A 71,756-nucleotide genomic window follows, 5' to 3' on the forward strand; every position below is an offset into this window, starting at 1 on the left:
CTATGAATCCCCAACAAGGAGACAGAGGCTATAGGTGATGTCTGACCTTGGAGAACCAGAGGACCTCTCTAGGATGGAGGTGAAATCCAAAGGACTGGGTAATACCTCAGGCTGATGGGTGAAATTAAGGGTAACCATGGGCTTGGCCCTGGAGGGGTGATTTCTGTCCCTTTTATGGCTCAGTGGAGAAAGCCTCAGTCATTGTCAGTTCACAGCACTCAGACTCAAACAAGGGTGGAGATAGCACAGGCAGAGAAGACTATTTGAATGTAAATAACATCTCCCCAGGGTGTGTATCTTCCCTAAGAGGAAAAGGTGGGGCCCAGCTCTACTACCTCCATTCCATTCAGAACCAGATGCCAGAGCCTGAGGGAAAACAGCCATGAGCCACACATCCTTACACCAGTCTGGAGCAACAGGCTGACAGCTGCCACATGCTGGGCAGAAAAACACAGTGACTTGAGGTGTCACAGGGTGTATCAACTGAAGACACACTCAAGGAAAAGGACACTATTGCCTTCTTCTAGACCTGAGCCTGTTCTGGTCTGGGAGAACCTGATTGGGGTAACCAAAGAAAACAGATGCCTAGACAACAGAAAACTACAAACTACACTAAGAGAAACAAAGTTATGGCCCAGTCAAAGGAGCAAACTTTACACTTCAACTGAGATACAGGAATTTAAACAACTAATACTACATCAATTCAAAAAGTTTAGGGAAGATACGGCAAAAGAGATGAGGCATATAATAAAAACACTGGGCAAACATAAGGTAGAAATCAAAAGTTCAAAAAAAAAAACAACTGGCAGAATTCATGAAATGAAATGCACAACAAAACAGATGAAAGACACAATGGAGACATACAAGAGCAGATCTCAAGAGGCAGAAGAAAACACTCAGGAACTGGAGAACAAGAAACCTGAAAGCCTACAGAAAAAACAAAAGATAGAGTAAAGAATGGAAAAATATGAGCAACGGCTCCAGGAACTGAATGACTACATGAAATGCAAGAATGTAAATGTCATAGGGGTCCCAGAAGAAGAGAAGGGAAAAGGGGCAGAAGCAATAATAAAGGAAATAATGAAAATTTCCATCTCTTATGAAAGACATAAAATTACAGATCCAAGAAGTGCAGCATACCCCAAACACAATAGATCTGAACAGGCCTATGCCAAGACACTTAATAATCAGATTATCAAACATCAAAGATAAAGAGAGAATCCTGAAAGCAGCAAGAGAAAAGTAATCCAACATATACAAAGGAAGCTTGATAAGACCATGTGTGGATTTCTCAGTAGAAACCACGGAGGCAAGAAGGAAGTGGAGTGATATATTTAAAATACTGAAAGAGAAAAACCAAGAATCCTATATCCAGCAATACTGTCCTTCAAATATGAGGGAGAGCTTAAAATATTCTCTGACAAAAAGACAATGACAGAGGTTGTGAACAAGATACCTGCTCTAGAGGAAACACTAAAGGGAGCACTACAGACCAAATGGAAAAGACAGGAGACAGGGGTTTGGAAAACATTTTTGGGAGACTGTAGTACAGCAATGTAAGTACCCTGAACAAAGAAGACTGTGAGTATGGTTGAAAGAGGAACGTTAGGAGCATGTGGGACACCAGAAGGAAAGAACAAGGACGGAGACTGGTACTGTATAACTCAGTGAAACCTAGGGTGCTCAACAATGGTGATAAAAGGTATAAATATGTTTTTACATGAGGTAGAACAAATGAATGTCAACAATGCAAGGTGTTAAAAATAGAGTGGGATTGGGGGAAAATACAATCAATGCAAACTGGAAACTATAACTAACAGAAACATTGTATTATGCTTCCTTCAATATAACAAAGGCAATAGACCAATGCTAAATGCATATGGGGGCAAGGGGGAAGGGTATGGAACTCTTGGCATTGGGGATGTTGTCTGACTCTTTATTCCACTTTAGTTTAATGCTCTACTTCCTTTTGGTGCTTCCTAGCTATTATATTTTTCTTTCTCTTTTCCTTTTCTTTTGTCTCTCTCCCTCTTTTGAATCTTCCTCATCTTTGGGGAAGAAATGGAGATGTCCTTACATAGATAGTGGCTATGGTGATGAATACAAAAATATGTGACTATACAGGGAACTATAGATTTTTTTACTTAGGATGGAATGGATGGTGTGTGAAAAAAACCATCTATACAAAAATGAGTTGATGAAGAAACCTTGAGGACACTATATTGAGTGAAATAAGATGGACACATTAGAACAGATACTGCAGGATCTCACTGATATGAACTAATTATAATATGTAAACTCATAGACATAAAATACAAGTTACCAGGATATAGCACAAGACTAAAGAATGGGGAGCGGTTGCTTATTATGAGCAGAATGTTCAACTAGGATTAACTTAAATGTTTGAAAATGGACAAAGGCAATGGTAGCACATTGTGAGAATAACAGTGCTGAATTGTGTGTGAATGTGGTGAAAGCATAAGCTCAGAGTCACGTAGACAACCAGAAGGAAAGCTGGAAATTAAAAGATGGGAATGTATAAAACAGTGAATCTTGTGGTTGGCAATGTCCATGATTAACTGTACAAATACTAGAAATTTCTCTCATAAACCAGAACAAATATATGACACTATAACTAGAAGTTAAGGAGAGAGGGGCATATAGGAAAAAATATACCTATTGCAAACTATATACTATACTTAGTAGTATTTAAACTTTCTTTCAACAGGAACAAACGTACTATACCAATATTATGAATCAATAATGGAGAGGGATGGTTAGAGGAATGGGATGATTTGAGTTTTGTTCTTTTGTATCTGTTTCTTTTCTAGAGTAATGAAAATGTTCTAAAAATCGAATAAAAAATGGTGGTGATGGATGCACAGCTGTATGACGGTACCGTGGGCAACTGATTGTATACTTTGGATCTTTGGATAATTGTATGGTATGTGAACAATCTCAATATAAAATTTAAGTTAAAAATATATATATATAGAGAGACACACAACAGCATATCTGAAGAGGCAGAAGAAAGGATCACTGAGCTAGAAGACAGGGTAGTCGAATTTGCACAGTCAAAAGAAAAGATGGAGAAAATTGGAAAAATCTGACCAGGGTATCAGGAAAATGACTGACAACCTGAGGTGCACAAACATATACATCAAGGGTGTCCCAGAAGCAGAAGAGAAGGGAAAAGAACTGGGAAGCATAGTCAAAGAAATAATGGATGAAAATTTCCCAACCCTTATAAGAAACATAAATTTGCAAATCCAAGAAGCCCAACATACTCAAAACAGAATAAATCTGAACACACCCTCTCCAAGAAAAATTGTAATCAGATGCAAATGCCCAAGAAAGAGAAAATTCCAAAAGCAGCAAGAAAATAGTGATTCACCATCTTCCAGGGAAGGCAAATAAGTCTATGTGCTGATTTCTCATCCAACAACACTTACGCAAGAAGACAGTCATATAATACATTTAACATACTGAGAGAGAAAAATTACCAGCCAACAATTCTCTATCCAGCAAAGCTTCCCCTCAACAGTGAGGGAAATGGGTGGGGCAAGATGGCAGCTTAGTGAGGTGTGGAACTGAATGATCTAGAGCATTTAGTAAACAGCCAGGAAGAACTAGTAAATAGGCTGGAACAACTGGAGGGACTTCCATGACTGGACACACATCACACACCAGTCTAGAAGTGGTGAAATTGTTGAAACCATAACATAGAACCATAAGTAAAGTACCCCTAAAAGGCAGAGGCTGGCAACCCTCCCCACTGGCACTGAAGCCAAGTTGGAAGACTTCCCTGTGGGTAAAACAAACAGTCTCTACTCGGAGCAAGGGAAGGCAGCTCAACCAAGTTCCAATCATGTTTTAATTAACACACTAAATACAATCTTCAAGCACAGATAAACCCAGAGGAAGCAAGAGAGGAATTCTAAGGTCTGTTTCAAGAAAAAGGAAGTGGGGCTGAAGGAAAAATAAATAAATAAAAACAGAGGCTTTTGGAGTTGTCCAAGTTCACAATACTGTTAAAGGGCTGTGCTCTAAGAAAAGGGATACACAGAGCTGGGTACCAACTCCTGCTGTTGACTCATGAAACTGGGGGTCTGTGGATTGTTTCTGAAAAGCGGATTTCTTTTCTTTCTCTCTCTCTCTCATTTTGTAAACTATTCTAAGTAGCTCATTAGAAAAAGCCTCCAGCATTTTCAATTATCAGCGCTGACACAAGCATGGGTAGAGTTAAGTAGGTCTATCAGACAAAGTAAGGAGTCAAGTGAAGGAAATAATTCCAAAGGGCATATCTTTCCCAAGAAAAGGGGGAGTGGGGCACAGCTGTGGTGGTGGCCTCCTTCAGTGAATTCAGACCACAGGGGCATCGGAAAAAAAACAGCTTCAGCTTGGCTTCTGACTCACCCTCAGTCTCTGGCAAGGACGTGGTCTGCTGAAAATTAGAGGCACCACATCCTTTATGCCAGTTGGGAGCTCTGGTCTAACAAGCACCACCAGCTGGGCAGCACTGGAAATGCACAGATTCTAGAGGCCTCGCAGGAAAGTCTGACAAGGTGCTGAGTCTCATCCTCAGGGAAATTTGATACTGATTACATTCTCCTCCTGAAACCTGGACCTGTCTGGTCTGGGAAAATCTGCTTGTGGTTGATTATATCAGGGTAGACACTCCTATAAAAATGGTCCCATCTAGGGAAGACAAGAATCAAAATGAGAGCTGAAAAATTCTGATCAGTTAAACAGAAGATATGCTAGACGTCTAGAAAAACTTGAACTGAATGCCAAAGAACAGATAGAGAACAAAGCCAACCAACTAGAAAACCCTGGGCAAGAGTGACCATGACCTGTAGAATAAATCAATGGAGGAAACCTGATGCCTAAACACCAACAAAAAAATTGAGTCACATTAGGATAAAAGAAGACATGACCCAGTCAAAGGAACAAAATTACAATGCAAAGGAGATAGACGAGTTTAAAAAACTAAAGATGTTCAAACAAACATGTTATATCAATTCAAAATCAAATCAATGAATTGAGAGAAGACATGGCAAAAGAGATGAAGGGATATAAAGAAGACATAGGAAGAATGTGAGGAAGCAACTAAAAAAACTGTAAAAACAATTGGAGGAAATCACGAGAACGAAAGGCACAGTAGAAGAGATGAAAAACATCGTGGAGATTTGCAACAGCAGGTCTGAAGGGGCAGAGGGATTAGTAAACTATGGGACAGAACATCCAAAATCCTACACACAAAAGAACCAAAAGGACAATTAGTGGAAAAACATGAGCAGGGTCTCAGGGAATTGAATGACAACATGAAGCCCATGAATGTAAGTGTTATTGGTGTCCCAGAAGGAGAAGAGAAGAAGGGCAGAAAGGATAATAGAGGAATTAATCAGTAAAAATGTCCAAACTCTTATGAAAGACATAACATGACAGATTCAAGAAGCACAGCATACCCAAAACAGAATAGATCCAAATAGTCCTACTCGAAGACACTTGCTAATCAGATTGTCAAATGTCAAAGTCAAAGAGAGACTTCTGGAAGCAGCAAGGGAAGTGATCCATCACATTCAATGAAAGCTCAGTAAGTCTATATTCAGATTTCTCAGCAGAAACCATGGAGGTTAGAAGTCAGTGGTACAATATATTTAAGATACTGATGGAGAAAAACTGCAAATCAAGAATTCTATATCAAGCAAAACTGTTCTTCAAAAATGAGGAAGAGTTTAAAATATTTTCAGACAGACAGACACTGAGAGAGTTTGTGAACAAGAGACCTGCTCTACAAAAATACTAAAGGGAGCACTACAGGTAGACAGGAAAAGACAAGAGAGAGAGGTTTGGAGAAGAGTGTAGAAATGAAGGCTATTAGTAAGTGTAAAAAGACAGAAAAAAAAAATAAGTGAGATAGGACATATAATATCCAAAAGATAAAATGTTAAGAGGGTAGCACAATGTAAGTTCCCTGAACAAAGCTCAGTGTGAGTAGGTTTAGAAGGCAGCTAGTGGCATGTATGACACCAGAAGGAAAGATAGACGGTAATGATTGGGACTGTATAACTTCACAAAAACTACATTGGATCATAATGGTGATCAAATGTACAAATATAAGAATGTTTTTACATGAAGGAGAACAAATGATTGCCAACATTGCAAGGTGTTAAAAATGGGAGTGTAAATGGAAAAATACAATCAATGCAAAGTGTTTTATATAGTTAACAGTAACATTGCAATATGCTTCCATGAAATGTAACAGACAATATACAAAAGCTGTCAATAAGAGGGGGATATAAGGCAGAGGTATGGGATTCTTCATATTATTGTTGTTTTTCCTTTTCATTTTCTTCTATAGTTTATTTTTTATTCTTCCCTTTTCCCCTCCTCTTTCTTTGCAAAAGAAATGGAAAAGTTCTTATATACATTGTGGTGATGAATGCATAACTATATGATTATACCAGGAATCACTGACTGTTCACTCAGGATGGATTGTATGGTGTATGAATAATACTGTTTAAAAATAAACAGAAACATACAAATGCTGGACAATATGTGGAGTGAGGGATGTACCTATTCACTGTTGGTAGGGAACTACAATATCACAGCCCATCTGGAGGGCAGTGTGGTGGGTCCATAGAAGGCCAAGTAAGTGTTGCCATATGATCCTGTAACCCTGATTTTAGGTATATAGTGGGAAGAACTGAAAACAGGGACATGAATGAACACAAGCATACTGGTATTTATGGCAGCACTATTCATGATCTGCAAATGGATTTTGGTGGCCTAAAGGTTCACTGACAGATGAACAGAAGGGTGAAATGTTGTGTATGCATACAATGGAATACAAAGCAGCTGCATTAGGTTAGAAAGTTGTAAGGCATGCAACTAGATGAGTGAAACTTGAGGACAGTATGTTGAGCAAAAGAAGTCAGAAACAAAAAGGCTAATATTATAATGCCTCACTAATATGGACTAAATATAATGTGCAAACTCTGAGAATTGAATTTGAAATTACAGGTTATCAGGGGAAGGCTAATTGTAAAGGTTCCTAGATTGTAACCTCTTACAGCAGACATATTTGTTCCTGATTTTTTAGTTATTTCTACATTCTAAAATGATGGGCTGCTTGTAAATAACTTGGTAATTCCCTGGAACTCTGGGTATCTGTGTGACACCCGAGACTCAAAACTAGAGTTCTGCAGCTATGGAAGTCAGTATTCCCCCATACAGCAACTGTTAGAAAAGCTGAAAAAGAGATCAGACTTCAATCAGAGATATGAATGAAGTATAAAGGATGATACTGGCAGTGTTTTAAAACTTCAACTTCTGTATGTGACCAAAAGGAGAGATGTTTATTTGGTGCAAATTTTATATTTTCTGTAGCACACTATCAAATAGAACTTGTGTGGTCAGTTTATTTGAACAGCATGATTACATGGAAACTTGAATATGGTGTGAGATCTTGTTAGTTTGTACAGGTTAGTGTGATGCCCTGAGACATTCCAGAGCAATTTAAGCAAATAAAAAAGCATTTGTAAAGCCCTCTTGAGTGATTAGGGGAAAATGTGGAAATATTAAACTTCCCCACCTGGGGAATTCCTGTAATTCTCGCAAGCACTGGGGACTACCAACATAATAGGCCAAACCCTCAATCCTGGGGCTTGCCCTTATGAAACGTATTCCTGCAAAGGAGAAGCTAAACCTATGTATAATTATGCTAAGAGTCATAAAAGTCAAAAGAGAACCTCTTTTTGCTGCTCTGGTGTTGCCTTTCTTTGTAAGCCAACTCTGCAGGCAAACTCACTAGCCTCCCCAATATGTGGGATATGACTCCTAGGGGTGTAAGCGTCCCTGGAAATGTGGGACATGACTCCTCAGATAAGCCTGTTTCTGGCATCATGGGATTGAAAAAGGATTCTTGGACCAAAAGAGGGAAAAGAAATGAGACAAATAGTGTTTCAGTGGCTGAGAGATTTACAATAGAGTTGAGTGGTCATTCTGGAGGTTGCTCTTACACATTATATAGATACCCCTTTGTAGTTTTCAGTATATTGGGATAGGTAGTAGGAAATACCTGAAACTGTTCAACTGTATGTAATCCAGTATCTTTGATTCTTTAAGAAGACTGTAAAACTATATAGCACTTACGGTGTGACTTTTTTAATTGAAAAAAACCTTGTGATTGACAATCCCCTCATCCAGTGTATTAAAAGATAAGTAAGAAAACAAAGAGAAAAATATATCAATAATGGGGGGGATAAGGTGTATGGGATGTTTTGGGTGTTGTTTTTAAATTTATTTTTATTCTTACTTTTTTGGAAGTAATTAAAATGTTCAAAAATTGATTGTGGTGATGACTTCACAACTGTTCGTTATCAACACACTATGATACTGTGAATCATTGACTGTACACTTTGGATGATTATCTGGTATAGGAATACATCTCAATGAAGCTATTTAAAAATGAAAGCTAAAACACTATAATCTCCCATTGGAAAGGCAAAAAGAAATCAAGCCTACCTTGGGAATTATTCTCATTATTTCATAATCAATTTTAACATTCAATTGAGTCTTTGAAACCGTTTCTCATGTGGGTTATTTTCTTCAATACTGATTCCTTTTCTCTCTATTATCTGCACAATCTCAAATAAATGAGGACAGGTGCACCATTCAAGAAAAGCATGAGTATTATTTTAATTTTTAAAAATTTTATGCACATGGTCTATCATCATATATCGTTTAGATACACATACACAGGGAAAGAGTTGTACATGAAAAGATTACTTATGTTGGCAATTTTGATATGCTGAGACACCATCTCAAAATTTTTGTTAGGTTCAGCTAGCTTGGGTTTGACCAATTCCCTGCTGGAGACCACTCTGCTGTTCATCAAAATGAGGGCTTGGCCATGGATGTTCTCCACCTGGAGGTCAGCATCATCCAGCTCCAACAGTAACTGCTAGATGTAAGAAAACACAAAGCCATCATGTGGGGAAAAATCAAAGCCCAACTTGGACCGACACCCACTCAGAATTAAAGGCAGTTTAAGTAAATGTCTGGTTATAGCACCTTCAACCCAAGTATGAGACTCATCATCACCTCTGTCCTTCCCACCTACAGAAATGCCACGTGTCTGCTGTGTGGCAAGGACACATCCATAAGTGGGCACCCCCTGACAGCATCCGCTCCCAGAGGCACCACAATCCACCCTGCTGGCTACCTGCATGATCCCCTCACATTAACTCGCTGGTTTCTTTTCAATCTTGTCCAACACATCTTCCACTTGGTAAAGTCAGATGCTTATGGGAGCCACATTTCTGTCAAATGTTTCCACCTGGTTCCGGAGGTTTCACAAAGGAATTGGTAAAATGCTGACTCAATCCTATAAAATATTTAAGACAATAATTCGAGTGAGTCAAAATGCCCAGAAATAGCAGCACTGGATGCTGAATTTAAAGAAGGGTTTCTTTGCAAAACTCTACCCCTGAGGATGAAACACATTCTTAAAAATGCACAGCTGGGGTTAAACACTTTTCAAATTTATTCTATTTAGAGCATGATACAATAAAACTCTTACGAATAATAAAAGAAAAATTTGTCTCCCTTATTGCTCAGTTTTATATTTCAAATGATTCCATTTTGCCCCTCCACACCACACTTTGATCATATTTTAAAAATCCCACTTAAGGAAGTGTTCTGGTTTGCTAAAGCTGCTGTTATACAAAATACCAGAAATGGATTGGCTTTTATAAAGGGGATTTATATGTTATGAATTAACAGGTATAAGGCCAAAAAATTGTCCAAACTAACGCATCAACATGGGGATACCTTCATTGAAGAAAGGCTGATGGCATCTGCAACACTTCTGAGAGCTGCCATCTGCTGATCATTTACTCCTGGGCTCTGGTTTTAAAATTGCTTTCTCCAAAATGTCTCCGGGCCTCAGTCTCTCTTAGTTCCTCTATCTCAGATTCTGTGCATCCTTGCTTGTTCTCCCAAGGCATTTCTCTCTAAGCATTTTCCACGACATTTTTATCTAAGTGTCCTCTCTTAGCTTCTCTGGGTTCCAACTTTTAGCTTAGCATTTCCAAATGTCTTTCTCTCTGCATCTCCAAGTGTCTGTGTCTGTGTTGGCCCCTGAGCTGTTTTAAGGACTCCAGTAAACTAATCAAGACCCACCTTGAATAGGCAGGATTCCACTTCCATGGGAATAATCTAATCAAAAGGTTATCACCCACAGTTGAATAGGTCACATCGCCATGGAAACAACCTAATCAAAAGATCCGACCCACAATAGGTATGCCCCCACAAGATTGCATTAAATAACAAGGCTTTTTATGGGGTACATAACAGATTCAAACACAATATGAAACAATGACTAAATATGGATTGAGACTCTGCCAGCTTCATAGCCTATACCTGCATAGGGGGCAGGGCCTTTGTCTTCCCACCTCAGCACTGGCAGGGCTTAGCCGTGCATTCAGCAAAGACTCAGCAATATTTCCTCAAGCAGGGATAAAATGTGAACCAGTCTGAAAACAGAAGCAAGCAGTTAAGCAGGTTAAAAACTGAGCAAAGTTGTTATGACTAAGGCAAGAAATAGGAACTTGACACAAAAAAGGAGGGAGAGGGATGAAGAAATTAACTTTTAGGAATTCTATTTATAGACTAAAGAAAACTAGAAAAAAAAAACAGAAGATAGATGTTAGACAATGGAAAATAATTGCAAATCTATAATATAGAATGTGGAGTTGAGCTACAAACAACAAAAAATGATTATATAAAATTCATAGGGAACATGTTCTATGAGCCAAGAATCTCACACATATTTACATTCAATGTTTAGCAGTCCTGTTAGATATGTACTTTTATTCCTATTTTTGTATAATGGGAATTCAGTAATTTCCCCAGGTTTTGCTGATAGTAAGTCACAGAGTTTGGTGGTAAATCTAGCAAAATTGAAGCCCAGGATCCTCACTGCCCTACTCATCCTGACTGTTTCAAATAAATGCTCAAACAAACAAGATCTCACCGTTCCCTGTCATTAACCATCACCTGGTAATTCTATGAATTTGGTAAAAAAGCATCTTAGATATGTCAGACAAAAGAAATGACAGTTACCAATGAAAACTCCACGGTGAGAAAGGGCAGGGTTGCCGTTTATTCATTATTAGAAACAGACGAACAGAAAACCACTATTAAAATGAAATGCGGAGGAAATGGAGATATCTTTACATAGTTAGTGGTGATGATGGTTAATACATAAATACGTGACTGTAAAGGGAACCACTGCTTGTTGTCTTAGGATGGAATGTATGGTGTGTGAACAAAACTGTCTTTAAAAATGGGATGAAGAAAACTTGGGGGCACTATATTGAGTGAAATAAGTCAGACACATAAGGACCAATATTGCATGGTCTCACTGATATGAACTAATTATAATATGAAAACTCATAGACGTGAAATATAAGTTACCAGGATATAGAACGAGGCTAAAGAATGTGGAGTGGTTGCTTATTATGAACAGAATGTTCAACCCTGTTGAACTTAAATGTTTGGAAATGGACAGAGGTGATGGTAGAACATTGTGAGAATAACTAGTAGTGCTGAATGGTGCATGAATGTGATGGAAAGGGGAAGCTCAGAGTCCCATATGTCACCAGAAGGAAAACTGGAGGTCAAATGATGGGAATACATAAAACAGTGAATCTTGTGGTGGGCAATGTCCATGATTAACTGTACAAATATTAGAAATCTCTTTCATGAATTAGAACAAATGTATGCCACTATAACTAGAAGTTAATAATAGAGGGGAATATAGGGAAAAATATACCTATTGCAAACTATATACTACAGTTAGTAGTATTTTAATGTTCTTTCATCAACAGTAACAAATGTACTATACCATTACTATGAGTCAGTAATGGGGGGGTGGTTAGGGGTATGGGAGGATTTGAGTTTCCTTTTACTGTCTTCATTTCTTTTCTGCAATAATGAAAATGTTCTAAAAATTGAAAAAAAATTATGTTGATGGATGCACAGAGTATGATGGTACTGGGGGCAACTGCACACTTTGGATCTCTGGATAACTGTATGGTATGTAAACAATCTCAATTAAAAAAAAAGGCAGGGATCCCAGAGAATGTGGTCACTGTGTGAATCTAAATGTTGAGGTGCAAACTTTTTGATGACAGGTAAGTCCTATAACCTTTCCTGCTGTTATTTTGGTATTTTCCTTGTTAAAATAAAACAGTCTTGTCAAAGACATTTCACCACTGAATCCTGTTGTCCTTAAAACCTTATTTTTTTTTGAGGCGTGGCAAGATGGCGGACTGGTGAGCTGTATGTTTTAGTTACTCCTCCAGGAAAGTAGGTAGAAAGCCAGGAACTGCGTGGACTGGACACCACAGAGCAATCTGACTTTGGGCATACTTCATACAACACTCATGAAAATGTCGAACTGCTGAGATCAGCGAAATCTGTAAGTTTTTGCGGCCAGGGGACCCGCGCCCCTCCCTGCCAGGCTCAGTCCCGTGGGAGGAGGGGCTGTCAGCTCCGGGAAGGAGAAGGGAGAACTGCAGTGGCAGCCCTTATCGGAAACTCATTCTACTGATCCAAACTCCAACCATAGACAGACTGAGACCAGACACCAGAGAATCTGAGAGCAGCCAGCCCAGCAGAGAGGAGACAGGCATAGAAAAAAAAAACAACACGAAAAACTCCAAAATAAAAGCGGAGGATTTTTGGAGTTCTGATGAACATAGAAAGGGGAAGGGCAGAGGCTCAAGCCCTGAGGCACATATGCAAATCCCGAAGAAAAGCTGATCTCTCTGCCCTGTGGACCTTTCCTTAATGGCCCTGGTTGCTTTGTCTCTTAGCATTTCAATAACCCATTAGATCTCTGAGGAGGGCCCTTTTCTTTCTTTTTTTTTTTTTTTTTAATCCTTTTTTCTTTTTCTAAAACAATTACTCTAAGAAGCCCAATACAGAAAGCTTCAAAGACTTGCAATTTGGGCAGGTCAAGTCAAGAGCAGAACTAAGAGAGCTCTGAAACAAAAGGCAATAATCCAGTGGCTGAGAAAATTCACTAAACACCACAACCTCCCAAGAAAAGGGTGGTGTCCGCTCACAGCCATCATCCTGGTGGACAGGAAACACTCCTGCGCATCGCCAGCCCCATAGCCCAGAGCTGCCCCAGACAACCCAGTGTGACGGAAGTGCTTCAAATAACAGGCACACACCACAAAACTGGGCATGCACATTAGCCTTCCCTGCAACCTCAGCTGATTGTCCCAGAGCTGGGAAGGTGGAGCAGTGTGAATTAACAAAGCCCCATTCAGCCATCAGTTCAGCAGACTGGGAGCCTCCCTACACAGCCCAGCAGCCCAGAATTGCCCTGGGGGGACGGCACTCACCTGTGACATAGCACAGTCATCCCTCAACAGAGGACCCGGGGTGCACGGCCTGGAAGAGGGGCCCACTTGCAAGTCTCAGGAGCCATACGCCAATACCAAGGACTTGTGGGTCAGTGGCAGAGACAAACTGTGGCAGGACTGAACTGAAGGATTAGACTATTGCAGCAGCTTTAAAACTCTAGGATCACCAGGGAGATTTGATTGTTAGGGCCACCCCCCTCCCTGACTGCCCAGAAACACGCCCCATATACAGGGCAGGCAACACCAACTACACACGCAAGCTTGGTACACCAATTGGACCCCACAAGACTCACTCCCCCACTCACCAAAAAGGCTAAGCAGGGGAGAACTGGCTTGTGGAGAACAGGTGGCTCGTGGACGCCACCTGTTGGTTAGCTAGAGAAAGTGTACTCCACGAAGCTGTAGATCTGATAAATTAGAGATAAGGATTTCAATTGGTCTACAAATCCTAAAAGAACCCTATCAAGTTCAGCAAATGCCACGAGGCCAAAAACAACAGAAAATTATAAAGCATATGAAAAAACCAGACGATATGGATAACCCAAGCCCAAGCACCCAAATCAAAAGATCAGAAGAGACACAGCACCTAGAGCAGCTACTCAAAGAACTAAAGATGAACAATGAGACCATAGTACGGGATACAAAGGAAATCAAGAAGACCCTAGAAGAGCATAAAGAAGACATTGCAAGACTAAATAAAAAAAATGGATGATCTTATGGAAATTAAAGAAACTGTTGACCAAATTAAAAAGATTCTGGACACTCATAGTACAAGACTAGAGGAAGTTGAACAACGAATCAGTGACCTGGAAGATGACAGAATGGAAAATGAAAGCATAAAAGAAAGAATGGGGAAAAAAATTGAAAAAATCGAAATGGACCTCAGGGATATGATAGATAATATGAAATGTCCAAATATAAGACTCATTGGTGTCCCAGAAGGGGAAGAAAAGGGTAAAGGTCTAGGAAGAGTATTCAAAGAAATTGTTGGGGAAAACTTCCCAAATCTTAACAACATAAATACACAAATCATAAATGCTCAGCGAACTCCAAATAGAATAAATCCAAATAAACCCACTCCGAGACATATACTGATCACACTGTCAAACACAGAAGAGAAGCAGGAAGAGAAAAGCAATTCACCACATAGAAAGGAAACAGCATAAGACTAAGTAGTGACTACTCAGCAGCCACCATGGAGGCGAGAAGGCAGTGGCACGATATATTTAAAATTCTGAGTGAGAAAAATTTCCAGCCAAGAATACTTTATCCAGCAAAGCTCTCCTTCAAATTTGAGGGAGAGCTTAAATTTTTCACAGACAAACAAATGCTGAGAGAATTTGCTAACAAGAGACCTGCCCTATTGGAGATATTAAAGAGAGCCCTACAGACAGAGAAACAAAGACAGGACAGAGAGACTTGGAGAAAGGTTCAGTACTAAAGAGATTTGGTATGGGTACAAAGATAGACATATAGATCAATGGAATCGAATTGAGAACTCAGAGATAGACCCTCAGATCTATGGCCGACTGATCTTTGATAAGGCCCCCAAAGTCACTGAACTGAGTCATAATGGTCTTTTCAACAAATGGGGCTGGGAGAGTTGGATATCCATATCCAAAAGAATGAAAGAGGACCCCTACCTCACCCCCTACACAAAAATTAACTCAAAATGGACCAAAGATCTCAATATAAAAGGAAGTACCATAAAACTCCTAGAAGATAATGTAGGAAAACATTTTCAAGACCTTGTATTAGGCGGCCACTTCCTAGACTTTGCACCCAAAGCACAAGCAACAAAAGAAAAAATAGATAAATGGGAACTCCTCAAGCTTAGAAGTTTCTGCACCTCAAAGGAATTTCTCAAAAAGGTAAAGAGGCAGCCAACTCAATGGGAAAAAATTTTTGGAAACCATGTATCTGACAAAAGACTGATATCTTGCATATACAAAGAAATCCTACAACTCAATGACAATAGTACAGACAGCCCAATTATAAAATGGGCAAAAGATATGAAAAGACAGTTCTCTGAAGAGGAAATACAAATGGCCAAGAAACACATGAAAAAATGTTCAGCTTCACTAGCTATTAGAGAGATGCAAATTAAGACCACAATGAGATACCATCTAACACCGATTAGAATGGCTGCCATTAAACAAACAGGAAACTACAAATGCTGGAGGGGATGTGGAGAAATTGGAACTCTTATTCACTGTTGGTGGGACTGTATAATGGTTCAGCCACTCTGGAAGTCAGTCTGGCAGTTCCTTAGAAAACTAGATATAGAGTTACCATTTGATCCAGCGATTGCACTTCTCGGTATATACACGGAAGATCGGAAAGTGACACGAACAGATATCTGCACGCCAATGTTCATAGCAGCATTATTCACAATTGCCAAGAGATGGAAACAACCCAAATGTCCTTCAACAGATGAGTGGATAAATAAAATGTGGTATATACACACGATGGAATACTACGCGGCAGTAAGAAGGAACAATCTCGTGAAACATATGACAACATGGATGAACCTTGAAGACATAATGCTGAGCGAAATAAGCCAGGCACAAAAAGAGAAATATTATATGCTACCACTAATGTGAACTTTGAAAAATGTAAAAACAAATGGTTTATAATGTAGAATGTAGGGCAACTAGCAATAGAGAGCAATTAAGGAAGGGGGAACAATAATCCAAGAAGAACAGATAAGCTATTTAACGTTCTGGGGATGCCCAGGAATGACTATGGTCTGTTAATTTCTGATGGATATAGTAGGAACAAGTTCACAGAAATGTTGCTATATTATGTAACTTTCTTGGGGTAAAGTAGGAACATGTTGGAAGTTAAGCAGTTATCTTAGGTTAGTTGTCTTTTTCTTACGCCCTTGTTATGGTCTCTTTGAAATGTTCTTTTATTGTATGTTTGTTTTCTTTTTAACTTTTTTTTCATACAGTTGATTTAAAAAAGAAGGGAAAGTTAAAAAAAAAAAAAAAGAAAAACAAGGAAAACAAAAAAGATGTAGTGCCCCCTTGAGGAGCCTGTGGAGAATGCAGGGGTATTGGCCTACCCCACCTCGATGGTTGCTTACATAACCACAGACATAGGGGACTGGTGGTTTGATGGGTTGAGCCCTCTACCGTAGGTTTTACCCTTGGGAAGACGGTTGCTGCAAAGGAGAGGCTAGGCCTCCCTATGGTTGTGCCTAAGAGCCTCCTCCCGAATGCCTCTTTGTTGCTCAGATGTGGCCCTCTCTCTCTGGCTAAGCCAACTTGAAAGGTGAAATCACTGCCCTCCCCTCTACGTGGGATCAGACACCCAGGGGAGTGAATCTCCCTGGCAACGTGGAATATGACTCCCGGGGAGGAATGTAGACCTGGCATCGTGGGACGGAGAACATCTTCTTGACCAAAAGGGGGATGTGAAAGGAAATGAAATAAGCTTCAGTGGCAGAGAGATTCCAAAAGGAGCCGAGAGGCCACTCTGGTGGGCACTCTTATGCACACTTTAGACAACCCTTTTTAGGTTCTAAAGAATTGGGGTAGCTGGTGGTGGATACCTGAAACTATCAGGCTACAGCCCGGAACCCATGAGTCTCGAAGACAGTTGTATAGAGGTGTAGCTTATGAGGGGTGACGGTGGGGTTGGGAGAGCCATAAGGACCACACTCCACTTTGTCTAGTTTATGGATGGATGAGCAGAAAAATAGGGGGAGGAAACAAACAGACAAAGGTACCCAGTGTTCTTTTTTACTTCAATTGCTCTTTTTCACTCTAATTGTTGTTCTTGTTATTTTTGTGTGTGTGCTAATGAGGGTGTCAGGGATTGATTTAGGTGATGAGTGTACAACTATGTAATGGTACTGTAAACAATCAAAAGTACGATTTGTTTTGTATGACTACGTGGTATGTGAATATATCTCAATAAAATGAAGATAAAAAAAAACCTTATCATGGCATCTCATCATAAATATAATAAAATTCAAACACACAATAGTAAAAAAAAAGTACATTAAAAAGGAAAATGTGTATTTTTTTATTTCCATTTTATATTTTTGTACATATTGTTAGGAATCAGCCGTTTTTAGTGATCTCTGATGAGCGTTCTGTTTTACTTCTGACTTTATTCATAGTTTGACTAAGTCTAGTATCCTCTAAAAGGAAAGAAAAAAACCTTCTAAAAATAAGCAAAAACAACAACAAAAAAATCAATCTTATTCTGAGTAGTCCAGTAACATTTTTGTGTATGTATAAGCAGTGGGTTTGTATGAGATGGTTAAAAAGGCCAAAGATAAAGATTTCCTTTTTTTCCCTTTTAAATTTTTATCTATAAAGTTGATGTTTATTTATTTATTTGTGTTCTGTTTGATGTATGAATCAATGTTGTCCAACAATAAACCCGAATTTTATTTTGCTGAGTTGTTCTAACAGGGAAAGAGCGGGGGAGGGAGGGAGGGGGAGGGAGGGAGAGAGAGAGAGAGAGGGAGAGAGAGAGACACCACAAGGGGGTCCGACGGGGAGGAGGGCGCTGAGGGCCTGGTGGGGCCCCTTCCCCAGGAGCGCAGGTGGGGACCGCGGGGGGAGGGGAAGCCGCGGGAGGGGGAGGGGAGGGGGCGGGAGGCCAGGCCCTCAGGGCAGCAGAGGGAGGGGAATGAGGGGACAGGAGGAAAGGCGAAAGGGACCCACCGGGGATAAGCAGACCGTCCCTTCGGAGAACCATGGCGCGGACAGACCCCTCAGGCCACAAAGGACCGGGAGCACCATCAAGACCCGCGGGGCTTCGGTCACCGAATCCCTCCTGCCTCCTCGAAGGGAACGCTTGGGCCCATTCTAGGTGCCGCACACCCCACGCCGGAGTCCTTACAGGTCGCGTCCAAGTCAGTCCTAGAGCTGCGGGAAACGCCCCAGGCGAAGCCCAGGACAAGGAAGCCGCCTCAGCCTCAGGCACCGCCGTCGCCTCCGCACAAGAGCCCGCTGCGACCTCTGATTGGCTGCCAGGTCCTGGCGCGAGGTCAGGCGCGGGTCGGCAGTATGTGCGCGCTCTGGCGCCCCTAGCGGCGACCTGGTGCTGCTGCAGTCTGGCTTCAGGGAGCGCAGTTAGCGGCAAAGACCTGGTGTCCCTACAAGGGCCTGGGTTGCAGAGGTTCAGTCCCTCGGGGAATACATTTCCCTTCCTAGCATCCAGCTCTCATAATCCTCAGGTGTGTCACCTTTTCCATAAGAGCAGTAGCGTGTGCTCCATGGTTATGGACCTTGAAAGTGCAACTGGGCCTTGATGCCCCCTTCCTTGAAGTTGCAACTAGGGGCGATCCAATCTAGCCCCCTGCCTGGTTTTGCACAACTTGCAGCTATTTAAGAATGATGCATACAATTTTAAGTGATTGCGGGAAGAGGTTAAAAGAATGTTATTTTGTTGACGTGAATTTAGATGAAATTCACATGTGTTCATAGATAACGATTTTATTGGAACACAGACAAGCTCATTCCCTTGGATATTGTCTTTGGCTGCTTTCCTGCAACAACATCAGAGTTGATTAATTGCAACAGACACTGCTCTTTACTGCGTTCAAAGCCTAAAATGTTTACTACCTTGCTCTTTACAGGGAACGTTTGCAGGTCGTTGGTTTACTTGAACTTTTTCTTCTTTAATTTATTGACCAATCCTCCCAAAAGTTTAATAATCTTCTGAAAGAACCTGCTTTTTATTTTGTTAATCTGTAAAGCTATTTTCTTCTCTATTTCATTTATATTTTCCCCATTCTTTATAATTTCTTCCTTCTTGACCCCTATGGGCTCTCTCAGTTGCTACTGTTTGCAACTTTTAAGAAAGAAGCCTGGATCACTGTTTATAACCCCCGCCATGTGTTTAATGCTATAGATTTCCCTTTAAGTATTGATTAAGCTTTGGCTCACAATTTTGAGTGTAATATGTAGTATGTCCATTATCATTCAATTACATTTATTCCGTAATTCCTCCAGTGACTCTCTTTTATTGGAAGGGTTATGTGGTAATATTTTATTTATTTTCCAAAATACGTGGGATTTTTTTAAACTATTACTTTATCAATTTCTAATTTCGGGGTATTATGGTCAGATTACACAATCTAAATATGATTGATACTTTGCACTTGAAGATTTCCCACCCCCCCACCCCCAGCTTCTCGGCACGCCCAACCCCTCAGGCCCTGCACCCCGCGAAATGCAGAGAACAAGCTGGGCAGAGGGCCGGCGCGGCTCTCCAGCAAGAAAGCGGGAGCCCCGCGATCCCAGGGCGCACTCCTCGCCCGCAGGGGCCCGGAACACGACCACCCCGCCCTGCTCCCAGCCCTGCGGGCCCCGCCAGGACTCCTGCTGCAGCCGGCGCGCGGCGGCGCTCGGTGACAGGGTGTCCAGCGGTCCACATCCGCCACCCAGTCGCAGAGACGGTCTTGGCCGCCACCCGGAAGAAGAGCAGGGCGACTCTGGGCAGCGGATCCCCAGCCCCAGCGCAGAGGCGGCCGGACCTGACGGCCCCTGTTCCCGGCCGGCCCCCGCCAGGATGCCCTAGCCCTGAGCCCTGAGCCCGGCTGGAGCGCTAACTCCAGAGGCGCGCAGCTCCCGGGAAGTAGAGGGTGCGCCGGCTCCGCCAGCGGGCAGCCTGTCCCGGCGCGGGCGAGCCGAACTCCGGGTAGCGGCCGCGGGCACCAGGCGGCGAGGGATGCTCGGCGGGTCCCGCTGCGCGCAGTGACGGTATCCCGGCCACCCGCCCACACTCTCGCCCCGCTTCGCCGCTCCACGCCGCCCCGGCGCCTTCCCACTCCTGCCGACCGCAGGCGGCTTCGAGGAACGCGGGTGCCGGGCTGGGTGCCACGGAGCGCGCGGCGAGGTCACTGGCACGTCCAGGGAAGCTCAGAAGAGCCCCGCTCGGCCTGTGCGCGCCCCTCTACCTCCGGGGCCGGCCCCTAGTTGCCCCGGACTCCCAAGAGGCTGGCATTGGGGGGGGGGGGCGGGGGGCGGCAACTTACCCGGAGCGAGCCGGAGAGCGAGAGCACCAGGAGGAGGAGCAGGAGCCCGCGGTCATCTTCCCCGCCGCGCCGTGCCCAGACGCCTGCCCGGTGTCCGGAGTCCGCTCGCCGCCGCCACCGCTCCCCCGCGCCTGCCCGGAACCTCCAGCCTGGCTGCGTCCGCCACCCTCGCCGCCCGGGCTCCCCGGAGCCTGGCCAAGTGGGAACGGCGGCGCGCTCCCTCTGGCCGGTGCGTCTGTCAACCTCGCAGCGGCCCGCGCCTCAGTTCCGCGGGATCCCAGCGGCAGGTGAAGCCGCGCGGCCGCCCCGCCGAGGCCCCGCCCCGCGCCCGGCCCCTGCGTTCGCTCCTCTAGAGGCAGGCCTTAAAGGCGCAGCTCCCGGGTCCCCGCGCCCCCGCCCCTCTGGAATCGGCTCGGGGCCAGGCGACTCCCCCTGGGGCCAAAGATGCCTAGGACACTCTGCCTCCCGGGGCCAAACGGGGTACTGGGGTACCCGAGAGAAGTGAGGGCCCTGCCCCCAAACCCAAGCACCCCTTTGGATGGGGAGCCCCTGCTGGCTTAGTCCTACTTCCTGGCCTGGCCAGCGGTGGGAGCCGGCACTTCCATTCTGCCCTCTCTTTATTTAGGAAGTGTGTCTTCTTACCACATCCCCCGCCCCAGGCCTGCCTCAGAGCTTCAAGCCCAAGTGCAGATCACTCTCCGGAACGCAGAGCTAATTAATAAAGAGTAGGATTAGGCCAAGTCTGGTCCTGCTCCTGATGTGCCCCTAAGGTTTGGAGGGGTGGTACTGCCTGTCTGTGCGTCCATGCACTCGCTTAGGGCGGAGAGGGAGAAGAGACTCTCAGAGGGAAGGGCTGTCTGCTGACCAGCAGCCCCCAGGACAGCCAAGAGCCAGCTCCCCTTGCTTGGCGTGAGGGATTCCCAAGGTGGAGGACATTTCAGCAAGTGAAAAATAACGTCCAATTGGAAAGTGACTCAGGTTGTGTGCTCCTTTCCTTTCGGCCAAGGCACCAGGCCCAAGGCGCGCCCCAGGCGGAGCCCACCACAAGGAAGCCTCCTCAGGCCTTGGCCGCTGCAGTCCCCTCTGCGCACCCACTGGGACCTCTGCTTGGCTTCCAGTTCCCTTCCTGAGGCCGGCTTCTGGTCAGGCCCATGTGCGCTCTCTGGTTCCCCTAGCGGTGAACTGGTGCTGCACAGTCTGGCTGCGGGGAGCAGAGAGAGCAGCAAAGACCCGAGGTCTCTGGAAGGGCTTGGGTAGCAGAGGTTCGGTCCCTCCAGGAATATGTTTCTCCTTCTAGAATCCAGGGCTCATAACCTCAGGTGTGTCACCTTTTCCATAAAAGCACTAGTGCATGCTCCATGGTTATGGAGCTTGACAATGCAACTGGGCCTTCACACCCCCTCCCCTGAGATTGCATCTGGGGCTGAATCCAATCCAGCTCGCCACCTGGTTTTGCACAGCTTGCAGCTAGCTAAGAATGGTGGTTACAATTTTAAGTGGTTGGGGAAGGAGGTTAAATGGACAATGTTATTTTGGTGATGTGAAATTTACATGAAATTCACATTTGTATCCATAAGTAACTTTTTTTGTTGGAACACAGACTTGTCGGTTCCCTGCTGTATTGTCTCTGGCTGCTTTCCTGCTGCATCACCAGAGTGGATTAATTGCAACAGAAACTGGGCTCACTGCTCTCAAAGCCTAAAATACTTATTACCTGGCTATTTATAGAAAAAGTTTGCAGGTCGTTTGTTTACTTGTACTTTTTCTTCTTTAATTTATTGGCCAGTTCTGCCAGAAGTTTGTTTAAATTAATAATCTTTTGAAGAACCAGCTTTTTATTTTGGTAATCTTCTGTAAAGCTATTCTCTTCTTTATTTCATTTATATTTTCCCCACTCTTTATAATTTCTTCATTCTTCACCCTGTGGGTTTGCTCTGTTGCTACTCTTCGCAACTTTTTAGAAACAAGTCTAGCTCATTGTTTACAACCTTCTCCCATATGTTTAATGCTACAAATTTGGCTTTAACTACTCATTTAGCTTTGTCTGACAACCTTTGACTGTAATATGTTCATTATCACTCAATTTCATGTATTCCCTAATTTGCCTAGTGATTCTCTTTTATTGCAAGGGTTATGTGGTAATAGTTGATTATTTTTCAAAAATGTGGGATTTTTTAAAAAGCAATTCCTTTATCAACTTCTAAATTTGTGGTGTTATGGTCAGATTCAATTCTAACAACTTTTAACATTTTGCTTTCTCAAGGTCAAGCCCTAAGAAATATCTTTTTATTCCCAACAGTTGCAAAGAATTTGTTCTTTCACCTTGAAAAAAAAATGAAGTGCTAAAAATGGTTAATATGTTTTAAATTGCATAAGAAATGTTTAGACAATATTATAAAAATGAATAGTTTTCTAACCTTCTTTTGGTTACTGATCTGCATAATATTACACAACAGTATGGAAGCAAGTTATTTTTTAAAATGTTATATGTCACAGAAACAGCCAAATTCCCTTGTTGGTTTCATTGTTTTACTCTGATGCTTCTCTGAAAGTGCCTGCAGTTAGCTACAAGTCACGGCTTCATCTTCAACAACAACAAAGAAAGACTTTTAAAAAGAGGCAAGGCAAGCATATAAATTATGTTCTACCCATTATCTAATATAATCCTAGTAAAAATATAAAGAAAAAAATTAAACCTCTGTTTTAATTGAAGTGCTTGCATATTTAAACCAGGCTCCTAGTGCTGTGCCTGCATGCTCTCTCCCCATAGGAGATATTGGTGAGACCCGTTTCTGTGGTCCCTAGAACTATGACGGTGTCAACCCCATCACACGGACATGCTCCTTCTGCTTTTTTCTGGATTCTGACCATTTCTTTATCTGTTTTGGGTTATAAAAGCCCAAACAATTCTTCTCACTCTGAACCAGTCTTGGAAAGATTTATTTTTCCTCCAGTTCCGTGTTGATGCATCTTCAATAAACTCAGCTTCTCAGCATAGAAGAGACTTGTTTCTCTATTTGATATGGGATCAGGCGGGCCTGATTATTTAGAACCAGGTTTTCTAACAGTATCAAGATCACACGATCTAAATATGATCGATACTTTGCACTTAAAAGATTTCTGTTCATAGTTAAAATTAAGACATCATCAATTTAAAGATATGTGCAATGTGTAAAATTTATATATGTGAACTGACATCCTTAGGCCTAACAATAACTGCAGTGTTTGTATTTTACTATTAAATAAACTCTAGTCTTCATCTGGATTTCACTGGATTTTCCATTATGTCCTTTGTCTGTTCTGGAATTCCATCCAGGATACCACAGCACATTTAGTCATCACATCCCTTAGCATACTCTAGTGTGTGACAGTTTCTCAGACTCTCCTTGTTTTTCACAACCTTGGCAATTTTAAAGAGTAACTACTGGTCAGGTGTTTTGTAGACTGTTCCTCAATTTGGGTTTGTCTGCTGTTTTTCTCACCATCACACATGGGTTATAGGTTTTTAGGAATATCACAGAAGTGATGAGCCCTTCTCATCACTTCACAGCAGGGATACCTTCTCTTAACCTGACTTATCACTGGGGAGTTAGCCTTGAACAACTGGCCAAGGATTATGTGACAAGTTTCTCCACTGTGGAGGTATTTTCCCCTTTTTATACATTGTTCATGGAAGCAAGTTACTAAGTCCAAACTACTCTCCGATAATGGAGGGGGGTTGGAAGTGGGGGAGGAAGGGAGTTAAAGTCCAACTTATTGGGGAAGTTTATCTACATAAGTTATTTGGGGTTCTCTGGTAAGGCAGATCAAAATTAAATCACAAATTCAATACATCAATTAAACTAGCCACAGAACAAGAGATCAAGTCACGTGTGTTTAGTGGCTATTACATTGGACAGTGCAAATACAGAACATTTCCATCATCTCAGAAATTTTTCTGGAGAGCAGTGATTTGATTTTTTGACCTTTCTTCTTTTCAAATATATGCATTTAAAGATATAAATTTCCATAAAATGCTTTCACTCATTCCCATAAATATTTTCATTTCCAAAATATGGACCTATGGCTTATTCAGCACCAGGTGCAGGGCTAGAATGGGGAAAACAAGGAGCCTCAAGCACAAAATGAAGGAGCCACTGCTTCTCAGGTCTGTGAAAGTGCAGGGAGAAATGGCGCTTTGCACCTTAGGCCCATTGCTTGCCTCACCCTATGCCCAGCTCTGTTTAAAAGTGTATTGCTAAATATTTCAAAACTATTGTTTGCTTTTTTTAAAATTATATGTTATTGATTTCTAGTTCAATTCCATTACTGGGTATCTGCAAAAAGCCCTACAGCTAATATCATAATTAATGGTGAATTATCAAACATAATTTTAAGAACATGATGCAAATATCTGCTATAACCACTTCAAGTCGACAAAGCATCTGCAATAGCTGAGAAAATTTAAGATCAAAGCTGCAGCACTTAAACTCCCAGATACACAGACTTATATAAAGCTGCAATAATTAAGATAAGGTAGAATTAGCACAAAGAGAGAGAACTGGACAAACAGAATGGAATAAAATCCAGAAATACATATATAGTCACTTACCTGATTCACACAAAGGTTTTCTGCAATACAGTGGGGGAAAAAGTGGTCTTTTTAGTAAATGGTGCTGGTGAATTTGGATGTGCATATGGGGATGTATGAAACTTAATGTCTTAATTTCTCACACCTTAAGCAAAAATCTATTTGAGATAGATCATAAACCTAAATGTAAAATGTCAGATAGTAAAACTTATAGAAGAAAACATAGCTGGAATATCTTAAATTTCTTAAAAAGGTACACAAAGCATCACCCATAATGTCCATAAACGTATGCATTAAACCACCACCAGATCAAGACACAGGACACTTCAGTGACCCAGCATTGCCCTCAGCCCCCTCCCAACTGACAACTGAATTAGAAATCCTTTCCAAAACTTGGTACTCACATCAACAGAACTCTCAGTATGGCTGGTGGGAATATACATTGTTTCTATTACTTTTGAAAAAATATTTGATATTATCTACACTTTATCTGCAGCTCCAGAACTTCTTCTCATAGCTGTATATACCCAAGAAAAAGTGAGTCCATGTGCCGACTGAGAGGTGCACAAGACTGTTCATAGCAGCTTCATTAAAAGCAGCCAAAGAGTCAGCCTAAAAGTCCATCAACAGTAAAATGGATACATAAAACTGCCATATTCAATTACTAGAAATCCACCAGACCATGAAAAGGAATGCATCACTGTGACACACATCCAGGATGCATCTACAGACATTATTTAAAAGAAGGCAAATGCAAAAAGATGCTGTGTGATTCCATTTATTTAAAGCAAAAAACAGACAAAACTAACCCATGGGAATTGTGCTGGTTTGGATGTATTATGTCCCCCCAAAAGCCATGTTCTTTGATGCAATCTTGTGGGGGCTGACATACTAGTGGGGATTAAGGTGGAATGTTTGTATTAGTTTGTTTCCATGGAAATGTGCCCCACCCAGCTGTGGGTGATAACTCTGATTGGATAGTTTCCCTGGAGGTGTAGCCCCACCCATTCAGCATAGGCCTTGATTAGTTTACTAGAGCACTGTATAAACTCAGACAGAAGGAGTGAGCTTGCTACAGCCAAGAGGGACACTTTGAAGAATGCACAGAAGCTGAGAGGGTAGCTGCATATGAGGGATAGTTTGGAGAAGGCTGTTGAAAGCAGACTTTTGCTCCGGAGAAGCCAAGAGAGGGCAAACACCCCAAGAGCAACTGCGAGTGACATTTTTGAGGAACTGCAGCCTAGAGAGGAACATTCGGAGAGAAAGTCATTTTGAACACAGAACTTTCGATCAGATGCCAGCCACATGCCCAGCTAACAGAGGTTTTCTGGACACCATTGGCCATCCTCCAGTGAAGGTACCCAATTGCTGATGTATTACCTTGGACACTGTATGGCCTTAAGACTGTTACTGTATAACCAAATAAATCCCCTTTTATAAAAGCCAATCCATTTCTGGTGTTTTGCATCCCAGCAGCATTAGCAAACTAGAACAGGAGTAGAGATTAGAATAGGTGGTTACTTAAGGGGAAGGTGACTGGAAGGGAATATGAGGAAAACTTTGGGCTACTACTTTTTCTCTTTTTTAAATGCAATTTCATTGAGCTATATTGATGAATCATACAATCATCTGATTGTATCTGAACTGTACAATCAATTGTTCACAGTGTCATCATATACTTGTGCATTCATCACCACAATCAATTTTTGAACATTTTAATTACTACACAAAAAAAAAATAGGAATAAAAGTAAAAAAGAACACTCAAACATTTCATACCCTTCCTCCCCCCTATTATTCATTTACTTTTTGTCCCTATTCTTCTACTCCTCTGTCCATACACTGAGTAAAGGGAGTGTGAGCCACAAGGTTTTCACAATCACATTGGTTACTTCCTGTAAGCTATACAGTTATTCAACCATGTTCAAGAATCAGAGATACTAGATGGCTGTTCAACAGTTTTAGGTATTTCCTTCTAACTATTCTATTACATTTAAAACTAAGAAGGGATATCTATATAATTCATAAGAATAACCTCCAGAATGACCTCTCAACTCCATTTAAAATCTTTCAGCCACTGAAACTTTATTTTGTTTCATTTCTCTCCCCCCTTGTGTTCATAAGGCTTTCTCAATCCCATGATGCCAGGGCCAGGCTTATCCCCAGGAGTCATGTCCCATGATACCAGGGAGATTTAAACACCTGGGACTCATGTCCAATGTGTGTGTGTGGGGGGGGCTGTCAGTTTACCTGCAGAGTTGGCTTACAGAGAGAGGCCAGATCTGAGCAACAAAAGAGGTTCTTTGAGGGCAACCCTTAGGCAAAACTATAAGGAGACTTAGCCTCTCCTTTGCAGTAATAAGCTTCATAAGGGCAAGTCCAAAAATCAAGGGCTCAGCCTACCAAACTGGTAGACCCCAATGCTTGCAAGAATATCAAGAATTATTAAAAAATTATTAGTGGGGAAGTTTAATATTACCACGTGTTCAGTTTGCTAATGCTGTCATTATAAAAAATACCAACAATGGATTGGCTTTTATAAAGGGGGTTCATTTGGTTACACAGTTATAGTTTTAAGGCCATGAAGTGTCCAAGGCAAGGCAACAACAATAGGGTACCTTCACTAGAGAAAGGCCATTGGTATGCAGAAAACATCTGTTCGCTGGGAAGGCACATGGCTGTCATTTGCTGATCCTGGGTTGTATTCCAGCTCTTCTCTCAGCTCCTGTGCATTCTTCAAAATGTTGGCCTGCCCTTGGGGCATTTTGTCTTCTCTTTGCTGCAGCTCCTCTTCAAAATGGCACTGACTGTTGCACTCTCTTGGCTGAAGCTCTGAGCTCCTTCTGTCTGAGCACTTACATGGGGCTCTAGTAAACTAATCAGGGCCCTTGCTGAATGGGCAGGGCCTGGACTCCATGGAAATTATCTAATCAGAGTTATCACCTACAGTTGGGTGGGTCACATCTCCATGGAAACAGCCTAATCCAAAAGATCCAACTTACAGTAATACGTCTGCCCCCACAAGATTGCATCAAATAATATGGCTTTTTCTGGGGGACATAATATATACAGCCTGGCACACCACATTCTCCCCCAGACCCTCAAGGGGTCTTTGCAAATGCTTTTTATTCTCTGCCCAAATCACTCTGGGATGCATCAGCGCTTCAGACTAACATGTAAAAACCAAACAAATCTCATCCCCTATTCAAGGTTCCATATACTTATGGTGTTTGAGTAAACTGACCATACAAGTTAAATAATATAGTGTGCTAAAGAAAATAGGGATTTTGCACCAAATAAATATCTGTTCCTTTGTTCTCACATAGAAGTTGAAGTTTTAAAACACAAAGGCTAATCAGACTGAAGGGTAAAGGATGATATTGTGTTTTAAAACTTCATTTAGTCTGATTAGCCTTAGTCCCAACCAAATCCATTTTGTTCATATCTCTAAATGAAGTCTAATCTTTTTTCAGCTTTTTTTAAAAAATTTAAGTTTTTTTTGAGATATATTCACAGACCATACAATAATCCACAGTGTACAGTCAGCTGTGCACAGCACCATCATGCAGTTGTGCATTCACACTGTGGGGTGTGGGCGGCCCGTCCAGCAGCCTTTGCAGCTGTGCACACCAGACAGCATCTGCTCTGTGGAGCAGGTTCCCTTGTCCAGGTCATCATATCTACAGTTTTTCTCTTCCTCTTTCAGGAACAGGGAATTGGCTCCCTTGGGTGGTTCCCACAGATCCTTTGATTTCCATGAACAGGTGGCCCAGGTGAGGTGGGAGATGCTGTGAGTGGGCTTGGGGGCAAGGGCAGTAGGGCCTGTATGCCAGTTTGAATGTATTTTGTCCCCCAAATGCCATTATCTTTGATGTAATCTTCTGTGGGTAGATGTTATCAGTTTTGATTAGATTTTCTTGAGCGTTTCTTTGGAGATGCGCCCCACCCAGCTGTGCGTGATGACTCATGAGATATTTCCATGGAGGTGTGGCCCCACCCATTTAGGGTGGGCCTTGATCAGTGGCGCTATATAAATGAGCCAACAGGCAGAGGCAACTCAGTGCAGCTGTGAGTGATGTTTTGGAGAGAAGCTACAGCTAAGAGGGACACTTTGAAGAAAGCACAGGAGCTGTGGCTGAGAGACATTTTGAAGACAGTCGTTGAAAGCAGATTCTTGCTCAGGAGAAGCTAAGAGAGGACAAATACCCCAAGTGCAACTAAGAGTGACATTTTTGAGGAACTGCAGCCTAGAGATGGACGTCCTGGGAGAAAGCCATTTTGAAACCAGAACTTTGCAGCAGATGCCAGCCACATGCCTTCCCAGCTAACAGAGGTTTTCTGGACACCATTGGCCATCCTCCAGTGAAGGTACCTGATTGCTGATGTGTTACCTTGGACACTTTATGGCCTTAAGACTGTAACTGTGTAACCAAATAAACCCCTTTTATAAAAGCCAATCCATTTCTGGTGTTTTGCATTTCGGTGGCATTAGCAAACTAGAACAGCCTGGGAATGTGGGAATGAGGGATGGGGGCTTTGGGGGGCCTGGAGACAGAGCTGTGGTCTGGGGTATGGGGGGTGCACCCCCACCTGGGTAGTGACTTGCTGAAGGGGGGCTGCGCTCTGAGCCTGTGCTGGGAGCTGGGTGGTCTCCGCAGATGGACCTGCCCTGCTTGGAATCCACATGTGGTTTGTCACCCCCAGAGCAGGCCTGTGCAGGAAAGAGGTGCCATGCCTGACCCCATTCACAGGAACAAGCCCTCACTTAATGCACCAGCACCTGATAAAGATTTAGGAATAAATATTTGGAGAATCCAGGGAAGAACTATTCCTGTTCAAATACTATAGTCTCCAGTGAACAGGAAATCTGTCAAGGTTGAGTGTTGTTTTAAATATGGCCAAAAAAAGGTGATGCATTTATGAGTGTGAAATGCTTTTGGGCACTGACCTGGGCCTGGCCATCCTAGGGCCTGTGATGCAGAGGACATGGCAGAGGCTGGGCCCAGGGGGTAGGTGGTATGAAAGTGAAGCATGCAGTGAGGATGTGAAAACTGTGGGTGAGCAGTGTGGGAAGGAGAAAAGAAACTCACTGGCATGGAGAGGGCTGGGTGAGCCATGGGGTTCACAGAGGCTGGGGAGGCCCTTCCAAGCAGGGGTCCTGGGAGACTGGGATGCTGGGAATCACCTGCCCATGGACCAGTTATGCAGGCCATATGGGGAAGCATCTTGTGTGTAGAAAGACTGAGACTGAAATGTCTGATCCAGCTGTGCTGGGGGAGGATGGTGGGACATAGCCCTGCAATGACATGAGCAAGTCCTCCTTCTTTCAGAAGTTCTTTTTCACTTGTGGTCCTCAGGTGGATCAGAAAATATGGCCTTTTCTGACCTATACAAAGGGGATCTCATCTGAAGATTGCTGAGTCTTGCAACACTGAGGAAGAATTGAGCCAGCCCTGGGAATGGTCTGGAATTGCTGCCTGGATGGAGAATCCATGAGGTGACCCTGCTCTCCTGGAGGCACCAGCTTGGGCTCCAGTCCCTGAGAGTCCCAAGCAGTTGAGAGAGCCACAAGCCTGCTCCTGGCTGATGCAGGGGAGGGGAGACTGGACTTTGGGGCTTCCAGGTGACATGACCACTGGAATCACCCTCCCTCCACAATTCGACTTCAGAAGGGAGAGGATGTCAGAGCTTCCCAAGTTGGAATTGGGGTGGGTGGTACCCATTTTGCCCTGGTTGCCCCTTTTGTAGGAGGAGAAGATTATCCCAAGCTTTCACAATTTTTCATTCATAATACTCAACAACCAAAGTTATGAAGCATACTTTAAATAAAGATGGAATGACATGTTATTGAATAAAAATGTTTTAAAAGCCATAGGGCTGAATAAAACAAACAGTAAGCCCTAATGTAAACAATGGCCTATAGTTGATAGTATAATTATAATGACACTGTTTCATCAATTATAGAAAATATACCACACTAATGCAAAGTGTGAATAATAGGGAAAACAGTGCTGGAGTAGTGTTTGGTAACGCTGCATTTTCTGCATGATTTCTCTGTAGTCCTTTAAATTCTCTAATAAAAATGTATACATATAGCTTCATTTTGAGTGGACCCAGAATGAAGTGGGCAGAACAAAGCTGACTGGGTGGAAGTTGTGGGAGGCAGGTGTCTGCTCTCGGATGGTTGCCCAATGTGCCATCTTGCAAGGAAGTGGTGAGCAGCCTGGGGCTGTGTGGGTGGAGACACCATCGGGGACAGGGGGGTGAGACTCATAAGGTCTTTTCCATGACCAGAGCCTGCAGTTCTGTGGCTTGAGGACCACAATTTTCTCTTTGGTGTAAAAATTAGATCATGTGACTTGTTTCCAATTTTCCCTGTGCTCACAGTAAACCTTATGCAGCTTTAAATCTGAATACTTGCTAAGGAGACCCCAGAGAGGGAGGGCTGAAATGGAAGCCTGGGTAGGCAGCATTGGGGGGCAGGGGAAACCATGGAGCCAGCAAAGAACTACAGCAGTGAAGGAGGGGTCAAGGAAGGAGGGGGCACTGAAGACCAGCAGATGGCAATGTCCAGCAGGAGGAGGACTACCATAGGTCCTTGCCACCAAGGCTGAGGCAGCCAGCATGGCAGGCAGGGCCATGAGCCAGTCCAGACAGATCTCTCCTCAGTGCAGCTCTCATGAGCTCAGTCCAGCTGCATTTTCCATTTCTGCCTCAAAGGCCTCCAGGGGCTCCCTTGGTTCTGGCTCACTGCCACACCTGTGTCCTGGGCCACATCCATCCAGCTGGTGGCCATGAGACACCATGCAGGGTGTGTGGGCCACCCTGTCCCCTTACTCCTCCTTTGCCCCTTCAAATGCAGCCTGAAAAATTCATTTGCTAGAAAAACAATCAACACCAACAGGGCCCTTCACCCAGGAGCCAAGGCTTCCTCTTGGAGGAGATAGTTGGCTCTGGAAACAGACTTAACACATAGATCACACTTTCACTGTGTCTGGCCAGGTATGAAAAACTTTGTAAACATTCATTCAATCAGCATCACATTGGAAGAAATTTCATTGTTTTATTATTATTATCCCATTGCACAAGTGAAGAAAGGGAGAGGGAAAGTCAGTTGCCCAAGGCCACACAGTTGAGAAGGGGAAGACCTGGGATTTAGATCCTGGTTGCCTTGGTCAGAGACCACAGGCTTCACACTTCTTCTCATGGTGGTCACAACACAGAGATGGTTCCAATCCAACTTAATCCTCCCCCATGGGTCTTCTCTCCATTCTACCCAGGAAGGTTAAATCCGAACCACTAGCTCAGGCTGGAATGGAACATCCAATGGAAGGGCCAGACTCAGGCTTGGCCATGAAGGTTGAGGGGGCTGACATTGGACAAGGTGGGCTAGGAAATTTTGATGCTCTGTGGCTCAGTTTTGAGGCCCAAGCAGTACCTAGAACTGTTCAGAGGACAGTCCACCCTGTGACTCACTGTGCCCAGGGGATGGCATTCCCATGGCCAGAAGACCTTGGTCTGGGCACTGACTTCAACCCACTGTCCTTGCACTGCATCCTCTGGGGAGCTCTTTTCTTCCTTGGAGTTCTCTCCTTTTGAGAGTGTAAAGGATGGTGAGATCATGAGAAGCAGATGGAACTGCAGTCACAAGAGTTCTCCAAAACCAGCAAGCTTGTAGGTAAATCAATTTTAGAGTGTGAGAAAGCACTTGAACACATAAAGTTGAATTCTAAAGCAACCATGAATGTTACTGACAATCTGTTGAAGGAAGTCTCTGAGCTAAAAGATGCACTCAGATTGTGTGAGTAAGAAAACAAATGGTGGCTGCAAATTTGCCTTTTCAGCTTGGTGACCCAGGTGGGACAGGATTTAAAGAACATCCTGGAGATCCAGCTCTCCCTCAGCACATTAGCAGATGATAAGGGGAGTCGGGAACATGTTCCTGAGGAATCCCAGGCCCTGAGGATGATCATGCTGAGTAAGCAAGTCCTTGGCTGAGCTTCACCTGGTCCAGCATGATTATCCCAAGGGCCTGGGTATCCTCAGTTACTTGTTCACAGCTCCTACACAGGGAGAATGGATTCTCTGGCATGACCTTTAATCCTGTCCTTCCTGGGTCACCAAGCTGAGAAGGCAAATTTGCAGCAACCTTAAGTCTTCCTGCTCATGCTCTCTGAGTGCATCTTTTAGCTCAGAGACTTCCTTCAACAGATTGCCAGTAACACTCACGGTCACTCTGGAATTCATCTTTACGTGTTCAAGTGCTTCCTCACAGTCTAAAAATAACCCAACTACAAGTTTTCTGGTTTTGCAGAGCTCTTGTAATTCCATGTCCATCTGCTTTTCACAACCTCACCATCCTTTACATGCTTTAAACAAGAGAACTCCAACAAAGAGAAGGGCTCCCCAGAAGATACAGCACAAGGAGAGTGGGTTGAAGTCAGTCCCCAGATCAAGGTCCTCTGGCCATGGGAATCCCATCCCTGAGCAGAGTGATTCAGAGGGAGAACTGTGCTCTGAACAGTTCTGGGTACTGTTTGGCCTCAAAACTGGGCCCTAAACCATCAATATTGCTTAGTCCAGCTTGTCCAGGGTTCCTCAGCAGGCAGCTGTCCCCGGCACTCTGGGTATCAATTTTTCAATGGATCAGCAGTGGCAGGAAGATGGAGGACTGTGATGAGGGTTCTGCAGGTGTGTGGAGGTCCATGGGGCACTGATGGCAGGTCTGCAGCTGCAAGTGGATGTCTGAGGGTTCAAAGATGGACTCTTGGGACAGGGGTTCTGCAGAAAGGATGGGGTCCAAGGGGCATCAAGTGTGGATCCATGACTGCTGGTGGATCTGTTGGGGCTTGATGATAGAGGATTGGGACAGGGGTTCTGCCCACAGGAGGGGGTACAAGGGGCAAAGAGAGCAAGTCTGTGCCTTATGGTGGATTAGCAGGGACTGGAGGATAGAAACCTGGGTTAAGGGGTCTAGAGGGAGGAGATGGTCCATTGGGTTTGAAATGCAGGTTGGCAGCTGCCAGTTGATCAGCAGGGGCTTGAAGATGGACAGTTTGGACAAGGGGTCCTCAGTCATGATGGGGACTGAGGGGTGCCAAGTGCAAGTCTGTGGCTGCCAGTGGATCAGGGTAGGCTCAAAGGTGGACAGTTGTGAAAGGAGTTGGTCTGGAGAGAGATCATCCTAGAGGCATTAAATGCAGGTCCACAAACGCTGGTGGCTCATAGGTGGCTCAAAGTTGGACAGCCCTGAAGGGACTTGTGCACACTGGAAGTCATCCAAGGGACACTGAATGTGGATCCATTTCTTCTGGTTTATCACTGGGGACTTGGTGTTGGATGGCTGGGACAGGGATTCCATAGGTGGGAAGCAGGCCAAGCATCACCATTGGCAGATCCGCATTTGCCGGTGGATCAGTGGGAGCTGGAAGATGAACAGATCTGACAGAACTTGTGCACACCAGAAGTCATCCAAGGGGCATTGAGTGTGTGTCCATGACTTCTGGTTGATCAGTGGGGGCTTGAAGTTGTGCAGTTGGGACATGGGTTCCACAGGCAGGAAGTGGTCTAACGGTCACTGATGGTGGGTCTGTGGCTGCCAGTGGATCTGTGGGACTTTGAGAGTGGACAGTTCTAACCAAAGTTGTGCACACAGAAGGTCATCCAAGGGGCATTGAGTTTGGGCCCATGACTTCTGGTTGATAAGCAGGGGCTTGGTGTTGGAAGTTTGGGACAGGGGTTCTGCAGGAGGGAGAGGGGGTCCAAGCATTGCCATGTGCAGGTCCATGGTTGCCAGTGGATTGGTGGAGGCTTGAAGGTGGACAGTTCTGACAGGACTTGTGTACAGTGGAAGTCATCCAAGGGGCATTGAGTGTGGGTTCATGACTTCTCGTTGATCAGCAGGGACTTGAAGGTGGACAGTTGGGACAAGCATTTCTCAGGCATGAGGTTGTCCAAGGTTGGCCAAATGCAGGTACATGACTGCTGGTGGATTGGCAGGGCCTCAAAGATGGACAGTTCTGACAGGACTTGTGCACAGCGGAAGTCATTCAAGAGGTACTGAGTGTGAGTCCATGACTTCTGGTTGATCAGTGGGGGCTTGAAGTTGGATAGTTGGGATGGGGTTTCTGCCAGTGGGTAATGGTCCAAGGATTGCTGAGTGAAGGTTTGCTTCTGCTGGTAGATCATTGTGGACTTGAAGGTGGACAGTTGGGACAGGGGTTGTGCAGTTGGTTGGTCCACCAAGGGACATTGATTGTGGGTCCGCAGCTGTTGGTGGATCAGTGGGGACTCAAAGGTGGACGGTTGGAACAGGGTTTCCCCAGTCAGGAGGGGGTACATGGGGTGTCAAGTGCAGGTTGGCATATTCCATGGCCTACAACAGGGAGCAAATGGGGATGCCATCCAGGGGGGATGCCCCTCTTTGGGTGGGGTTCTTGGTACAGGGTGTGTGTGTGTGAGGGAGGACCCTTCAACTGACCTGAGCATGTCATCCAGAAGGAGCAGGAGCAGCAGCAGTGGCGCCATCTTGGCTCACTCAGCCTTTCTTCTCAGCCTCAGGCCCTGGCAACTGCCCTGTATCCAGGCCCCGCCCCCAAACCCACCCACCAATCAGCTGGCAGAACTCAGCTTGCTTCTTGTGACATCACCGCCTACTCTCCCCGTGAGGTCACCTTCCCCTCCCCCATGACGTCAGCGCCCTCCATCCCCCAGCCCCCTGCTTGTGCCCTGCTGATGCCCTGCCCAGGGGACCTTCCCCACCACCATCCTCCCTCCGTGCAGCCCCCGCCTCCCTCAGTCTGTCCTGGATGTGGCCACTGGGTTGGGGGTGGTGACCAGCACTCGGGCCTCACCTGAGGTGACTGCGGGCAGCCTGGGTAGCTGCCACCACCACGTTTCCTCAGGGACCTGGAGGGCTCTGGGATGGGGCAGGGAGGGGGACTCCCAGTACCATGGTGTGGTTTAGCCCAGAGTCCTGCCCCTGCCCAAAGCCATGACCAACTCACTGCAGGTGGGTCTGGGGTCTCCATGGGGAACATGCTCACCCCTCACCTGCCAGTGCTGCCCCCACTCCCTTTGCTGGTGGAGCTTCAGGCTCTGACACTGGGTCTGTGGACTGAGAACTTCAGGGAAGGGGAGACCCCAGTGCAGAGGTGGGTGCTGGGGAGGCTCCCACACCAGGAGGAGCCTCGCACTCAGGAAATGCATGTCTGGGCCAGTCATACTGGTGCTTCTGGGCTGAGCTGGGAGCACTCTGGGGGTGTGAAAGCAGCTCCTGCCTCAATGCCTTCCCCCTAACAGCAGGCGTTCACTGGGGTCCGCAGGCTCAGTCTAATGGGACAATGTCTCCCTGGCTCCCTGACCCCCTGGGGTGATCATGTGATGAACTTTTAGCAGAGGGGCTCTGCAGGGTTTCCACAGAGGATCTGACAGGGAGCAGCAGCCCCATCACTGCCTTTCCAGGGAAAGCTCTGCTGGGTTCTGCCCCCTGATGAGCCGCTGGGCTCCCGGGAAGGGGCTCCTCACCCCCTCACACCTGCCAAGGTCCCTCCTCAGCCACTGTGACATTTTTCCAGTTGTGGGAACTGGCTATTCACACCCCCTGGCCAGTCCTGCTGTCATTCATGTCTGTCATTTTCTCCCTGGCCCCAGCACTAGGACACCCCCCCCCCCACCTCGCACAGTTTCCTCCTCTGTGTCCTCATCACACCCGGGGTGATGCCTGTGTGTGCTCATCAGATTCCTGCCTGCCCTTCCCCAGGAGGGGGCACAGGGTCACCCTGGCTTTATCCGGTGTCTCTGTGCCCTGCTTCTGAGCATGGCACCAGTACAGAGAGGTGCTCAAGCACATCCCTGCCCCCCCATCTTATATGACTCTGCCCCTGTGGGGTCAAGACATCCCAAGTCAGCAGATGCAGCCTCAATAAAGCCTGGGGTCAAACCACCCAGAACAGTTTCTCCCCATCCATCTTCTCACTGTCCTCCCTCAGGCAGGTGACTTCCACAGCCCTCTACTTTCAACTGTGCAGGTGTTGATGCTGGGAAGCAGCCCATGCTGTGGGCACCAGCTGCGGGGTGTGCATGCAAGGCCCTGGACTCATGGCTGACACAGCCACCTGCTCACCCAGCCCAGTCTCACAGGCAATGCATTAGGCTCTGTGGAGTCCTCTGCAGGTGCTTTCTAGCTTGAGGACCTTCTTGTGCTGCCCAATCTTGGAATGTCTGATGGGGGAGGTGACATTCAGTCCTCAAGCCTGTGCATTCCAGAGCAGGAGTCCAGGGGACATTCAGAGGCAGTGCAGCCATCCTGTCTGCTGGCCAAAGACACCCCACCCCACCTGAAGAGTCAGGCTGGAGGTCCTGTGGGGCTGAACTGGATGGGGAGCAGACCCTGCTGTGTGGGGGTGATGAGGGGGAGGGTGCTGAGCTCTGGGGGGACAGAGATGCCTGAGGGGTGGGAGGAGGGATTCCGAGTGGCCCAGCCTGTGGGAATCAGGGAGGAGACACAGGCCAGGGCCAGCCCAGGGTTCCTGGGAGCCCAGGCCCCAAGGCTGAAAATAGGTGGGGCTTGGCACGGCAGAGGTGCAGAGAGCAGGCCACCTTGCACCTGTGCACAGGGGTCTGTGTGGAAAAGGACCCTCCTCATGTGCACATGGTATCAGGGGACCACCACCCCTCCCTCTCTTCTGTGCCTGTGCACCAGCTTCCAGGCCACTTCCCGCCAAATCCCGAGTGCTGGAATGCACCAATCCAGAAAGCGGGGGAAAGGTGTGACTTTGTTTTCCCTCCACACAGGTGGATTTGGCTGGAAGCAGGGGTATAAGGGACACACAGAAGAGAACCTGGCTTTTGTCATCCCAACAGTCCTCAGCGATTCTCCCATGAACAGCATGTGGGAATGTGGGCCCCAGGCCTGGCCTTCTCCACAAGGTGATGATGGTGGAGCATGCTGGGACGGCAGGTGAGTCCGAGGGGACCGTGGCTACCTGGGCAGCTAAGGAGGGTGCACCCTCTGCCCTCACAGGCAGGTGAGGCTGCACAGACCACAGAGGACAGGAGGGCTGGGGCTTCAGGATGACAGGGTGGGTGAGGGTGTAGAATGAGACCCAGCTAGGAGCCCATATACCTGTGGGGTACATGAGCAGAGCCTGGAGATCAGCTCAGAGCTCAGATCTCCCCAATGTAGATGGGTGGAGGTGTGGGGACCAGGTTGGAGCCCATATTGCTATGGGATAGACGGGTGGAGGCTCTGAGCCAATATTCCCACAGTATAGATGGGTGGAGGTGTGGGCCAAAGTGAGGAGCCCCAATAACTGGGTAGACAGGTGGAAGCTGGGGCCCGGCTCAGAACCATATACCTGTGGGAAAGACAGGTGGAGGCTGGGGCCAAACTTGGAGCCAACATATCCATGGAAAAGAGAGGTGGAGTCTGGGTTCCTGCTTGTAGCCCATACACCTGTTGGGTAGACAGGTAAAGCCTGGGATGTGGCTGGGAGCCATATCCCCACAGGGCAGACAGGTGTAGCCTAGAGTTCAGCTTGGAACCCATATTCCTGTGGTGTGGACTTGTGGAGCTGTGGGATCCAGCTTGGAGCACATATACCTGTGGGGTAGGTGGGTGGAGGCTGGGATCTCGCTGGGAGCCCATATCACCACAGTGTAGACAGCTGTGGTCTGTGACCTGGCTACGAGCCCATATACCTATGGGGTAGATAGTTCAAGGCTAGAGCCTGGCTTAGAGCCCAGATAACTGTGGTATAGACAGGTGGAGATGTGAGGCCCAGGTTGGAGTCCATACACCTGTGGGGTAGATGGCTGGGGGCCAGGGCCCACCTCAGAGCCCATATTCCCACAGTGTAGATGGGTGTGGGCTGGGGCCTAGCTTGGAGCCCATAACCAAACAGAGTAGACATGTGGAGGCTGAGACCAAGCTTGGACCCCATATATCTTTGCAGTAGACAGGTGGAGGATAGGACCTGGCTTGAAACTCATATCCTCACAGTGTAGACAGGTGGAGGCTGGAGCCCAGATTGGAGCCTGTATACCTCTGTGGCAGACAGGTGGAGGCTGGGACATGGCTCAGAACCCATATACCCACAAGTTAGACAGGTGGAGGCTAGAGCCCATCTCAGAGCCCATATATCTGTGAGGTCAACAGGTGGAGGCTGGGGCCTATCTTGGAGCCCATATTCCCACAATGTAGACGGGTGGAATCTGGGGCCCGGCTTGGAGCCCATATCCCCCCAGTGTAAACAGGTGGGGGTGTAGGCCTGGCTTGTTGTCCATACAACTATGGTGTAGACAGGTGGATACTGTGGCCCAGCTTTGAACCCAAATGTCTGTGGGGTAGCCAGTTGGATGTTTGGGCTTGGCTTGGAGCCCATATCCACACAATATAGACATTTGGAGGCGTGGGGCCCTGCTTGGAGCCCATATACCTGTGGGTACATGGGTGGAGGCCGGGGTCTTTGGAGCCCATATAGCTGTGGTGAAGACAGGTGGAGGTGTGGGGCCCAACTTGTAGCACATACAACTGTGGGGTAGGTGGGTAGAAACCGGGGCCTGGCTAGGAGCCCATATCCACACAGTTTACACGGGTGGAGGCTGGGCCCAGATTGGAGACCATATATCTGTGGGATTGTCAGGTGAAGGCTAGGGCCCAGCTTGGAACCCATATAACTGTGGTGTAGACAGGTCAAAGCTACAGCCTGACTTGGAGCCCAAATAACTGTAGTGTAGACAGGTGGAGATGTGGGGCCCAGCTTGGAGGCTGTGTAGCTGTGGGGTAGATGGCTGGAGGCCAGGGCCCAGCTTGGTGCCCATATCCACACAGTGTAGACACTTGGAGTCTAGGGCCCAACTTGGAGCCCGTATAATTGTGGCATAAATCAGTGGAGGCTGGGCCTCCATTCAGAGCCCATATCTACACAGTGTAGACAGGTGGAGGTGTGGGGCCCAGCTTGGACGTCATATACATGTGGGGTAAATGGGTGGAGGCTGGGACCCAGCTTGAGCCCAAATCCTCACAGTGTAGATGGGTAGAGGCTGGGGCATGACTCAGAGCCCACATACCCACAGTGTAGACTGTTGCAGGTTGGGGCCCAGCTAGGGTGGAGTCTGGGGTCTAGCTCAGAGCCCATATCCCCAAAGTGTAGACAGGTGGATGCTGGGGCCAGGCTCAGTGCACATATTTCCACATTGTGAAAGGGTAGAGGCTTGGACTCAGCTCAGAGTCCAAATTCCTTCAGTTTAGATGGGTTTAGGCTGGGGCCCAGCTTGGAACCCAAATACCTGTAGGGTTGACAAGTGGAGGCTGGGGCCTGGCTCAGAGCCCATATAACTGTGGTGTAGACAGGTGGAGATTGTGGCCTGTCCCGGAGCCCATATCCCCACAGTGTAGTTGGTTGGAGGCATAGGGCCCAGCTTGAAGCTATACACCTGTGGTGTAGACAAGTTGAGGCTGATGCCTGTCTCAGAGCCCATATCCCACAGGTTGTGGCATGGGGCACAGCTTGGAGCCCATATAAATTTGGTGTAGACAGGTGGAGGCTGGGTCCCAGCTCAGAGCACATATCCACACACTGTAGATGGGTAGAGGCAGGAGCCCAGCTTGGAGCCCATATACCTGTTGTGCAGACAGGTGGAGGCCAAGGCCCATCTTGGTGCCCATTTACCTGAAGGGACAATAGGTTGAGGCTTGTGCCCACCTTGGAGCCCACATTCCTCCAATGTAGACTGGTGGAGGCTGGGGCCCAGCTTGGAGCCTGTGCACATCTGGTGTAGACTGGTGGAGGCTGGGGCCTGATTAGGAACTCATATACCTGTGGGATAGACAGGTGGAGGCTGTGGCACAGCTTGAAACCCATATACATGTTGAGTAGATAAGTGGAGGTTTGGGCCCCTGAGGGAGCCCATGTCCCCACAGTGTAGACCAGTGGAGGCTGGGGCCTGGCTCAGAGCCCATATCCCAATATGTAGATGGATGGAGGCTGGTGCTTAGAGCCCATAAAACTGTGCTGTAGACATGCGGAGGGTGGGGCTAAGCTTGGAACCCATAAACCTATGGAGCAGATGGCTAGAGACCAGGGCCAGCTCAGAGCCCATATTTCTACAGTGTAGACAGGTGCAAACTGGGGACAAGCTCAGAGCCCATATCCAGACTGTATAGAAGGGTGGAGATGTGGGGGCCAGCTTGGAGCCCATATACATATGGGAATGACAGTTGGAGGCTGGGGCCTGGCTTGACACCATACCCCCACAGTGTAGACAGGTGGAGGCCAGGGCCTGGCTCGGAGTCCACATCCCTAAATTGTAGATGGGTAGTGGTGTGGGATCACACTTGGATTCAATATACCTGTGGTATAGACAGGTGGAGGCTGTGGTCCGGGGTGGAGCCCATTTAACTGTGGGCCAGACAGGTGGAGGCTGGGGCCCTGCTTCACAGTTCTAGTCTCCACAATGTAGATGGGTGGAGGCTGGGGCCCGGCTTGGAGCCCATACACCTGTGTGGTAGACAGGTGGATGCTAAAGCCCGGTTAAGAGCCCATATACCTGTGGGGTAGAGAGGTGGAGGTTTGGCAGAGCTTGCTTCCAATATACCTGTCAAGTACACAGGTAGAGGCTGGGATCCAGCTTGGAGCCTATATTTCTGCAATGTCATCAGGCCCAGTCTAAGACCTGACTTGCATGCATATAACTGTAGTGTTGATAGGTGGAGGCTGGGGCCCAGCTTGGAGCCCATATCCCCACAGTGTAGACAGGTGCAGGCTGGGGCCCAGCTCAAAGCCCATATCCTCACAGTGTAGATGAGTGGAGGTGTGGGGCCCAGCTTGGAACCCATATACATGCAGAATATACAGGTGGAGGCTGGGGCCAGGCTCAAGCCCATATACCCACAATAGAGACGGGTGGAGGCTGTGGCCCAACTTGAAGCCAGTATACCTCTGTGATAGATGTGTAGATGCTGGGTCCAGATCAGAACCAATATTCCCAAAGTGTAGTCACATGGAGGTGTGGGGCCCAGATTGGAGCCCATATACCACTGGGGTAGACAGGTGGAGGCTGAGGCCCAGCCTAGAGCCCATGTTCCCACAGTGTAGACATGTAGAGGTGTGGAGCACCACTTGATGCTCATATAACTGGGGTGAAGACAGGTGGAGGTTATATCCTGGCTCAGAGCCCATATACCCATGGTGTAGATATGTGGAAACTTGGGCCCAGCTTTGAGCCATTATCCCACAGTTTAGACGTGTGGAAACTAGGCCTAGCTCTGAGCCCATATGCCTGTGGCTCAGCTTGGAGCCCATATCCCTCTGGGGCAGACAGGTGGAGCCAGGGGCCCAGCTCAGAGCACATATACCTTTGGTGTAGACAGGTGGAAGCAAGGGTCCAGCTTGAATGCTATACACCTGTGGGGTAGAAAGGAGGAGGCTTGAGCACAGCTTGGAGCCCATATACCTGTGGGGTAGATAGGTGGATGCTGTGGCCTGTCTCAGACCCCGTATTTCCCCAATGAAGACAGGATGAAGTTAGTGTCCAGCTTGGTGCCCACATAACTGTGGTATAGACAGATGGATACTGGAAACCTGCTAGGGGCCCATTTTCCTGCAATCAAAACAGGTGGATGCTCTGGCCTGGCTTGGAGCCCATATCCCATCAATATAGACATTGGGGGCTGGGGCCCACCTTGGAACCCATATACCTGTAGGGTTGACCAGTGGAGGCTGGGGACTGGCTTGGAGCCCATATAACCTTGGTGTGGACAGCTTGAGCCTAGAGTCTGGTTTGGAGCTCAAATAACTGTGGTATAGACAGGTGGATGCATATAGCCCAGCATGGAGCCCATATATCTGTGTGGTAGATGGCTGGAGGCTGGGGTCCAGCTCAGAGCTCATATTCCCACAGTGCAGATGGGTATAGGCTGGGCATGGGTTAGATTCCCTATCCACACAGTGTAGATGGGTGGAGGCATTGGGCCCAGGTTGGAGCCCATATCCCTATAGTGTAGACAGGTGGATGTGTGAGGCCAAGCTTCAGCTCATATCCCCACAAGTTAGATGGGTGGTGATGTGGGGCCTATTTGGAGCCCACATACCTGTGGTGTAAACAGGAGGAAGCTAGGGCCTGGCTCAAAGCTGAAATGACCATGGTATAGACATATATGTGTTCTGGGACCACCTCAGAACCCATATATATTTGGTGTAGATAGGTAGACTCTGGGGCCCTGGTTGGAGCCCACATCCCCACAGTGTTTATGGGTGGAGACTGCGCCTGGTTCTGATACTATATTCCGTCAATTTAGATGGGTGGCAGCCCTAGGGCCCAGCTTGAAGTCAATATAACTGTGGTTTAGACAGGTGGAGGGTGGGCCTCGTTTGGAGCCCATATTCCCTCATGGTAGATGGTTTTATGCTGGGGCCCAGTTTAAAGTTCATATGCCAGTGGTTTAGACAGGTGGAGGCTGGTGCCATGCTTGCAGCCCATATACCTGTGGGGTAGACAAATGGAAGCTGGGGTCCAGCTTGCAGCTCATCTACCTTTGTGGTAGATGGTTTAAGGGTGGGCCCAACTCAGAGCCCATATTCCCATAGTATAGATGGGCCCAACTTAGAGCCCATATACCTGTGGAGTAGACAGGTGGAGAGTAGGGTCTGGCTTGGAGCCCATATACCCAAGGTGTAGATGGGTGGAGGCTGGGGCCCATTTTGAATCCCGTATACCTGTTTTGTAGACATGAGGAGGGTAGGGCTTTCTTCGGATCCTATATACCTGTGGTGTAGACGGGTGGATACTGCAGCACAGCCTGGAACCCATATACCTCTGTGATGAGTGGAGGACAGGGCCCTGCTCAGAACCCACATACCAAGAAGGTAGATGGGTGGATGCTGGAGTTCAGCTAGGATACCATATCCCCAGAGTGTAGATGGGTGGAGGCTGGGGCCCAGTTCCTAGCCCATATGCCAATAATGTAGACACTGGGGACTGGGGCCCACCTTGGAACCCAGATAACTATGGTATAGACAGGTCAGGTCTGGAGCCTGGAACGGAGCCCAAATAACTGAGGTGTAGATAGGTGGATGCATGCAGCCCAGCTTGGAGACCATGTATCTGTGTCGTAAATAGCTGGAACCTGGGGCCCAGTTCAGAACCCACATTCCCACAGTGTAGACAGGTATAGGCTAGGCTGGGTTCAGAACCCATTTTCATACAGTGTAGACAGGTGGAGGTGAGGGACCCAGCTTGGAACCCATATACATGTGGGGTAGACAAGTGGAGGCTAGGTCCTTGCTTGAGCCAATAACTCCACAGTGTAGCCAAGAAGAGGCTGGGGCAAGGCTCGGATCCCACATTCCCACAGTGTAGAAAGGTAGAGGCTGGGGCCCAGCTTGGAACTCACATCCTCACAGTGCAGACAGGTGGAGGCTGGGACCCAGCTTGGACCCCATATTCCCACTATATAGATGGGAGGAGACCACGGTCCAACTTGGAGCCCATATATATGTGGGTAGACATGTGGATGCTGGGGCCTTGCTTGGAGACAATATTCCCACATGCAGAACTGTGGAGGCTGGGGCCCAGCTTGGAACCCAGATACCAGTAGGATTGTCAGGTGGAGGCTGGGAACTGGCTCCGGGCACATATACCTGTGGTGTAGTCAGATCGAGGCTAGACCATGGCTCTGAGCCCAAATAAATGTGGTGTAGACAGGTGGAGGCAGGGGACCCCGCCTGGAACCCATTTATCTGTAGCGTAGTTGGCAGGAGGCTGAGGCACATCTCAAAACCCACATTCCTACAGCATAGATGGGTGCAGGCTGGGGCATGTCTCTGAGCCCATATACCTGTAGTGTTGATTGTTCATGGCTGGGTCCCAGCTTGGAGTCCATATACATCTGGGGTAGAGAGGTGGAGAGTGGGGCCCAGCTCAGGGAACATATCCCCACAGTTTAGACAGGTGAAGGCTTGGGGCCTAGCTTGGAGCCCATATAACTATGGTGTTGGCAGGTGGAGCTAGGGCCCAGGCTCAGAGTTCAAACAACTGTAGTATTGACAAGTGTATGCCTGCAGCCCAGTTTGGAGCCCATATACCTGTGGGTAGATGCAGGGAGGCTTGGGGCCCAGCAAGGAACCCATAGACCAACAGTGTAGATGGGTGTAGGCTGGGGCCCAGCTTGGAGCCCATATCCCCACAGTGTAGACAGGTGGAGGCTGAGGCCTGGCTCAGAGCCCAAAATTGTGGCATAGACAGGTGGAGGCCTGGGGACAAATTTGGAGCCCATATACCTGTGGTATAGGTAGATGGGTGGAGGATGGGGCATGGCTTGGAGCCCAAATGCCCACACAGAAGAAGGGAGAAGGCTGGGGCCCAGCTTGGAGTCCATATACCAGTGGGGTAGACAGGTGTAGCCTGGGGACAGGCCTGGGGCCCATATCCCCACAGTGTTTATGGGTGGAGGATGGGGATCTGCTCAGATCCCATATTACTGTGTGGTAGACAGGTGGAGGCAGGGGTCCAGCTAAGAGCCCATATTCCCAAAATATAGACAGATAGAGGCTGGGGCACAATTTGGAGCCCATATCTGGACAGTGTAGACAGGTGTAGGCTGGGGTCCAGATAGGAGACCATGTAACTCTGGAGTAGATAGGTGGAGCCGGGGGCCTAGCCAGAGCCCATATCCCCAAAGTGTAGATGGCAACAGGTGGTAGGTGGGGCTCAACTTGGAGCCCATAAATCTGTGGGGTCAATGGATGGATGATGTGGCCGCGCAAGGAGCCCATATCCCCACAGTGTAGAAGTGTGTAGGCTGGGTCCCGGCTTGGACCCATATAACTTTTGTGTGGACAGATGAATGCTGTGGCCCAGCTTTAAACCCATATAACTGTGGGATAGACAGGTGGAGGCATGGGGCCCAGCTTGGAGCCCATATATCTGTTAGGTAAACACGAGGAGGCAATAGTCCAGCTTGGAGGCCATAACCCACTGTGTAGATGAGTGGAGGATTGGGACCAGTTTGGGCCCCTATACCTGTGGTGTAGACAAGTGGAAGCTGTGGTCCAGCTTGGGGCCCATATACTTATGTGTGCCGGTTTGTATATTCTTCAATGCAATCTTGTGGGGGCAGACATATTAGTGTTGATTAGATTGGAATTTCTTGATTGAGTGTTTCCATGGAGATGTGACCCACCCAACTGTGAGTGAAACGTCTGATTGGATAATTTCCATGGAGGTGTTACCACGCTCATTCAGGTTGGGTATTAATTGGATCACTGGAGTCATATAAAGGAATTCACAGACAGAAGGACCTCAGAGCAACTGAGAGTGACATTTGAAGAGGAGCTGCAGCTCAGAGAGGACAAAATGCCCCAAGAGCAACATTTTGGAGAAAGCCATTTTGAAACGCAACCTGGGAGCAAGCGGATGCCAGCTACATGCCTTCCGAGCTAGCAGAGGTTTTCCGGATGCCAATGGCCATCCTTCAGTGAAGGTACCCTATTGTTGGTTCCTTATCTTGGACACTTTATGGCATTAAGACTGTAACTTTATAACCAAATAAACCCCCTTTATAAAAGCCAATCCATTTCTGGTGTTTTGTAAAACAGCAGCATTAGCAAACTGGAACATTATGGTTTGACAAGTGGAGCCTGGGGCCTGGCTCAACTTCCAGACTACTGTGGTTTTGACAGGTGTAGGCATGGGGCCCAGCATGGAGCCCATAAACCTGCAGTGCAAGCAGGTGGAGGCTGGGACCCAGCTCAGAGCCCAAACTACCAAAATATATAAGGGTGGAGGCTGGGCCTCAGCTTAGAGCCCATATATCTCTGGTGTAGACAGATGAAGGCTTGGGCCCAGCTTGTAGGCCATTTACCTCTAGTGTAGACAGGCAGAGGATGAGGCCTAGCTTCAGCCCATATAGATCTGGGGTAGACAGGTGGGGGTTGGGGCCTGTCTTGGATCCCATATCCTCACAGTGTGGATGGGTGGAGGCTGGGGTCCATCTTGGAGCTCATATATTTGTGGTGTAGACAGGAGGAGGCTGGGGCATGGTTGGAGCCCATATACTTGTTGGATAGATAGGTATATTCTAGGACCCGGCTTAGAGCCCATATCACCACAGGGTAGATGGGTGGAGGCATGGGTCCCAGTTTAGAACACATATACATGTGGTTTAGACAGGTTGGGGGCGGGGCCTGGCTCAGAGCTCACATACTTTTGGGGTAGACAGGTAGAGACTGGGGCCCGCCTTGGTGCCCATAACCCCAACATGTAGACGGGTGGAGCTGGATCCAGCTTGGAGCCCATATCCCTTCAGTGTAGACGGGTGGAGGTGTGGGACCCAGGTTTGTGCCCATATACCTTTGGAGTAGAAAGGTAGAGGCTGGGGCCTGGCTCAGAGCCCATACCCAATATGTGGATGGATGTAGGCTGGTGGCAGCTTAGAGCGTATAAAACTGTGGTGTAGACATGTGGAGGGTGGGGCTAAGCTTGGAGCTCATATTCCTGTAATGCAGATGCATGGAAGCTTTGGTTCGACTCAGAGCCCATATTCCCACAATGTAGACAGGCGGAGGATGGGTCCAGGCTCTGAGCCTATATATTTTGGGTTAGAGAATTGGAGCCAGGGAACCAACTCAGAGCCCATATCCCCACCATGTAGATTCTAGAGCCTGGTGTCCGGCTTGGAGACTATATACCTATGGTATAGACAGGTAGAGGCTGGGCCCAGCTCGGAGACCAAATAACTATGTTTAGACAGGTTGAAGTGTGGGGCCCAGCCAGGAGTCCATATACCTTTGGGATAGAAGGCTGTAGGCTGGGGCACAGCTCAGAGCCCATATCCCTAAATTGTTGTCAGGAGGATCCTGGGACCCATCGTGGAACCCATATACCTCTGGGGTAGAGAGGTGGAGGCTGGGGCCCAGCCTAGAGCCCATATTCCCACAGTGTAGACATGTGGAGGCGTGCGGCTCCAATTGGAGCTCATATACCTGGGGTATAGATAGGTGTCCCAGCTGGGAGCCCATATCCCCACAGTGTAGACAGGTGGAGACTGGGGCCCAATTTAGAGCCCATATACCTGTGGGGTAGAAACGTTGAGGCTGCAGTCTGGCTTGTAGCTCATATTTCTTCACTGAAGATAGGTGGAGGCTGGTGCCCACCTTGAAGCCCATATACCTGTGGGGCAGACAGGTGGAGGTTAGAGACCTGTTCTGAACTCATATCCCCAGAGGGCAGACCGGTGAAGCATGGGGCCTGGCTTGGAGCCAATATGCCTGTGGTGTAGACAGGTGGAGACTGGGGTCTATCTTGTAGTCCATATACCTGTGGGGTAGACAAGTTGAGGCTGGAGCATGGCTTCGAGCCCATATTCCCACAGTGTAGATGGGTGGAGGCTGGGCCCAGCTTGGAGCCCATATACCTGTACAATTGATAGGTGGCAGCTTGGGCCTGACTCAGAGTCCATTACCTGTGGTGTAGACAGGTTGAGGCTAGAGGCTAACTTGGCTTGCATATCCCCACACTGTAGATGGATGAGGCTGGAGCACAGCTTGGAGCCCCTGTCCCCAAAATGTAGATGGGTTGGGACATAGGGACTGGCTCATTGTCCATATAATAGTGCTGTAGAGAGGTGGAGGCTCTGGCCTGCCTTGCACCCCAGATAACTCAGCTATACACACGTGGATGCATGGGGCCCAGCCCAAATCCCATATACCTGTTAGGTAGATTGGTGGATTGTTGGATGCTGGGGTATGGCTCGGAGCCCATATCTACATAGTTTAGATGGGTGTAGGCTTGGGCCCATTTTGGAGCCCATATACCTGTGGTGTAGACAAGTGGATACTGTGGCTCAGCATTGAACCTATATACCTATGAGCTAGAGAGGTGGAGGCTGGGGACTAGCTCGGTGCCGATATCCACACAATGTAGATGGGTAGGAGTCCTGGGTCCCAGCTTGGAGCCCATTTATCTGTGGTATAGACAGGTGGAGGGTGGGCTGGTTCAGAGCCCTTATCCCAATAGTGTAGAAGGATGTAGGCTGGGTCCCAGCTTGGATCCATATACCCGTGTGTAAACAAGTGGAGGCTGGGGCCTGGCTTGGAGCCATATTCCCACAGTTTAGATGGGTGTAGGCTGGGCCCAGATTGGAGCTCATATACATGTGGTGTAGACAGGTCGAGGCTGAAGCTGACTTGGGGCCCAAAATAACTTTGGTGTAGACAGGTGGAACCTGTTGTAGACAGGCTTGTGCCCATATTCCCGCAGTGTAGAAGGGTGGAGGCTGGGGTCTGGCTCGGAGCCCATACGCCTGTGGTACAGAGAGGAGGAGCCTGGGATTCTGCTTAGAGCCACAACACCTTAGGGTAGACAGGTGGAGCCTGCAGCATGGCTCAGGGCCTATACGCTTACGATATGGATGGGTGGAAGCCTGTGGCCTGGCTCAGAGTCCATATAACTGAGTTAGAGAGGTGGAGATTGGGGATTGGCTAGAGACCAAATAACTGTGGTATAGACAGGTAGAGGTTGGAGTTCAGCTTGGAGCCCATATATCTCCAGGGTAGACAGGTGGAGGTTGGGACCCTGCTCAGAGCCCATATTACCACAGTGTAGTCCGTGGAGGCTAGGGCCTGGCTCGGATCCCATATCCACATAGTATAGGTGGGTAGAAGTATGGGGCCTAGCTTGGAACCAATATAAATGTGGGGTAAATGGGTGGAGACTGGGGCCTGGCTCGAGCCCAAATCCCCACAGTGTAGATGGGTGGAGGCTGGGGCAGGGATTGGAGCCTAAAGCCACACGGTGTAGACAGGTGGAGGCTGGGGCCTGGCTTGAATCCCATATCCACATAGTATAGATGGGTGGAAGTGTGGGACCCAGCTTGGAAGCCATATAAATGTGGGGTAGATGGGTGGAGGCTGGGGCCAGCTTGAGCCCAAATCTCCACAGTGTAGACAGGTGGAGGCCGCGGACAGGCTCGGTGGCATTATTCCTGCATTGTGGATGGGTGGAGGCTGGAGCCCATCTCAGAGCCCGTATAACTTGGGTATAGACAGGTGGAGGCTGGAACCTGGCTCAGAGCCCATATTCCCTTAATGTAAATGTGTTTAGGTTAGGGCCCACTTTGGATCCCATATCCCCACAGTGTAGACATGTGGAGGCATGGAGCTCAGCTTGGAGCCCATATGCCACTGGGGTTGACAGGTGGAGGCTAGGGTCTGGCTTGGGGCCCATATCCACACAGTGTATACAGATGGAGGATTGGGACTGGCTCATAGCCCAAATTCCCACAATGTATCCAGGTGGAGGCTGGGGCCCAACTTGGATCCAGTATATCTTTGGAGTAGACAGGTGGAGACTAGCGCCCAGCGCAGAGACCATATCCCCACAGTGTAAATGGGTGGAGATGTTGGGCCCAGCTTGGCGCCCACATTCCTGCCAGGCAGATGGGTGCATGTTGGTCCTGGCTGGGAGCCCATATCCCCACAGTGAAGATGACTGCAGGCTGGGGCACAGCTTGGAGCCTGTGCCGGTTTGGATGTATTATGGCCCCCAAAATACCATTTTCCTTAATGCAGTCTTGTGAGAGCAGACATACTAGTGTTGATTAGGTTAGAATCTTTGGATTAGGTTGTTTCCATGGAGATGCAACCCACACAATTGTGGGTAATACCTTTGAATTAGATTATTTCCATGAAGGTGTGGGCCCACCCATTCAGTGTGGGTCTTGATTTAATTACTGGAGTCCTATAAAAACAGCTCACAAACAGAAGGACCTCAGAGCAGCTGAGAGGGATGGCTGTTGAAAGCAGATTTGTGCAGTCACCTTGCCCAGTGTTTGCTCCGGAGAAGCAATCAGTGGGCATGGTGCTCGGCTGTCACTGCCAACCTGCCAGCGTTGGCGTGGCTGGCGCGTGCGGGGCACCCTCCGACATTTGGCGACAAGCAGGGAGCACTGGCCGACCACAGGCGGCGGGCGCCTCCTGTCTCAGCCTTCCAGCGCCGGCCCTTCAGGCTAAGGAGGCGCTGGGGATGTGGAGTGGGGACTCCGGGGCTGGGAAGTTTCCGAGAGTGCGCTCGGGGTGCCCGGGGTCCCTGTAGCCTCTTGGGAGAGCGCCCTGTGCCCCGAACTCAGTGTGGGGGTCTCTAGGCCGAAGAGTCCCTCCAGCCGCAAGGGTCACTCCGACACCCTACGCGCCCGCAGCCCGGCTCCCAAGCACGGGGACTCGAGAGCCCCGCGCTTGACCGGCCCAGAGAAGGGAGGGGCTCAACATTGCGCGGGCCCGGCGGCCGAGCCCTGCTCCCGGGGAAGCGCAACTTGGGGAGCGGGGTGCGGGCGCGCAGGCCTCCCCGCTGGCTCCCGCGAAGCCCGGCCTGGCCGGCGTGGAGCGCTGGTGCAGGGGACGGGCTTGGGGATGGCGGCTTCGGCTTGGGCCGGGACTCGCGGCTCGACGCGGGAGGAGCCAGGGCCCCCGCACCCGGATCCCGAGCCGGCCGAGTCCCAGAAGTGCGCGGGGACCGCGGGCTGGGGTTGGCCAAGGGAAGCGGTCGCCACGGCCGCAGAGACTGCAGGGGCCACCCCGGGAGGCGATCGGTGCCTTTTAGGGCACGGGGAGGGATGGGCGCGGAGCCGGGGAGGGGCGGGGATGGGGGCGGGATTTAAAAAAATTCTCCGGCCGCGGGGGCCGCGGCTCTGGTCGCTTAGCCACCGTGGCAGGCTGCGGGGCTCAGGCATGGCGGGCAGAGGCGGGGGCGGCCGGGCGGCACACTGAATCGACCCGCCGCCCCTGGAGCAGCGCACCCGCCGGGCCCCGAAAGCCCCGACCGGACTGAGCAGCCGCTCGGCCCCGCGGGGTCCCTTCGATCGCCCCGGCTCTGCCGCCGCCTCCCGCGTTCGCTCCGGCCGGGGAATCAGGGGCCGCCGAACCGCCTCCAAGAACCAGGCTCGAGGCTACGCGCGGGGAGCCGGGCGCCGCACCATCGCCGCCAACCGGGGCCGCCGTGGGCCGCCCTGATAAGGCGCGCCCGCGGGTGGCGGGCCGCCTACCTGGGTGGCCGCCCCCAGGCCCTCTTCGCCGTGGGCACCCGAGCCCGCGCAGCAGCGTAAGCGAGGAGGCCAGGACGAGGCCGGGCGCGAGCTTCCCGGGGCCGCCGGGTGACGGCGGCGGCGGTGGCGTCTACGGGTAGGGTGGCAACGCGGCGCCGGTCGCCCGCGGGCCCCGTTGCCCCGGCCTGGCAGATGCCCGCGCGCTCGGGTGTCCCGGACCTCTGGGAAAGCGGCGGGCCGGAAGCGCGATGCCGTCGCGGCCACTCCGGGCTGCCAGGGCCGGCGTTGAAAGCTCGGACCCGGCTCCGGCCCGGCCCCGCGGCGCCTGCGCTTTGTCTGAGCCTCAGAGGGGACCCGGGGTGTGCTGGTTTGAATGTATTATGTCCCCCAGAAAAAGCCATATTCTTTGATGTAGTCTTGTGGGGCAGACTTTTTGGTGCTGATTAGATTTGCATGGAAATACGCTCCACCCAACTATACGCGATAACTCTGATGAGATATTTCCATGGAGGTGTAGCCGCACCCATTCAGGGTGGGCCTTGATCAGTGAAGCCATATAAATAAGCTGATGGGCAGAGGGAACTCAGTGCAGCTGTGAGTGATGTTTTGAAGAAGAGCCACAGCCAAGAGGGACACTTGGAAGAAAGCACAGGAGCTGCAGATAAGAGACAGTTTGAAAACGGCCCTTGAAAGCAGACTTTTGCTCCAGAGAAGCTGAGAGAGTACAAATATCCCAAGTGCAACTGAGTATCATTTTTGAGGAACTGCAGCCTAGAGAGGAACATCCTGGGAGAAAGCCATTTTGAAACCAGAACTTTGGAGCAGACGCCAGCCACGTGCCTTCCCAGCTAATAGAGGTTTTCCGGACACTACTGGCCATCCTCCAGTGAAGGTACCCGATTGTTGATGCCTTATCTTGGACACTCTATGACCTTAAGACTGTAACTGTGAAACCAAATAAACCCCCTTTATAAAAGCCAATCCATCTCTGTTGTTTTGCATTCTGGCAGCATTAGCAAACTAGAACACAGGGGAACCTGAGCCCTGCAGCGTCCCCGCCTGATGCACCAGCAGGTCCAGCTGAAGCCTGCGGTTCGGACTCCACCTAGTCGCGCGGGGGCTTCCCTGCAGAGCCTGCCCAGAGCTGGGCGCGTGTGCCTCGGGCCCCCTGCGTGGTCGGGGTGCCCCTTTCTCCTGCCTCGCCCCAGGGTTCCAGAGAGGCGGGAGCACCGGGGCCCAGGAGCTGGCTGCTGCGTGGAGGGCTCAGGGCCAGCGGCACTTGGAGGGAGAGCCCAGGGTTCTGAAACAGGCACAGGGGCCTGGAAACACACTCAGGCAGGGGCCCGCACACGCCCACCTCCTGGCCCCAAAGTGCCACATCCCTCAGGCCAGCTGCCTGGCTCCCCAGGCGTGGTTCCCTGGGCACATTGTGGACAGAGGCTTGAGCCAGCCTTGGGAATGGTCTGGAATTGCTGCCTGGAGGGAGAATCCACAAGGTGACCCTGCTCTCCTGGAGGCACCAGATAGAGCTCCAGTCCCTGAGAGCCAAGCAGGTGAGAGAGCCACAGGCCTGCTCCTGGCTGATGCAGGGGAGGGAGACTGGCCTTGGGGGCTTCCAGGTGAGGTGACCCCTGGAATCACCCTCCCACCACAATTCAAATTCAGTAGGGGGAGGACATCAGAGCTTCCCAAATTGGAATTGGGGTGGGTGGTAGGGCCACCCCAGACTTCTTTTGCCCTGGTTATCCCTTTGGTAGGAGGAGAGTATTATCTAGAACCTTCACAATTCTTCATCCATAATATTCAGCATACAAAGTTAAGAACCATACTTTAAAACAAGACCAAATGATATGTTATTTGAATAAAAATGTTTTTAAAACCATAGGGCTGTACAACACAAACAATAAACCCTAATGTAAACAATGGCCTCTGGTTGATAGTATAATTAAAATGATACTGTTTCATCAATTGTAGCAAACATACCACACTAATGCACAATGTGGATAATAGGGAAAACAATGCTGGGGTAGTGTTCTAGTTTGCTGATGCAAAACACCAGAGGTGAATTGGCTTTTATAAAAGGGGGTTTATTTGGTTACATAGTTACAGTCTTAAGGCCATAAAGTGTCCAAGGTAACACATCAGCAATTGGGTACCTTCCCTGGAGGATGGCCAATGGTGTCTGGAAAACCTCTGTTAGCTGGGAAGGCACATGGCTGGTGTCTGCTCCGAAGTTCTGGTTTCAAAATGGCTTTCTCCCAGGATGTTCCTCTCTAGGCAGCAGCTCCTCAAAAACGTCACTCTTAGTTGCACTTGGGATATTTGTCCTCTCTCAGCTTCTCTGGAGCAAGAATCTGCTTTCAACAGCCATCTTCAAACTGTCTCATCTGCAGCTCCTGTGCTTTCTTCAAAGTGTCCCTCTTGGCTGTAGCTCCTGGTCAAAATTTCACTCACAGATGCACTGAGTTCCCTCTGCTCATCAGCTCATTTATATGACTCCACTGATCAAGGCCCACCCTGAATGGGTGGGGCCACACCTCCATGGAAACGATCTCATCAGTTATCATCTACATTTGGGTAGGTCACATCTCCATGGAAACATCCAATCAAAAGTTCACACCCTATTCTAAAAGACCAATCAATCTGCCCCACAAGATTACATCAAAGATAATGGCGCTTTGGGGGGCATAATACATTCAAACTGGCACAAGTAGTATATGGTAACTTCGTATTTTCTACATGATTTATCTGTAATGCATTAAGTTCTCTAATAAAAATATATGCATATAGCTTCATTTTGAGTAGACCCAGAATGAAGTGGGCAGAACAAACATGACTGTGTGGAAGTTGTGGGAGGCAGGGGTCTGCTCTTGGATGGTTGCCAAATGTGCCATCTTGCAAGGAGGTGGCGAGCAGCCTGGGGCTGTGTGTGCTGAGACACCATCAGGGCAGGAGGGTCAGACTCTTGAGGCCTTTTCCACAATCAGAGCCTGCAGTTCTGTGGCTTGAAGACCAAAATGTTGTCTTACTTAAAAATTAGTTCATAAGACTTCTTTCTAATTTTTCCTGTACTCACATTAAACCTTATGTAGCTTTAAATCTCAATAATTGCTAAGGAGACCCCAGAGTGGAAGAGCTGAAATGGAAGACCAGGTAGGCAGGGTTGTGGTCAGGGGGAAACCACTGGAGTCAGCAAATAACTAGAGCAGTGAAGGAGTCAAGGAAGGAGGGGACACTGAGGACCAGCAGACAGCAATGTCCAGCAGGAGGAGGACTACAATAGGTCCCTGCCCCCAAGGCTGAGGCAGCCATCATGGCAGTCAGGGCCATGAGCCAGTCCAGAAAGATCTCTCCTCAGAGCAGCTCTCATGAGCTCAATCCAGCTGCATTTGCCATTTCTGCCTCAAAGGCGTCCAGGGGCTCCTTTGGTTCTAGCTCACTGCCACACCTGTGTCCTGGGCCACATCCATCCAGCCAGTGGCTATAAGGCACCATGCAGGGTGTGTGGGCCACCCTGTCCCCTTACTCCTTGTTCTAGTTTGCTAATGCTGCCAGAATGCTAAACACCAGAGATGGATTGGCTTTTATAAAAAGGGGGTTTATTTGTTTACACAGTTACAGTCTTAAGGCCATAAAGTGTCCAAGGTAATACATCAGCAATCAGGTGCCTTCAATGAAGAAAGGCCAATGGCATCTGGAAAACCTCTGTTAGCTGGGAAGGCACGTGGCTGGTGTCTGCTCCAAAGTTCTGGTTTCAAAATGGCTTTCTCCCAGGACATTCCTCTAGGCTGCAGTTCCTCAAAAATGTCACTCTTAGTTGCTCTTGGGGCATTTGTCCTCTCTTAGCTTCTTTTGAGCAAGAATCTGCTTTCATTGGCCATCTTCAAACTGTCTCTCATCTGCAGCTCCTGTGCTTTCTTCCAAGTGTCCCTCTTGTCTGTAGCTCCTCTTCAAAATGTCACTCACTGCTGCACTGAGTTCCCTCTCTGCCCATCAGCTCATTTTTATGGCTCCACTGATCAAGGCCCACCCTGAATTGGTGGGGCCATGCCTCCATGGAAATATCTAATCAGAGTTATCACCTACAGTTGTGTGGGGCACAGTCCATGGAAACACTCAAAGAATTCCAATCTAATCAGCACTAAAATGTCTGCCCCACAAGATTGCATGAAAGATAATGGCATTTGGGGGACATAATACATTCAAACCAGCACACTCCTCTTTTGCCCCTTCAAATGAAGGCTGAAAAATCCAGTTGCTAGGAAAACAACCAGCTCCAACAGGGCTCTTCACCAGGAGCCATGGCTTCCCCTGGAGGAGATAGTTGACTCTGGAAACAGGATTAACACTTAGATCACAGGTACTAAAAGCTTTAGAAACATTCTTTCAATCAGCATCACACCAGAAGAAATTTTATTATTTTGTTATGATTATCCCATTTCACAAGTGAAGATAGAGAGAGGGTGAGTCATTTGCCCAAGGGCACACAGTTGAGAAGGGGGGGGGACTTGGAATTTAGATCCTGGCAGCCTTTTTCAGAGTCCATGGGATTCATGCTCAAAGGTGGACAGTTGTGAAAGGAGTTGGGCTGGAGGGAGGTCATCCAAGGGGCATGGAATGTAGGTCCATAACTGCTGTTGGATCAGTGGGGGCTTGAAGATTGGCAGTTGAGATAGGGGTTCCATGGGCAGGAGATAGTCCAGGGGCCATCGAGGGTGGGTCCATGGCTGCTGGTGGATCAATGACTTGGGGCAGGGGTTCTGCAGGTGGGAAATGGTCCAAGGGTCTCTGAATGTAGGTCCATGCCTGTCAGTTAATCAGCATGGCTTGAAGGTGGACAGTTGGGACAAGTGTTCTGAACATGGGATGTCATCCAAGGGGCATCAAGTGTGGGTCCACAACTGCTGGTGGATGAGTGGGAGATCTAAGATGGATGGTGGAGATAGGAGGTCTGCAGGTGGGAGGTGGCCCAAGTTTCACTATGTACAGGTGTGCAGCTGCTTGTGAATAAGTGGGGTCTCAAAAATGGACAGTTGGTGCATAGGGTCCACAGGCAGGAAGTGGTCCAAGGGTCACTGAGTGTGGGTCCATGGCTGCTGGTGGGTCAGCAGTGGCTTGAAGGTGGACAATTCTGACAGGAGTTTTGCAAACTGGAGTCATCCAAGGATCAGTATGTGTTGTTCCATGACTGCTGGTAGATCAGCATGGGCTTGAAGGTGGATGGTTGGGACAGGGGTTTGGAATGTGGGAGGTGGTAAAATGGTTGCAGTTTGTGGGTCTGTGGCTGCAGGTGGATCATCAGAGGCTTGAAGGTGGACAGTTCTGGCAGGACTTGTGCACAATGGAAGTCATCCAAGAGGCATTGAGTGTGGGTCCATGACTTCTGGCTGATTAGCTGGGGGTTGAAGTTGGGCAATTGGGACATGGGTTCTGCAGGTGGTAGATAGTTCAGTTGTTGCTGCTTGCAGGTCTGTGGCTGCCAGTATATTGTCATCTTGAAAGTGGACAGTACTGACAGGAGTTGTGTACACCTGCTGTCTTCCAAGGGGCAGTGTGTGCTGTTCCACCACTGCTGGTGGATCAGTGGGGGCTTGAAGTTGTGCAGCTGGGACAGGGGTTCTGCAGGTGGCTGGTGGTGCAAGGATCAGTGACTGTGTGTCCGCTTCTGCTGGTGGATCACTGTGGGCTCAAAGCTGGATGACTGAGACAGGGGTGGTGCAGGTGGTTGGTCTACTGTGGGTCCACAGCTGTCAGTGGATCAGTGGGGCTCAAAGGTTGATGGTTGGAACAGGGTTTCCCCAGGCAGGAGGGGGTACATATGGTGTCAAGTGCAGGTTGGCATGTTCCCTGGCCCACAATGGGGAGTGAAGGGGGATGTGGTCAAGGGGGACCTACCTGTTTGGGCAGGGTTCCTGGTATGGGGTGTGTGTGTGAGGGAGGACCCCTCAACTGACCTGAGCAGGTCGGCCAGAAGGAGCAGGAGCAGCAGCAGCGGCGCCATCTCAGCTCACTCAGCCTTTCTGCTCAGCCTCAGGCCCTGGCAACTGCTGTGTATCCAGGCCCCGCCCCCAAACCCACCCACCAATCAGCTGGCAGGACTCAGCTTGCTTCTTGTGACATCACCGCCTTCTCTCCCTGTGAGGTCACCTTCCCCTCCCCCCATGTCAGCGCCCTCCATCCCCCAGCCCCCTGCTTGTGCCCTGCTGATTCCCTGCCCAGGGGACCTTCCCCACCACCATCCTCCCTCCGTGCAGCCCCCGCCTCCCTCAGTCTGTCCCGGATGTGGCCATTGGGTTGGGGGTGGTGACCAGCACTCGGGCCTCACCTGAGGTGACTATGGGCAGCCTGGGGAGCTGCCACCACCACGTCTCCTCAGGGACCCGGAGGGCTCTGGGATGGGGCAGGGAGGGGGACTCCCAGTACCATGGTGCGGTTTAGCCCAGAGTCCTGCCCCTGCCCAAAGCCGTGACCAACTCACTGCAGGTGGGTCTGGGGTCTCCATGGGGAACATGCTCACCCCTCACCTGCCAGTGCTGCCCCCACTCCCTTTGCTGGTGGAGCTTCAGGCTCTGACACTGGGTCTGTGGACTGAGAACTTCAGGGGAGGGGAGACCCCAGTGCAGGGGAGGGGAGACCCCAGTGCAGAGGTGGGTGCTGGGGAGGCTCCCACACCAGGAGGGGCCTTGCGCTCAGGAAATGCATGTCTGGGCCAGTCACACTCGTGCCTCCTGGGCTGGGCTGGGAGCACTCCGGGGGTGTGAAAGGAGCTCCTGCCTCAATGCCTTCCCCCTAACAGCAGGAGTTCACTGGGGTCCGCAGGCCCAGTATAAGGGGACAGAGTCTCCCTGGCTCCCTGACCCCCTGGGGCAATCATGTGATGAACTTTTAGTAGAGGGGCTCTGCAGGGTTTCCACAGAGGATCTGACAGGGAGCAGAGCCCCGTCACTGCCATTCCAGGGAAAGCTCTGCTGGGCTCTGCCCCCTGATGAGCCGCTGGGCTCCCGGGAAGGGGCTCCCACCCCCTCACACCTGCCAAGGTCCCTCCTCCTCAGCCACTGTGACATTTTTCCAGTTGTGGGAACTGGGTGTTCACACCCCCTGGCCGGTCCTGCTGTCATTCATGTCTCTGTCATTTCCTCCCTGACCCCAGCACTAAGACACTCCCCCCCCCACCTCCCACAGCTTCCTCCTCTGTGTCCTCATCACACCCGGGGTGATGCCTGTGTGTGCTCATCAGATTCCTGCCTGCCCTTCCCCAGGAGGGGGCACAGGGTCACCCTGGCTTTATCCGGTGTCTCTGTGCCCTTCTTCTGAGCATGGCACCAGCACAGGGAGGTGCTCAAGCATGTCCATGTCCCCCCCCTTATATGACTCTGCTCCTGTGGAGTCAAGATGTCCCAAGTCAGCAGATGCAGCCCTGATAAAGCCTGGGGTCTGTCCACCCATGACAGTCTCTCCCCATCCATGTTCTCACCATCCACCTTCAGGCAGGTGACTCCCACAGCCCTCTACTTTCAACTGTGCATGTGTTGATGCTGGGAAGCAGCCCATGCTGTGGGTACAAGCTGTGGGGTGTGCATGCAAGGCCCTGGGCTTGTGGCTGGGACAGCCACCTGCTCGCCCTTCCCAATCTCACAGGAAATGCATTAGGCCCTGTGGGGTCCTCTGCCAGGTGCTTTCTAGCTTGAGGACCTTCATGTGCTGCCCAATCTTGGAGGCATCTGATGGAGGAGGTGGCAGTCAGTCCTCCAGCCTGTCCATTCCCAAGCAGGGGTCCAGGGGATGCACAGGGACAGTGCAGCCATCCTGTCTGTTGGCTGGAGACACCCCTCCCCTCCTAGAGAAGAGCCAGGCTGGAGGTCCTGTGGGGCCGGACTGGATGGGGAGCAGACCCTGCTGCATGAGTGTGATGGTCGAGGGTGCTAAGCTCTGGGGGGACAGAGATGCCTGAGGGGTGGAAGGAGGAATTCCAAGTGGCCCAGCCTGTGGGAGTCATGGAGGAGATGCAAACCAGGGGACAGCCCAGGGTTCCCAGCTGCTTTCCTGGGAGCCCAGGCCCCAAGGCTGACAATAATTGGGGACTCAGCATTGCAGAGGTGCAGCGAGCAGGCCACCTTGCACCTGTGCACAGGGGCCTGTGTGGAGAAGGACCCCCACATGTGCACGTGGTTATCAGGGGACCACCACCCCTCCCTCTCTTCTGTGCCTGTGCACCAGCTTCCAGGCCAGTTCCTGCCAAACCCTGAGTGTTGGAATGCACCAATCCAGAAATGGGGGTAGCATGATTGGTTTTCCTCCACACAGGTGGATTTAGATGGAAGCAGGGGGTTGAGGAACATGAAGAAGAGGACCTGGCATCTGTCATCCCATCAACAGTCCTCAGCAATTCTCCCATGAACGGCATGTGGGAATGTGGGCGATGATGGTGGAGCATGCTGGGATGGCAGGTGAGACCGAGGGGACCATAGCTACTTGGGTGGCCAAGGAAGGTGCACCTGCTGCCCTCACAGGCAGGTGAGGCTCTGCAGACCACAGTGGACAGGAGGGCAGGGGCCTCAGGATAACAGGGTGGCTGAGGGTGGGGCCAAGGGTACCGGGTGCACCAGGGTGGGAGGACCCGGGAATGGGGGACCAGTGTGGGACCCTGGAGTGGGAAACAGGAATCAGGGGGACTAGGGTGGGACTGGGTGGGGCACCAGTGAGATCAAGGCCGGGGACTATGGGGACGAGCGTTGTTGCATCAGGGTGGGCAAGCACCAGGGTGGGGGGACCCGGGGCACTGTCTACACCATCCAGTTGAGGGCACCAGGGCAGGGCAGAGGTAGCCACATGCCCCTCACAGATGTGGGTGAAGGAGCCCGACACAGAAGTGGTTATTTCCCTTGTAAAAATAACTACCCCATTGGAATTACCATTGAGGGAAGATAGGGGGAGGGGCCCTCTGTACCATCAGTGCAGCTTCCTGGGGTACAACCTTTTCAAAATGAGAAGTGAAAAAAATGCCTTCTTCCAGAAGGAGCCAAAGGAGCACAGCCCGGAGCAGCGTTAGGGCCTCCGCGTGTGAGCTGAACCTGCCTGGACACAGCTGGAACGTGCACATCTGGGGCTGCCACTGCTGCTGGGGAGAAGAGCTGGGTGCTGCGGAGAGAAGTGGCAACCCCACAGTGTGCTATTTTGTACATTTTGACCTTGGTGTGCCCAATATATCAAAAATTTTATCATTTTAAGGTATAATCAATGTAGAAGTTAATTCAATATTAATTCTACATTTGTTTTTTCACACTAACTCTTGGAAACCCCACACATGTTTTACACTCTCCACACATCTCAGTTGGGAGGGGCCACATGTCAAGGGCTCCGTGGCCGCCCACTCATGGCCACAGGACTGCACAGGGCAGGGAAACCCCCTTCCCTCCTATGCTAGGCTCTGAACAGTCACCCAAATCTCTGCCTTCTCCTACTGTCCCCTGCAGGGAGGGCAGCTTCTCTCCAGCACAACTCAATGGCCAGAAGCTTTCCTGGTCAAGGTTGTGCTCAGTGTCCCCCTGGCTTTTGAGACTGTCTGACCCATGTCTGCATGTGTGCAGAATCCTAACCATTGGGGGGTGGGTTTCAGATCATCAGAGTATATACTACACACACACACACACACACACACACACACACACACACACACACAGGATTGCAGATGTGGGCACAGGAGCTGACAGAGGCTCCCAGCCCACCCTCCACACAGGCAGCAGGCCCCCACCCTGAACCCCACACCCAGCTGCTGCCCCTGCCAGAGACGGAGGCTGGGGTTTCACCCAGCCCTGCCTGCTGTCCTGGGGTCTCCTCGCCATCAAGAAGAGGACAGGCCCATGCCTGGTCACCAGGGGCAGAACAGAACATGTCCTCTGCCAAAGGGTGCAGCTGATTCCCCAGCACATACCACCCTCCCCGCGGGAGTTTCCTGATCTCCAGGGGACCATGCCACAGGGGGTTCCAGGAGTAGATATGTGTAGCCCACTTGTCTTCTGCTGTTTGATTTTTGCTGGAGTTCAGGGCTCTCGTAGAAATGTGGAGACACATCAGGGTCACCCTGAAAGAGGACGCATCAGGTGACAAAGTCATTCAGCAGGGGAGAGGCCCCAGCCCATACTGCAGGCCAGAAAGGAATCTGAGTAGCATAGTGCCCTGGCTGCCCTGGCCATGTGGGAAACTCCCCTCTCCTGCAGGGAGCCCATCTTGGAGCCCTTATACCTGTGGTTAGACAGGTGGAGGCTGGGGTCCATGTTGTAGCCTGTATACCTGTGGGGTAGAGAGTTGGAGGCCAGGATCCAGCTTGGAGCACATATAAATATGGGGTAGGCAAGTGGAGGCTGGGGCCAGGCTGGGGCCCCAACAGTGTAGATGGGTGGAGGCTGGGCCCAGAATGGAGCCTATATACATTTGGAGTAGATGCTTGTGACCAGGGCCTGACTCAGAGCCTATATTCCCATAGTGGAGATGGTTCAAGCTGGAGCCCAGCTCAGATCCTAATCCAGACTGTGTAGACAAGTGGAGGCATGGGGCCCAGCTTGGAACCCATATACATGTCAGGTGGACATTTGGAGTCTAAGCCCAGATTGGAGCCCTTATCCCTCTGGGACAGAAAGGTGGAGCCAGGGGGCCTGTTCAAAGTTCATATAACTGTGGTGTAGACAGTTGGAGTCTGGAGCCCAGCTTGCAGCCCATATACCTGTGGTAGAGACAGAGGCTGGGGCCTGGCTCAGAGCCCATATCCTCACACTCTAGAAGGGTGGAGCAAGGCATAGTTGGAGCCCCTATCCCTACAATGTAGATGAGTGGGGACATGGGGTGGGCTCATTGCTCGTATAACTGTAGTGTAGACACATGGACACTGTGGATCAGCTTTGAACCCATATACCTGTGGCCTAGAAAGGTGAAGGCTGGGGCCTGGCTCAGTGCCCTTATCCACATAATGTTGATGGGTGGAGGCATGCGGCTGCACTTGGGGCCCATATACCTGGGGTGTAGACAGGTGAAGTCTGGGGCCCCTACACAGAGCCCAAATCCGCACTGTGTAGACAGGTGGAAAATGGGGTACAGCTTAAAACCCGTATCCCTACAATGTAGACTGGTGGAGGCTGGGGCAGAGCAGGGTGCCCATATTCATGCAGTGTAGAAGGTGGAGGCTGGGGCCAGGCTTAGAGCCCATACACCTGTGGTGTAGACAGTTGGAGGCTGGGATCCATCTTGGAATCCATATTCCTGTGGGATAGACAGGATGAGGCAGGGCTCAGCTTGGAGTGCAAATACTTGTGGGGTGGGTGGGTGGTGGCTGGGGCCTGGCTCAGAACCATAAACCCACAGTGTAGACTGGTGAAGACTGGGCCAAGCTTGGAACCCATATACCTGTGGCAAAGATAGGCTGAGGCTGAAGCCTGGCTCAGAGCCCACATAAATGTGGTATGGATGGGTGGAGGCTGGGGCCTAGCTCAGAGAACATAGCCCAAAAGTGTAGACAGGCATTGGCTGGGGCCCATCTTCAAGCTCTTGTACCTGTGGTGTAGACAGGTATAGTCTGGAGTGTGGCTTGGAGCCCATATTCATGCAATGAAGACTGGTGGGGGCTAGGGTCCAGCTTCAGGCCCATATACATGTTGGGTAGAGATGTGGAGGCTAAGGTGTAGCTCAGAGCCCTATCCTCACAGTGAAGACCAGTGGTGGCTTGGGGCCTGGTTTGGAGCCCATATACCTATGATGTAGGCATGTGGAGGCTGGGGACAGGCTCAGAGCCCAAATAACTGTTGTGTAATCAGCAAGAAGCATGGGGCCCAGCTTGGAGTACAGATGTCTGTGGGGTAGATGGGTGGAGGCTCAGGCCCAGCACAGAGTCCATATCCCCACAGCGTAGATGGATGTACACTGGGGCCCAGCTTTGAGCTCATATATCTATTGTGTAGACAAGTGGAGGCTGGGGCCCAGCTTGGAACCCATATAACTATGGTGTAGACAGGTGGAAGTTAGGCCTGGTTCGGAGCCCCTAGACCCACATTGTAGATTGTTTTAGGCTGCACCCAGTTTGGAGCCCATGTACCTGTGGGGTACACAGGTGAGGGGTGGACCCAGCTTAGAGCCCATATATCCACAGTGTAGACAAATGGAGCCTAGGGACTGGCTTGGAACTCATATAACTACGGAGTAGCCAGGAGTCGTCTTGGGTTCCACTTAGGGCACATATACCTGTGGTGTAGACAGGTGGAGGTAGGGCCCAGTTTTGAGCCCATATACTGTAGGATTCACAGGTGGAGGCTAATGCCCAGCTTGGTGCCCACATACCTCTAGTGTAGACAGATGGATGCTGGGACCCAGGTCAGGGCCCAGTTTCCTCAATGAAGACAGGTGGATGCTGGGGTCAGGCTTGGAGCCCATATTCCCATGGGGTAGATGGGTGGAGGCTGTGGCCCATCTCAGAGCCCATATCCCATGAATGTAGATGCTGGGTGCTTGGGCACACCTTGGAATCTATATAACTGTAGGGTTGATAGGTAAGGCTAGGGACTGACTTGTAGCACATACAATTGTGGTGCAAACAGGTCAAGCCTGGAGCCTGGCTCAGAGCTCAAATAACTATGGTGTAGACAGGTAGATGTGTACAACCCAGCCTGGAGCCCATATACCTGTGCAGTAGATGGCTGGAGGCTGAGGCCCAGCTCAGAGCCCATATTCCCACAGTGCAGTTGGATATAAGCTGGGCCTGGGTTGGATCCTATATCCACCGTGTAGATGGGTAGAGATATGGGGACCAGATTGGAACCCATATACATGAGGGGCAGACAGGTGGAAGCTGCGGCCCAACTCACAACCCAAATCCCCACAGTGTAGAAGGTGTAAAATGTGGCCCAGGTTGGAGCCCATATACCTTGGGGAACACAGGTAGAGGATAGTGTCCAGCTCTGAGCCCATACCCCAACAGTGTAGACAGGTTGAGGCAGGGGGCAAAGCAAGGAGCCCATATACCCTTGGGCTAGACAGGTGGAGGCTGGGGCCCAGCTCCGGGCCCATAACCCCACAGAGTAGACAGGTCTAGGCATGGGGCCCAGCTTGGAGCCCACATACCTGTGGGGTTGACAGGTGGAGCCTGGGGCCCGGCTCTGAGCCCATATCCCCACAGTATGCATAGCTTGTGGCTACAGCTTGTTTCAGAGCCCATATTCCACCATGTAGATGGTTGGAGGTTGTGGCCTAGATCAGAGCCCATATATATCTGGTATAGACAGGTGGAGTCTCAGGCCGGCACAGGGTCCATATGTCTATGAGATAGATAGGGGGAGGCTATGGCCCAACCCAGAGTCCATATGCCCCACAGTGTAGACAGCTGTAGGCTTTGGCCCAAATGGGACCCTAAATACCTGTGGTGTTGACAGGTGGAGGCTGGGGCCCAGTTTGCAGCTCAGAGACCTGTGGGATAGACAGGTGGATGCTGGAGCACAGCTCTGAGCCAATATTGCTGCAGTGAAGGTGGGTGGAGGCTGCGGCCCAGCTTGGAACCCATATACCTGTAGGGTTGACAGGTGTAGTCTGGGGCCTGGCTTGGAGCCCATATAACTGTGGTCTAGACAGGTGGAGGATGGTGTCTAGCTTGGAGCCCATATAGCTGTGTCATAGACAGGTGGAGGCTAGGTTGCAACTCGGAGCCTATATCCCCACAGTATAGACGGTTGCAGGCTTTGGCCCAGCTCAGAACCCATAACCCCACAATATTAACAGATGGAGAGTGGGGCTTGTCTAGGGACCCATATTCCCACAATGCAGATGGATAGAAGCTATGGCTTGGATTGGAGCCCATATATCTGTGGGGTAGGCAGGTGGGGCCTGGGGCCCAGCTGGGAGCCCAGATACCTGTGGAGTAAATGTGTGGAAGCTAGGTCGTAGCTCACAGCCCATATGCCGAGACTGCAGATGGTTGCATGCTGGTGCCTGCTGTGAGCCCATATGCCCACAGTGTAGATGGGTGGAGGGGTAGGGCCCAGCTTGGAGCCCATGTCCTACAGTGTAGAAAATTGGAGATTGGGGCCAAGCTTGGAGACGATAACCCCACAGTGTAGATGGGTAAAGGCTGGATCCTAGCTTAAAGCCCATATACTGGTAGTGTAGAAAGGTCAATGCAGGAGCCAGGCTCAGAGCACAAATAACTGGTTTAGACAGGTGGAGGCATGGAGTCTAGCTTGGAGCCCATATCACCACAGTGTAGATGCATGGATGGGTAGGGCCCAACTGGGAACCCATATACATGTGGGATACAGAGGTGGAGGCCAGGGTCTGGTTCAAGCCCATGCCCCCCCAGTGTAGACAGGTGGAGGCTGGGGCTCAGCTTCAAACACATATACCTGTGTGGTAGATAGGTGGAGGATGAGTCCCATCTCGGACCCAGTTCCCTACAGGTAGATGGGTGGAGACTGGGGCACATATACCTGTGGGATACACAGGGTTAGGGTTAGGGTCTGGCTCAGAGCCCATATACCTGTGAGGTAGACAGGTGGACTTCTGGGTCTGGATTGTAGCCCATATCCCCACAGAGTAGATGGGTTTAGTCTGGGGCCTAGCTCAGAGCCTGAATAAGTTTGGTGTAGACAAGTGGAGGCTGGGGCCTGGCTTGGAGCCCATATTTCCACAATGTGGATGGGTTTTCTCTGGGGCCCAGCTTAGAGACCAGATACCTGTGGGGTATACAGGTGGATGCTGGGGCATGGCTCAGAGCCAATATTGCCACAAAGTAGATGGGTAGAGGCTGGGGCCCCGCTTGGATCACATATACCTATAGGGTTGACAGGTGGAGGCAGGGGCCCACCTAGGGCCCGTACAGCTGTGATGTAGACAGGTTGAGGCTGGAACCTGGTTTGGAATCCAAATAACTGTGGCATAGACAGGTAGAGGCATGGGCCCAGCTTAGAGGCCATATACCTTCATGGTAGATGGTTGGAAGTTGGGACTAGCTCAGTGTCCATGTTCCCACAGTGTAGATGGGCCCGGATGGAGTCCATATACCTGTGGGGTAGAAAGTTGAAGGATAAGGCCTGGCTAGGAGCCCATATCCCCATAATATAGATGGGTGTAGGTGTGGCTGAATTGGAGCTCATGTAACTGTGGTGCAGGAAACCGAGGCTTGGGCCTGGCTCAGCCCATATCCCCACAGTGTAGATGGGTGGAGGCATGGTGCCAAGCTTCTAGCCCATATAACGGTGGTGTGGACAGGTGGAGGATGGGGTATAATTTGTAGCCCATATAGCTTTGGTAGACAGGTGGAGGCTTGGGTCTGACTCAGAGCCCATATCCCCACAGTGTAGAAGGTTGGATGCATGGTGCCTAGCTTAGGCCACATATAACTCATATAACTGTACTGTAGACAGGTAAGGCTGGAATCCAGCTTGAAGCCCATAATCTGTGAGTTAGATATGTGGAGATTGGGGCTGGGCTGGAAACCCAAAAATCCCATAATATAGAGCAGTGGAGGCTGGGGACTGCTTCAGAGTAGACTGATGTAGGCTGGGTCCCAGCTTGGAGTCCATATACATGTGTTGTAGACAGCAGGAGCCTGGGATTCTGCATAAAGCCCATATACTTTGGGGCAGACAGTTGGAGGCTGCAGTGCAGCTCAGAGTTACATACCCACAATGTAGATGGTGGAAGTCTGTGGCTTGGCTTGGAGACAGGTGGAAGTTGGGGCTGATAGCTGAGCCCATATACATGTGGTGTTGTCAGGTCAAGGCTAGAGCCCAGGTCAGAATACAAATAACTATGGTGTAGACAGGTGAAGGCATGTGGCCCAGCTTGGATTCCAAATAACTTTGGGGTAGACTGTTGGAGGCTGGGGCCAAGCTCAGAGCCCATATTCCCACAGTGTAGATGGGTGCAGTCTGGGGCCTGGCTTGGAACCCATATCCCCATGGTGCATATGGGTATAGTCTGGGGCCCAGTGTGATGCCCATAAACCTGTGGTATAGACAAGTGGAGGCTGAGACTCAACTTGGAGACCATATTCCCACAATGTAGATGGGTGGCACCTTGGGTCTGGATAGGAGCCCATATACCAGTGAGTAGACTGGTGGAGAGTGTGGACCACCTTGGAGCCCACATATCCACAGTGTAGATGGGTGAAGGCTGGGGCCTGGCTCGGAGCACATAAAACCACAGTGGAGACAAGTGGAGTCAGGGGACCAGCTTGGAACCCATATACCTGTGCAGTAGACAGAGACTGGGGCCTGGCTTGGAACCCAAATAACTCTTGTGTAGACAGGAGGAGGCATGGGGCCCACCTTGGAGCCCAATATACACATTGTGTAGACAAGTGGAGTCTGGGGGCCTGGCTCAGAGCCCATATCCCCACTGTGTAGATGGTAGAGTCCTGGGTCCCAGCTTGGAGCAATACAACTGTGGTACAGACAGGTGGAGGCTGCATTCTGCATTCTGGCTCAGAGCCCAGATCAGACAGGTTTGGTGTCAAGCCCAGCTTCCAGCCCATATAAATATGGCGTGGATAGTTTGAGGCTGGTGCCCAGATCAGAGCCGAGATCCCCACAGTGCAGAAGGGTAGGAGACCTGAGGCCTAGCTTGGAAGCCATATACCTGTGGAGCAGATGTGTAGAATGGGGCCTGGCTCAGAGCCCACATACATGTGGTATAGACAGATGGAGGCTGGGGCCTGACTTGGAGCCCTCATAACTGGGATAGACAGGTGGAGGTTGGGGTGAGATCGGAGACCATATACCTGTTGGGTAGATGGGTAGAGGCTGGGCCCCAGCCTAGGGAACATATCCCCAAAGTGTACATTGGTGTAGGCTGGGGCCCAGCTTGGAGCCCATATCCACAAAGTATAGACATGTGGAAGCTGGGGCCCAACGTGGGGCCCATATATCTTTGGGGTAGACAGGTGAAAGCTAAGGCCCAGCCTGAAGTCCATAAGCTCTTGGGTAGATTGGTGGAAGATGTAGCCTGGCTTGGAGTCCATATAATTTGACGTAACCAAGTGGAGGATAGGGCCTGGCTCAGAGTCCATATTCCCTAAATTTAGATTGGTTTTGGCTGGGGCCCAGCTCAGAGCCCGTATACCCGTAGGATAGACTTGTGGATGCTGGGGCCCAGCTCGGAGCACATATTCCCAAATTGTTAACTTGTGGAGGATGCGGCAAGGCTAGGAGCCCATAAATCTGTGGTGTAGAAAGTTGGAGACTGGGGCCTGGCTCTGAGTCCAAATAAATGTGGTATAGACAGGATTCCTAGAGCCTGTTTGTAGCCCATATCCCCACTGTGCAGACGGGTAGAGGCACGGGAACCAGCTTGGGGTGCATGTACTCGTGGTGTAGACATGAGAAGCCTGGGGATCGGCTTAGTACCCATATACCTCTGAGCATGAGTGGAGGCTTGGCCACAGCTCAGAGCCCATATATCCACAGTGTAGACAGATGGAGTTTGGCGTCCGGCTCAGAGCCCATATACCTACAGTGTATAGGGGTAAAGGCATGGGACTCAGCTTATAGCCCATATAACTGTTGTCTAGACAAGTGGACTAGTGGGACTAACTTGGAGCCTATGAACCTGTGGGGTAGACAGTTGGAAACCTGGGGACAAATTTGGAGCCCATATACTTATGGGGTAGATGGGCAGAAGATGGGGCATGGCTCAGAGTCCAAATGCCTCCAAAGAAGATGGGAGGAGGCTGGGGCCAAACTTTGGAGTCCAAATACCTGTGATATAGACAAGTGGAGGCTGGGGCCCAGGGTTCATGTAACTGTGGGGCATTCAGGTTTAGCCTGGGGACAGGTTCAGGGCCCATATCCCCAGTGTTTATGGGTGGGGGATGGGGCTCTGCTTGGAGCCCATATCCCACAATAATATCTGAGGCTGCAGCCCTGCTCAGAGCCCATATACCCACAGTGTAGAAAGATGGAGGTGGGGGCCCAGCTCTCCATATCCTCACAGTATAAACTTGTGGATTGTGGGCCCCAGCTTGGAGGCCATATCCAAACAGTTTAGACAGGTGAAGGCTATGGCATATATATCTGTGGGGTAGACATGTGGCACTTGAGGCCCAGCATAGAGCCCATATTCCTAGAATAGACTGGTGGATGCTGGGAACCAGCTCAGAGCCCAAATCCCCAAAATGTATATGGGTGGAGGGACAGTGCCCAGTTTCAATCCAATATACACATGCTTTAGGCAGGGGGAGGCTGGGATCCAGCTTGGAGCCCATAAGCCTTTGGGGCAGACAAGTAGATGCTGGGGCCTGCAGCAGAGCCCATATCCCCACAGTGTAGATAGGTGTAGGCTGGGGCCCATCTTGGATCCCATATACCTATGTTGTAGACAGGTGGAGGCTGTCCTAAATTTGAACCCATACAAGTGTGGTATAGACAGGTGGAGCTGGGACCCCTCTTGGGGCATACGTAGATAGGGTGTAGACAGATGGAGGCAAGGGCCTCGTTCAGAGTACATATCCTCAGGTGTAGACTGGGGCTGAGCTTGGAGCCCATATACTTCTGGGTAAATGGGTGGAGTCTGGGTCTAGTCTCGGAATTGTTCCCCACAGTGTAAATAGATTGAGGCATGAGACCCAGCTTGGAGCCCATATCTCTGTGGGGTAGACAGATGTAGCCTGTGGCTTGGCTTGCTGCCCATATCCCACAGTGTAGATGGGTGGTGATGTGGGGCATGGAGCCCATACACCTGCAATTTAGACAGGAGGAGCCTGGGGTTTTGCTTAAAGCCCATATGACTTTGGGTAGAAAGGTAGAGGCTGTGGCCTGACTCAGAGCCCATATACCTGTGGTGTAGACATGTGTATGTTGGGGCAGGTAGTGAAGCCCATATACATGGTAGACCAGTCGAAGCTGGAGCCTGGCTCAGAGTACAAATAACTGTGGTGTAGGTAGGTGGAGGTGTGGGGCAGAGTTTGGAGCCCATATAATTTTGAGGTAGATCATTTGAGGCTGGGGCCCAGCTCTGAGCCCAAGTTCCCACTGTGTAGATGGGTGGAGGCTGGGGTCTGGCTTTTTGGCCATACACTTGTGTAGACAGGTGGACACTGTGGCACAGCTTTGAAACCATATTCCTGTGAGGCAGACAGGTGAATACTTGGGCCCAGCTTGGAGCCCATATACCTGTAGGATATGAACCCCATATACCTGTGGGGTACACAGGTGGGTGGTAGGGTCTGTATCAGAACACATATCCCCACATTGTAGACAGATTAGGCTGGGTCCAAACTTGGAGCATTAGTTAGGGTTCTCTAGGGAAACAGAATCAATGAGGGATATCTAGGAATATAAGATTTATGGAAGTGTCTCATGCAACTGTGGGTATGCATGAGTCCAAATTCCATAGGGCAGGCAGCAAACTGGCAACTCCAATGAAGATGTTCGATAAATTTCTCAAGAAATGAACTGGCAACTTTGATGAACTTGTCAGGAAATGCTTCACTAGTCAGCCAAAGAAGTAAAGTCCTCTCTCACTTAAAACTCAACTGATTTGATTAAATCCAGCCAGCTGCATTCTCTCATTGTGGAAGACACACCCTTTGTTGACATCATCAGTCACAGCTGCAGCCAGTTGATTGATGATTTAATAAACCAGCCTGTTGGTTTATTAACCAGCCACAAACGTCCTCACAGCAACAGTTAGGCCAGTGCTTGCTTGACCAGACAGCTGGGTACCAACACCT

At 49.3% G+C, this 71,756-nt stretch overlaps 1 protein-coding gene and 1 long non-coding RNA gene across 2 annotated transcripts; one reads left to right on the forward strand and one right to left on the reverse strand.

Moving 5' to 3' along the window:
- Positions 1-8,695: 8,695 nt before the first annotated feature.
- Positions 8,696-31,810, reverse strand: LOC119519339 (glycine-rich protein DOT1-like). Its single transcript, XM_037816885.1, has 4 exons — positions 31,774-31,810; positions 21,488-21,646; positions 20,446-20,794; positions 8,696-8,968 (listed from the first exon to the last, which is right to left on the reverse strand). The coding sequence occupies exons 1-4, from the start codon at positions 31,808-31,810 to the stop codon at positions 8,899-8,901; spliced, it is 615 nt and encodes a 204-aa protein (XP_037672813.1). The 3' UTR covers positions 8,696-8,898.
- Positions 31,811-51,685: 19,875 nt separating this feature from the next.
- On the forward strand, positions 51,686-61,248 carry LOC119519118. Its single transcript, XR_005213951.1, has 3 exons — positions 51,686-52,110; positions 60,359-60,501; positions 61,068-61,248. It is a non-coding gene; the product is annotated as an uncharacterized LOC119519118 (long non-coding RNA).
- Positions 61,249-71,756: the final 10,508 nt, after the last annotated feature.

This window comes from Choloepus didactylus, chromosome 23, assembly GCF_015220235.1.
Source record: "Choloepus didactylus isolate mChoDid1 chromosome 23, mChoDid1.pri, whole genome shotgun sequence".
Lineage (NCBI taxonomy): Eukaryota > Metazoa > Chordata > Mammalia > Pilosa > Megalonychidae > Choloepus > Choloepus didactylus.

Bases quoted from the DNA above. Each gene is read 5' to 3' on its own strand.
- LOC119519339 (XM_037816885.1), bottom strand. From the start codon at position 31,810: ATGGCCACCAGCTGGATGGATGTGGCCCAGGACACAG. The intron at 20,795-21,487 runs GTGGGCTCCGCC...GCCTGCCTCTAG, and splicing joins CCTGAGGAGGCTTCCTTGTG to AGGAGCGAACGCAGGGGCCG. The intron at 8,969-20,445 runs GTAAGTTGCCGC...TCTTACATCTAG, and splicing joins CGCTCTCCGGCTCGCTCCGG to CAGTTACTGTTGGAGCTGGA.